This window comes from Nicotiana tabacum, chromosome 4 (assembly GCF_000715075.1).
Source record: "Nicotiana tabacum cultivar K326 chromosome 4, ASM71507v2, whole genome shotgun sequence".
NCBI lineage: Eukaryota > Viridiplantae > Streptophyta > Magnoliopsida > Solanales > Solanaceae > Nicotiana > Nicotiana tabacum.
In genome coordinates this window covers 147,956,967-148,029,055 of record NC_134083.1, presented here as the reverse complement: position 1 = coordinate 148,029,055, position 72,089 = coordinate 147,956,967, and the positions used below count along the sequence as shown (strand labels likewise).

The window sequence follows — 72,089 nt, the reverse complement described above, 5'->3', positions numbered from 1 at the left end:
ATACTACTAAAATAAGTAAATTGGAATCATAAATATAACATAATTTTAATATCAAAAAAATAATAATTTAACATATGTCAAATTCCAATACAACTTACGATAATCAAACATAATAAGTTTATAACCTCATTCAACAACAAAATTTTACTTTAATATCATCACTCATTATACACCAAGTTTCTTAATGACTTATTATTTCTAGTATTAGGTGTAGTTTCAAAAACTAGAATAATAACGTAGTTACGCTAAATGAAGAAAATAAAACAAATAAGAAATAAAATATACGAACAATTACATGAAATCACAAGAAGCAACGGTAGAGAAATAAAAGATAAATAATGTACAAAGAAAAATATATTTAAAATTAAAATGTAAAAATAAAATAAAAAATAAAAATAAAAAGAAATTAAAATAATGGAAATAATAAAAAGTTATAAAGAAAATAAATTAAAATAAAAACAAAAAGAAAAAAAATAAAAAGTAATCTTGTAATTACACATTGTAATTACCACCAATTCTCACCTCCCCATTGGAGAGTGTAATTACACCAGTTCAACATAAAATTGATTGTTTTTTTCCTTTTTTACCCTTAATAATAGTTGTTCTTGAAGATGAAAATAACACATAAATAGAATAAATATTCAATGAAGAGAGATTACTTAAGACATAAATAAGGGTTGAATAGTCCAATCCCCTTTCTAATTAATATTTCTTAAGGGGCGTGTAAAAGAAAAACTCGACGTATAATATACAACGGAGTAGCTAATTGCTTACTGTTTCATTTAATATGTTCACTGTTACATTGGTGCTCTACCATGGTAGACCTATCTCAAGCCCCCGTAACAGGTCGTTCCTTTGAATTGGATTATTCCAGCAGAAAAGTATTTCACATTCTACAACAGTTTATCATAGCATAAACTGTCCTGAGCTTCATTCTATTTGGACGACAAGGTTTTGGAATGGTATCTTGGTTATTTTGGAGCAAACAACTTGCGGGTTCAGACCATTTCGTAGATAAATTGTTTATTTGTTTTCTAGGTCGAAATCGGAAAGAACCTGACAAACGCTTAGCCTTTCTCTGACAGTTTACCATAGTGGACGATTATCCGGCATGGGCTGTAGCTATTCCATCATGGAGCACCATCGCTAACTCCCTTTCGCCTCAATCCTGGAATGCACAATCGAGTTACAAAAAACTGAACTTTTCCCATCAGGTGTTTGGTAAAAAGTCCGATAGAAAAACTGATATTGTTGTAGATGTTGAAATAATGTTAGCATCACCAGATGCCATGAAACCAGATGGTTCTTGTAACGACCCATTCGGTCGTTTTGAGAGTACTAGACCCGACCTCCTATTTATTGCTCTCTCTATCTCATTTTGTGGTTACTTGACTTGCCGGGGCGCTTGGTGGCGGGTTCGGGTAAGTTTCGGAGTAAAATGGAACACATAGTCCCTAAAATGAAAGTTTAAGTAGTAGGAGTTGATCGTAATTTGACTTGTGTGAAGACGACTCCGGAATTGAGTTTTGATGGTTCCAATAGCTCCATATGGTGATTTTGGTCTTAGGAGCATGTCCGGATATTGATTTGGAGGTTCGTAGGTCATTTCGGCGTTAATTGGAGAAAATTAAAAAGTTGGAAGATTTTGAAAGGTTTGACCGGGAGTGGACTTTATGATATCGGGGTCGGATTCCGATTCCGAAAGTTGGAGTAGGTCCGTAATATCAATTATGACTTGTGTGCAAAATTTAAGGTCAATCGGACTTGATTTGATAGGTTTCGGCATCGGATGTGGAAGTTAGAAGTTCAAAGGTTTCTTAGGCTTGAATCGATGCGCGGTTCGTGATTCTAGTGTTGTTTGATGTGATTTGACGCTTCGAGCATGTTCATATGATGTTTCAGGACTTGTTGGTATGTTTGGTTGAGGTCCCGGGGGCATCGCGTGTGATTCAGACCTTGTTCGGCGCATTTCGGATCATGTAAGGATTGCTGAAGTCTGGTTCTCTCTCAGTTCTGGTTTCCTTCTTCGCGTTCGCGAGGGTGGTCCCCCGCTCGCGAAGAGTTTCTAGAGAGGCAGGTGATGTTGTTCTTCGCGTTCGCATAAGAAGGGCCGCATTCGCGAAGGTCTAGCCTAGTGTGCATCGCATTCGCGTGGGCTATCTCGCGTTCGCAGAGATGATCCTGACAACTGTGCATTTTGTGCACCGCGAACGCGGGGCTCATTTCGTGTTTGCGGTGAAGGGAATTTGAGTTGTATCATTTTTTTGCTTCGCGAACACGAGGCAATTCCCGCGTTCGCGAAGAAGGATTAACTGGGTAGCAATATTAATTTTCAAAATCGAGGGTTTGCTCTTATTTTTATTTTGGGACTTTGAAAGCTCGGATTGAGGCGAGATTTTGGGAGATTTTCAGAGAAAATATTTGGGTAAGGATTCTTGACTCGTTTTTTATTAATCTCCACTAATCTATCATTAATTTCTTCATCTAGTAGGATTTGTGTTGAGAAATATGGGGGGAAATGGTAAAAGTTTTTAAACCGAATATTTGGGTTTTGAAAAGCCAAAAGAGGTCGGATTTGGATAATTCTTGTATGGTTGGACTCGATATCGAATGGGTGTTCGGTCTTTGTAATTTTGGCCGGGTTCCGAGACATGGGCCCGGGTTGACTTTCTGGGGCGATTTTCCAATTCTTTGCTAAAGTCGTAATTTCATTATTTAAATTAGTTTTCTATTGTTATATTTATAGTAAATCATTTTGGCTAGATTTGAGCCGATCGGAGTTAGAAAATCGAGGGAAAGGCCTTCTTATTGATTGATTGAGCGAGGTTTGAAGTAAGTGACTTGTCTAACCTTGTGTGGGGGAAATTCTGGGGGGAATCCCCTTAGAATTTGGTATTGTTGTGACAATTTGTGATATGTGAGGGTCGTGTACGCGAAGTGACGAGTGTGTACACAGGCTAAATGTTTAAATTCCGGTTTTATCTAAGTAGTTTCTTTTTTATGCCTTAACTGAGTTACTTTAGCATGTATAGTCATCATGTTTAGCTTAATTTCACCTGTCTACTTGTCTTATCTTTTATTTGCATGCTTAGTTGAATTATCTGCTTTCTTGACTCCATATTCCTTATTTAACTGTGGCATTATTTACCTGAAATTGCTATCCTTGAAATATCATTGTTTCAGTTGTTATGTTTTGGTTTCCGTGATTATTGTTGAGATGATTGTTTGGTTGTTGCACGAAGTTTCTGCCGTGCGGTTGTTATTGTTGCACGAGGTTTTTGCCGTGCGGTTGTTATTGTTTGCACGAGGTTTTTGCTGTGCCGTTGTGATTATTGATACGCATGCGGTGGTATAAGGTCTGGGTATTGAAACGCATGCGGTGAGATAAGGTGGGCTTGATACGCGTGGCTAGTAGGGGAACTACTAGAAGTCATACGGTGTGATAAGGTGGGCTAAAACGCGGGATGCTATTTTGAAAAAATAATTTTCAAAACAAAATATAAAGGCTCCCGCGGTGATATAAGAAAAGATTGTGAGATATTTACTTTTAGGACTACGAGGCGGTACCTCGGGAGTGCCCTTGTTGATTTCCTCTATTTGCTGGTTGTTGTTGTCTTTCCTTAACTTGTAAGATTTCTGCCTTCCTTTCATGTTGCATTTGTCTTTCTTTGATTCTGTGTTATTACCTTCTGTAAATTCTTATTGTTTCACCTCTCTATCATTTCATTATATTATTATATCTCCTGCCTTGTTTCTTATTATTTTCAGTAGGTCCCTAACCTGACCTTGTCACTACTCTACCGAGGTTAGGCTTAACACTTACTGGGTGCCGTTGTGATGTACTCATACTATGCTTCTGCACATCTTTTTGTGCAGATCTAGTTATGGCCTACCAGACTAGGTACCAGTGAGCTAGTCCGTACGTGGAGGCTTCAAGGTATATCTGCCAGCGTCCGCAGACCTCGGAGTCTCCCTCTGTCTTTATTATGTTGTTTTCTTATTCTCATTAGACTCTGATGTATAGGGATATTTAGTATTTCTCTTTAGAGCTTGTGACTTATATCTACCGGGTTTTGAAAAGTTGTTTATACTTGAGTTGTAGATTTCATTTATTACAGTTGTTGACGTTTTGGGTTTTAGCTTAATACTTCAGTTATTCTGCATACTTGTTAGGCTTACCTAGTCTTGGAGACTAGGTGCCGTCACAACATCCTACAGAGAAAAATTGGGATCGTGACAGTTGTATCGAGAATGCTGATACTAATTAAAAATGACGGTGCTGAAATTTTTGCAACTCAAGCGTAAGAGGAGATTTATCACTCAGTTTTGGATGAGACTAAAGAGGAGGCCGGCTTCCCCTTGCCGTAATACTTTGTTGAGCCATCCGTTTACAACAGCAACAATGAGGCGCATAAGGTATTCGATAAATTATCGGATTGGTCTAAAGATTCTATTCTAGAACCACATAAGGAGTGTACGTTGACAACTGATGCTATTGAGGCACAATTCCCTACTAAACATGCGTATCATGTCGCTTTTAGTGATGCCATGCTATTGCTATTGCAAATTAAGACAAGAATACAGAATAGAAGATTGTTATTACTGGAAAAGAAATACTGCAATATGTTCCTGCAATTATAAAGAAGCCTCCATTATGGATTGGTTCTACATTTTTTAATTCGAGTGACATTTTCATGTTTAATATTCAACATGAATTTGGGCTAGCCCAATGCTTGAAAGAGATTTCAGCTTGCAGTTATGACCAACTTACAAATAGAGGTATATTTAATCACTTTAGTGAACTTGGTCATGCTGCACTTATCTTAACTCTACATCTTTTTTGATATGATCAATTTGGGTTAGAACTTCCATTTGATCCACTCTAGTTTGCTTACTATGTTCCTTGAGAGTTACAAGTAATTGCGTATTCTGTTTTGCTTCAAGTGACTTGGGATCCTGATAAGTTTATAATGTCAACATTGTGGAATTCTTGCATTACACCCTCGAAACTTCAGTTGCAAAATACTAGTGAGGGGAAGTCAGCATCATGTGGTGCTTCTATTCATGCAATGTGTAAGGACGCAAGACTATTTGGGCGGGTTGTTGCTAGCCAATGCTTCGAACTTTACTCCTATGATCCAGGACCCCATGTTATGCTGCCTAACGCCTACGACCATGTGTGTAGGAAGGGAGTTGATGTCAATGTTTTGCTTTCTTTACAGAGTAGTGGTGTTCGTTGTACCTATGATTTTGAGTTACTATCTTGATCTGAACTGATAAGTGCACTTGTTGTGCATATTGTTGATATAAAGACTTAAGAAATGATGGAAAAACCTTGTTCTGTATTGGATAGCAAGCTAAGTATATATACAAGTTTACCTAAGACTACTCGTTGTATTAGGAGACTTATTCAACGTAAAGACTAGCAAAATAAACTAACTGAAAGATACTCTAAATGAGAGGATAACTTTAGATCTACTTGTGTAACTAACAGGATAAACATAAAAGATAAAGACTACTTCTAGGAGATGAGAACTGGTAATAATCTGGTAAGAGGAACTGTTGTTCCAATACGCCTCCCTCAAGTTAGGCTATGTGTCACTAAGCCTAAATTGAACAGATTCTGGTCAAAGGCTGGCTTGACAAGGGCTTTGGTGAGCGTATCAGCAAGTTGGTCAGCAGAATGAATATAAACAACTTGAACCAGCTTTTCTTCAACATGGTTGTGCACAAAATGAAAATCTACCTCAACATGTTTCATGCAACTATGAAGGACTGGATTCTTGCTTAGGTAAGTGATACCAATGTTGTCACAGTAAATTGTAGGGATATCTCTGACAGGGAGCTGCATCTCAAGCAATAGGTTTCTAACCCACAGTAGTTCAGCAAGGGCATTGGCAACATCTCTATATTCGGCTTCAGTTGATGAGCGAGCTACGGTCTTCTGCTTTTTCGAGGACCAGCTGATAGGGTCTTGGTCAAGAAATAAAATATAACCAGATGTTGAGGATCTGTCAGAGAGATCTCCAGCCCAGTTAGCATCAGAATACATGTGCAAATTAAAGTCAAACTTTGAGGACACGCGCAGGCCAAATTGAGGTGTACCACAAAGGTACCTGAGAAAATATTTCACAGCATTCCAATGATGATCAGATGGTGATTGCATAAACTGGGACAGTTTGTTGACTGCATAGGCAATGTCCGGCCTCGTAAAAGATAAATATTGAAGTTTGCCTAGGACTCAGCGATAGCGAGTTGCAATTGTTAGCTGAGCCTCATCATTGAGTTTGAGCAACTCGGAGGCACTCATTGGTGTTTTTTCACTCTTGCAGTCAGGCATCAATTCATCACTTAGTATCTCATTGACATAACTGGATTGAGACAGAATAATTTCTTCAGAACTTCGAATCACCTCAACACCAAAAAAATAATGAAGATTACCCAAGTCTTTAATTGAAAAGCAAGAGGCAAGAGAAGCTTTAACCTCATTCACAGTGATAGGATTGTTGCCGGTAACTATGATGTCGTCGACATACACTACAACAAACATGAGTCCAGCATGGATGTGCCTAATGAATAAGAAGTTATCAGATTAAGTCTTGACAAATACCATTGAGAAAAGATGACCTTTGAGGGCATTATACTAATCCCGAGGCGCTTGCTTCAAGCCATAGATTGCCTTGCGCAACTTACAGATATGAGTTGGATAATTATCACAAGTAAAGCTCGGAGGTTGCGTTATGTACACCTCCCCTTCAAGGTTGCCTTGAACAAATGCATTGTTAACGTCAACTTAACGGAGAGGCCAGTGAAACCGAAGGGCAATAGCAAGAATGATTCATATAGTAGTGGATATGACCACCAGACTGAAAGTCGAGTGAAAGTCAACACTAATCCTCTGAGTGAATCCTTTCGCAACCAATCTCGCTTTATAGCGATAAACTGAACCATCTGCCTTCCTTTTAATCCTGAAAAGTCACTTGCAAGAAACAACATTTTTATATGGATCATTCGGAACTAATTCCCAAGTATTGTTATTCAGTAAGGCATTAAATTTGTGCTTCATGGCTGCTCTCCACTCGGGATGTTTCTGGGCTTGTTTGAAGGTATGAGGTGTGATGATAGGATTGAGGTGAGCAAGGTAGTCAAAAATTTATTTTGGCTTATGAATATTATTTTGGGACCTGGTGATAATGCGATTTGGGGATGTGGGGCAGGGAGGTGGAGATGGATTAGCAAGTTGTTTAGAAGGTGGCATGATGGTAGATACTTGAGGAAGCATATTTGCTGGTGAAGTTTGGTTGGCAGAGCGGTGTCGATAGACTAGGAGAGGGTGCGACGAACTTAGTACTGTATTGGGTACTTTTAGAGGTGAATTTGAAGGAGAGGAAGAAGAATAAGGTACATGGGAAGATGGGGCTGGGCAGCGAGAATCTTTGGGGGATAAGAAATTGGAGAGCGATGGAGACTTACCTGAAGCAGAAATCTGTGACGAGCCTGATTCCACTGATGTCACTAGTGTGTCGCCGGAAATCATGGAGGGATGAGTTTGTGAAGTAGGAGATGGATGGGATGGGGACTCTTTTGAAGAAGAGGAATTAGACTCTCTATTACTGTTGTTTGTGGGTATTAAAATAGGATGGGCAATTCTGAAATTATGGGAAGTGTAAGGGTGGATTTAAAAGTCTCTTTATGTACAAGTTTATGCCATTCCAGACGATGTGATTTTAGTGCAATATTAGAGAATAAGATTTTAAAGGGAAAAACATTCTAAAAACCACACATCATGAGATAGATAAATTTTAGAGGAAGCTGGATCAAAACACTGATGACAATGATGATTTAGAGAAAAACCTAGATAGACACATGGTGCGGACTTTGATTCAATTTTATTTTTTGAATAAGGTTTTAGCCACGGATAACATAAACACCCAAATATTTTAAGTGAGTCATAGTTGGGTATTTCACTAAATAATTTTTGAAATGGAGACATATTATTTAAAAGTGATGTTGGAAGGCGATTAATCAGTTAAACAACATGATGGCATGCAAATGACCAAACAATTGGTGGAAGTGAAGCCTCGTGAAGTAGTGTTCTTGCCGTATCGGTGATATGTCGGTGTCGTCGCTCTGCAAGAGCAACTTTTTGAGGCGTATATAGTAGGGTAGATAGATGTTCGATACTATGAAGAGAGAAGTTCTCCTCCACCATCAGTGTAAAGTGATAAAATCTTGGTATCGAAGTATTTTTCTACCAAAGGGTAAAATTTTTGAAACAACTCTTTGACTTCACTTTTATTTTTTAGGGTGTACAACCAGGTATATCTCGTGAATTGATCAACAAACAAGCAGTAATATATTTTTTGTCAAGAGATAAAACTGGGGAGGGTCCACATAAATCACTAAAAATAACCTAAAGAGGTTTAGAGCTATTTAGAGTCAAATTGTGAAACGGATGCCGATGGACTTTATTAGACGAACATGAATTACAAAAAAAAAATAAAAAAAAAATTGTCTCGCTCAGAGAAGGGAAGCAAAAATTTATTCAAAATATACTTAAGAACTCTATAATATGAATGACCCAGTCTTTGATGCCAAGTTGTCATGGAATCTGCAGTAGAGGACATGTGAACTTGTGGAGTTGAATTGGGCCATTCATATAGTCCATTTTTATTCCGGTCGCACACCAGTGGTACCCGCATTTTCAGATCCTTCACAAGAAAACAAAAAGGAAAGAATTCAACAGAGGTTAGATTGTCTTGACAAAATTTAGAAATGGAGATGAGATTACGTTTAATAGCTGGGGCACATAAAGTGTGAGTAAGCTTAAAAATATTATTTGATGCCTTTACTGAGTGGAACCAGTATGAGTTATGGAAATTTTATTACCGTCACCCATAGAGACGTCCTCATTTCCAGGATATTCTTGGAAATTATGTGGCGCGGTGGTGATGTGGTCAGTGGCACCGGAATCTACGATCTACGGATTGGCTATAGTGGTGAAGCCAAATATGTAGTTGGCTTTGGCCTAAAAATTATTGTGAGACTTAGATCGACAGACGCTCGCGATGTTTTCAATCTTGTTACATAACTGACAGCGAATAACATTGGTGTTAGTATTATTCGGGGGCTACCATTGAAGTGGAGCATTGGAGCGCATATTCTGCCGCCATTGTTGATTGTTGTTTTTCTGGTGGCGATTGTTGTTATTGTTGTTGTATTTGTTGTGAGTGGCAATTTCAACAGTGATTGTACTGCGATTTTTCTTAGACTCTTCATGGCGAACGAAAAGTTCATGATCAAGCAACTTTTCATACAGTTCTTCATAGGTGACAATGGTGTCACGCGAGCGAATAGCAGTAGATATCTCACGAAACTCAGGACCAAGACTGTGAAAGATTTTGACAATGAGCTCGGATTTTGACACAGGGGCACCAGCAGTGGCTAGTTCATCTGAAAGAGACTGAATAGCTTGAAGATATTCGGTAATGGAGCGAGTCTTTGGTAATCCGGGCAAGTTGATCACGCAGTCTAAAGATTCGGGTTTGGGACCTGTTTGCATAAGTAGTGTGCAAGGCTTCCCAAGCCGTGTTAGATGAGTCTGCCGCAGCGACCGTGGAGGAAATGGTGGGGTCAAAAGAAGCCATAAGGGCATTTTGAATGAGTTGGTCTTGACGGAACCAAGGTGCATAGGCTGGGTTGGGGGATATGTTTGTGCCAAGGGTGATAGTACGATTAGGAGTCGGGCTAGATCCATCAAGGTGACCATAAAGGTTATGGGCGTGCATAATCATAGAAAACTGAGCTTTCCAAGTGACGAAATTATGGCTGCCACTAAATTTGATATGTAGTTGGGAGGCGGGATTGAATTGAAGTATGGTATTGGTGCCAGCGGTGTTGTCCGCATTGACAACTCTGATATTGTTTCCATTGTTGACCATTGAAATAGGAATTTGGTTTCGAGAAAAAATATTGGATCGTACTCGTTAGAGCTGTATAGGCTCAGATACCATATAAAGACTTGAGAAATGATGGAAAACCCTTGTTCTGTATTGAATAGCAAGCCGAGTATATATACTAGTTTACCTAAGACTACTCCTTGTATAAGGAGACTTATTCAACTTAAAGACTATCAAAATAAACTAATTGAAAGATACTCTAAATGAGAGGATAACTTTAGATCTAGTTGTGTAACTAAGAGGATAAACATAAAAGATAAAGACTACTTCTAGTAGATGAGAACTGTAACAATCTAGTAAAAGGAACTGTTGTTCCAATAGTTGACGTCTCTGAAGATGCTTGATTTATTCCAACCGAAATATTCACGTTCTCTTGTAGTAGGATTGGTCTACATTTGTATTTGATCGGTAAGGATGGGTTAATGCCATTGCGTATTATGCAAGTTCTATTTCTGGTTCAGTTAGTTTCTTCAAAAGGATTGGATTAATTCATATGGTGGTTGTAGAGATCCTGCTGATAGTTTTAGGATTTCTTATGAGGTTCATTACTGTATGAATTTCAAAAACATGTTAATTGTCTTCCCTCATTAATATTGATGTAGGACAAGGTTTCTATTAAGTACGAGGGTATTGTTAGGAATCAGCCTTAGTCCAATATGGTTAACAACCAACAATAGTCGCACAAATAGATATTGCGTCGAGAAGTAGCAATAGGAGCACGCCCTCATAAAGGCTAATTTGGGATCCAGGCTGAGGGCACGATAAATCTAAACACATTAGATTGCGCGTAAATCTTAAATAGAGAACTTACTTGTTCTTCGTAGCGGAAGCGAAAACAGATGAACCGCGGCTGGAATTACTGGTCGGTGGTGATTGTCACAGTGCATTGGATCAACCCCCTAAGCCACAGTCTAAACCCAAGGTTGGATTGAGAGAGAGCGTTGGAAAAGTACTACATCTTCTATCTTTTAGAAGTACACCATATGTGTACTTATATAGGGATAGCTAGGGTTACAATAAAATTACTTGCTTTGCCCTAGTAGGCCCTAAGATTACCCCTTATGGGTGGACTCTATTTCCTACATCTCCCACTCATACATAATGGGAGTGCTCATCTTATCTGAGAAACATTTTCTCACTTCATCTCCTCAATCATTCATACAGGGAAGTACACCGTGCGACCAGCATATTATGAGAGCTAAGTGCTATACATCTGTTAGGAGTATATAGCCTCTCGTCGAGTGCAAACCTGCAAGTAAATCATAAAGTATGCAGTATCCTAGATCATGTAAATCACATTTGATATAGTCTCAAAATCTCATATATCATTATTTCTTGTATTCACAATCATAACTCATAAGTCATAATTGGTGCACCAGTGAATACAAATAAATGAGATTCCATTGATGATCTTCCTCTTCTCACAATCCCTTAAAATTAGTTTGATTACTTTTCTAGATGTGTTCCACGAGACCGAATCTGTGTACATGGTCCTTTGGAAACACACTAAGATAGCTAACATCACACTAAGTCTCAATTATTTGATCGGAGTCTCTGAGGGTACAAAATCTTGAGCCATCATAAAAGCTCTGGGTCTCACACAATAATAAGTTGAGAATGGACTTATGTTAACCCAATTGGTTGACATTAGCATACATGGTATGAAACACGTGCTACATCATTTTCTCATTTTTCCCAAGGAGTGTATGTCTTTATCTCATAAAGAATGTTGTACATATGATATTTAGACACTATAAGTATCTAAATTTGAGTTCCTTGATCTACAAAATCATATTTAACTCACATCTAGCTCACAAAGTAGACTAGGTAAACTTTTTCACCCTAATGACCTTATGTCATTGTTTAAACGACATTCTAATTTTAAGTGAATAGCTCTCAAACTATCCTTATGATAATTTTGCTTAAAATCATGTCTCATCTTCTCACATCATTAAGATAAGGAGGCGGTTGCTTGTGTGAGAAGGCCAACCTCTTGTCTACCCAACATACTAATTAAAAAGAATAAAGAATGCACATAACATTCAACAATAAAAATATGTATGTATGTAAATCAACTTAATTAATAATCAAAGAACATCAGTTTTGTGAACATATGAAAATAAATAAGAAAATAAAGTATCTCAGAGTCTACACAAGCCTTGAGACCTAGTGTGTCTCACAAATGCATCTCTAGACAAAGGCTTGGTCAATGGATCAGCTAACATATTTTTTGTAGACACATACTTCACATTCACTACCTTGCGTCTAATATGTCTCTCGCATAGTTATACTTGATATCTATATGTTTGGTTTTACAATGAAACTTAGGGTCCCTGGTGGAGGATATTGCAGCCTCACTATCACAGTAGACTAACACTGGCTAAGTATTTTCAATAATATCCAACAAGTGCTCCAATAACTTTTTCAACCAAACAGCTTCATGTGCTGCTGATGCAAGAGCCACGTATTCGGCTTCCATCGTAGATAGTAATACACATGATTGTTTCTTACTACTCCATGATATGGCGCCATCACTGAGTAAGAAAACATATCCTGAGGTAGACTTTCTTTCATCTAGATCTCCTCCATGATCAGCATCATTTTATCCAACTAATCACCGATCCTTGCCGCCTTGATAACAAAAGGCATAATCAGCAGTTCCCTTCAGATATCTCATGATCCTCTTTACTGCTTGCCAATGCGCTAAACCTGGGTCGGTTTGATATCTACTTACCAAGCCAACTGCTTGACAGATATCATGTCTAGTGCACACCATAGCATATATTAGACTTCCGACTGCGCTCTTATAAAGAACTCGACTCATTATTTCTGTCTCTTTAGGAGTCTTAGGACACATCTGACTTCCCAAGGTATGGCCTTTACTGATAGGAGTTTTAACTGGGCTACTATTTTGCATATTGAATCATTCAAGAACTTTTCTAATGAAATCCTCTTGTGAGAGATGCAATAGTTTCTTTGGACGATCTCTTGAAATCTTAACTCCAAGAATATATGCAGTTTCACCCATATCTTTCATCTCAAATTGGGATGATAACCATGACTTTATCTCAGTTATAAACTCCTTATCATTTCCAGCTATAAGTATGTCATCTACATACAATGTTAAAATTACAAGCTTGTTCCTTGATCTTTTGGTATAAACGCAATGGTGTAAAACCATTGGATACAAGAACATTTTGAAAGCGTATATACCACTGCCTTGAAGATTGTTTGAGGCCATAAATAGACTTCAAAAGTCTACAAACCTTTTGTTCGTGGCCCTTTTCAATGAAACACTCAGGTTGTTCCATATAGATTTCTTCATCTAGTTCTCCATTGAGAAAGGCAGTCTTTACATCCATCTGATGTAATTCAAGATCCAAGTTTGCAACAATAACTAGAACCAGGCGAACTGAGGTAAATCGTACAGCAGGCGAGAAAGTCTCTTCGTAGTCTATTCCTTTCTGTTGTGTATACCCTTTTGCCACCAGTCGAGCCTTATATCTCTCAACTGTGCCATCAGCCTTGAGCTTAATTTTGAGAACCCATTTGCTCCCAATTGCTTTGCGTCCTTCAAGAGGTCAACTAGTTCCCAAACTTTGTTGACTCTTATAGACTCCAATTAATCTTCCATTGATTTTGTCCATTTATCCTTAGAAGGGAATGAGAGAGCCTCTTTTACATTTTTAGGCTCATTTTCTTCTTGTAGGAGCATCATAAATAGTTTGTCACCTTCAACATCAAATCATCGGCGCGGAATCTTTTTACGAGAACCACGTCTTATTTGTGATTCAGCATTGTTCCCATTTGGATCAATGTTGCTCCCACTCGGATCAAGATCATTCATCCTGCTCCCACTTGGAACAAGATCCATTTGGTCACTTTCACTAAATGTAGAAGGATTACTTTCATTCGCATTTGATGATGAAGGAGGTCTTTGATGAGAAACTAAATTTGCCCTATGTGTTTGCAAAGCGAAACAGTAGTCATGTTCAGTCTTGGAAATGATATAAGTATTTCTTTATTGAGCCAGATATATATAGTTTACCCGCCTAATTGCTATGTAACGTAGTTAACCCCTTTGATCTTGTAATCCTGTTTCTTTGGCAACCACATTACAAGCCTTACCCCTTTGTTTGAATTAACTATCTATTTGAACCTTTTCGCCTCTCATGAGCACTTGAATTGTTATGAAGTTTGTAAAAGTTAAAGTGTGCGGTGGTTGGTTTAGATTTTGAGTGGAACTAATGAAATAAGGAGAAAGGTGCACTGTTTTAAAAAAAAAGCCACTTGAATTGAAAAAGAAAGAAAAGAAAAAAAATAGTTGTATTGTTGTGAAGAATATTCCTTGTGGTGTAATTGTGCTTAAAGAAGTATGATGTAATATACATTGATGTGAAGGTGGAGTTATGGTTTGACATAAGTATGGGCTTGAATGTTAAAGCATATGTATTAAAGTACTTAGGGAGGTGTAGTCACTCTTATATCCATATGTATCCTACCCGACCCGCAGCCTACATTACCACCAATTAAAGTCCTACTTGATCCTAGACTGAATGAGCTTAGCAGAGTAGTACACTACGGGCAAGCCTACGGTACATCTTTTGTGGCATATGAATGTTATTTCTGAGAGGGAGTGAATTCTTTCTATCTTGAGTTCCTAATTATTCGTAAATTTTATTGTGTGTGGAGCTACTCTCTTTTGTATTGTGAGGGCACTTGATTCATGAAGGAAAGGTAATGTCATCGTCCTCCATGTTAGAGTAAGTGAGTGAGTTGTGAATAATGCATGGTACTTACGAGTCTTGAGGTGAAGATGTTACACCCTTGTGCTTAGTCTATTTTAAAGATTCTTGGTGTGATGAGTTAGGAGAATTATTTAAAAAGGTCGTGACTACATAAAGTGTAGTTTGATTGCTCGAGGACGAGCAACGTTTAAGTTTGGGGTGGTGATGTTTGGCTATAATGATATATTTTTAGTGTATTACTTACCTTACATTTAGGAGCTTTAATGCTAAACTATACTATATTTATGCTTAATTGAGTTATTTTATGTGTAGGTACATTGGAGATGAAATTGTGAGGAAAGCGAATATTTTGGAAGTATATTATATGTATTTACATGAATGAATGCATTTGTCGAACACAAGGATCAAAGAATGAAGGCAGCACTCAAAATCAACAAGCTTCGAGAGACAGTTAGGCAAAGCAAGTCAAAAATGTAAACGAAGCAATAGCGAGGTCAAGCGAGCTTTGTGGCTTGCTATAGAGCAATCAAGGCGAGCTTTGTAGCTCACGTTAGAGCAGGCGGTGCTAGGCTTACCGCGAGAGGATGCGCGCGACAGAGCTTGCAAAGCACAGTGTATAGCGAGGTGGAGCGTGCTGTAGAGCTCACAGTGCGAGGCTTGTAGCGAGGGTGGTCCGGATTTTTAAGGCACATTTTGTATCTTATTTGGTTTTGGACTTGGTTATTTCATCTAGGTCTTTTTCCTACATATATAAATAGTCATTAAACACCATTTTTAAGGAGTTTTTGATGACCGTAGGCAACAACATCATGTGGAACAATTTTTGGAGGAGAGAATCATCGAGTTCTTCATTCCTTCATCTTTTCTTTGTAATTTGTTTATGCAAAATACTTGAAAAATTATTACTACGAATATGAGTAGATAAACTTCTAATCTAGGGTTTGATGGAACCTATTGGAAGATGATTTTCTACTAAGTTTATTATAGATTTGCCTTTTCTTTTTCTATACTTATTCAACTACGTTTACATTGTGGTTGATTGAATAGCTCTCAATCGGCTGTTCCTATTTAGTGTGTATTGCTTGGAAAAGAATACATATTTAGGTAGTTGTTGAACAACATCACTCCTAACGTATGTGAGGCATTAATACGGAGGGTTTAAAGGTGGTATTAGGAATAATAAAATCTTGGTGCGATCCTAGTGAGCGGTGAATTAGAGCCAGCTAGCGTACTTCGGAAGAATATGTCTAGTAAATTGTGGTAGTTACTCGGAAGAGAATTACGACACTCGAAGTACTCACGATCGGTAGAGAATACTTAGGCAAATTTATAGAAAATGTAGCGGGGAGGATTCTGACAATAGGGGAAACCATAACCTTAGACTGTTCCAAATCTTGTCCACAACCTTTCCTCTGTTAGTTATAAATTACTACATTTTAATTACTTTGCTCTTAGTTAGTAAACATTCAAATCGTTATTTGATATTTTTGGATGTTGATTACTTGAATTCATGCGAGTATAGTGGTTGTAATTAGTAGGTTAATTCCCTGTGGGATTCAACTCTGGACTTGTAAATCGAATTATATTTGCAACTACCGCTAGACCTCTTATAAGGCATAGTTGGGCGTGATCACTTGTTGGTGACGATTTTAATGATGTTGTTATGTCTAATAAAAAATTAGAAGGCCGGCCTATTAATTTAAACAGAACCTCAAAAAAATCTGTAAGTATATTAATAATTGCAATCTTATCGATCTTGGTTTTAAGGGTTATAAATTTACTTGGTCTAACAATAGGAAGAGGAAAAATAATTTAATTATGGAAAGACTTGATAGAGTCTTTACTAATGAGGAGTGGATTTCTAGCTTTTCACATGCCTCGGTTACACACCTTCCTAAGATCTATTCTAGTAGTGCTAAACCATTTAGGCTGAAAACTATTTGGTGCACCCATCCTGACTTTATCAATATAGTCACTTCAAACTGGAAGGATAATGACTTTAAAACTGTTGCTTATTCTTTTGCGAATAGAGTTAAAGCATGGAAAGATTCTACTTTTGGAGACCTCTTTCGTAGGAAGAAAAGGCTTTTAGCCAGACTAAGTGGTATTCAGAACTCTAGAAATTATGCTACCAGTAAGTTTCTTTAAGATTTAGAAGATTCCTTGAAACTAAAGTATAACAACATCCTCAAAGAAGATTACTGGAAACTTAGGACTAGAGTCTCTTGGTTAAATGATGGTGATACAAATACTAAGTTCTTTTAGATCACTGCTACAAATAGAAAAAGGAGGAACAATATTACTCACTTTAAGAATGACCAAGGTGAATGGATTGATGACCATGCTGCTATCATGTCCAACACCTTACAATATTTTGAGAATATGTTTACCACCTCCCATATTTACTCTAATTGAAAACATATTCCCACTAGTCCAAAAAGCTTTGATAATATATACTTATCTGCCTTAGACAAACCTTTAACAAATAGTGAAGTAACATCCGCTATTTTCTCTTTTAAGCCTTGTAAAGCACCTTTGCTTGATGGATTACACCCATTTTTCTTTCAAAAATACTAGAAAATAGTTGGACCTTCTGTTATGGATCTTTGCCACGAAGCTTTCAATACCCAAAATATCCCTTCATTCGTAAATAACACATACCTTTGTTTAATTCCTAATGCAAACAATTTGAAAAAATTTTGTCCTATCAGCTTGTGTAACACTGTTTATAAAATTATTATCAAAATCATTGCTAATAGAATTAAGTCATACATTGATAAGCTCATTAGTCCATACCAAGCCAGTTTATTAAAAATTGGAGGGCTAGTGACAATGCGATAATCATCCAAGAGATTATTTCTAGATTTAAGAATTGTAAGGGCAAGGCCGCAAATATGATTCTTAAAATAGACTTAGAGAAGGTATTTGATAGACTCGAATGGTCTTTTATCTATCGCACTCTTCAATTTTTTCACTTTCTCCCAAAGATTAGTAAGTTGATCATGACTTGTATCACTACCAGTAATATATCCATCTTAGTGAATGGCTCTAGAACTAGTTATTTTCATCCTACGCGTGGTATAAGACAAAGTGATCCAATATCTCCCTACATTTTTATCCTTTATATGGAGATGTTGTCTAGATATATAAGCCACTAAGTAGATATTAGGAACTAGAATCCTATTAAGGTCAATTATAGAGGCCCCTCATTTTCGCATCTTTTCTTCGCAGATGACCTTACTCTCATGGCCATGGTTAACAGAAAATCTAGTGAATCAATCCTCAAAAGCCTTAACCTTTTTTGTGACCTTTCAGGCCATAAGATAAATTATGACAAATCAAAAATTATCTTTTCCAAAAATTGTCAAAAGGACAACAAGAAGAATATTTCTAGTTACTTAGGTATCAAGATTAGTGACAACTTCGGGAAATACTTAGGTTTTCCAATCCTGAAAACCTCTCCAAAGCCTTCTGATTTTTATTTTATCCTTGATAACATGCGTTCAAGGCTTTTCAACTGGAAAACACATTGCATGAATATAGCTGGTAGGACTACATTAACATCCTCTACCCTAGCCTCTATCCCTAATCATGTGATGCAATTTACTTTATTACCCCAAAATATATTAAAAGAAATTGATAAAATTCAAAGAAATTGTATTTGGGGTACAACATACCAAAAGAAAAAGCTCCATCTTCTAAACTGGAGTTCTATTACTACTAATAAAGCCAACAGTGGATTAGGTATAAAGAAGGCTAAATCAAAAAACTTAGCACTTTTGAATGGACTTTCTTGGACACTACTTAATTCTCCCAATGCCTTGTGGTCTCAATTCCTTATTAATAGCTATGCATTTGGTAAACCTAAGTCCAGTCCTTCATTTATATGGCGAGGCATAATCAAAGGGTGATACTACTGTAATTTGGTAACGCTTTGGGTCACTCATAAAAATTCTACACTCAATGTGTGGAATGCCAGATGGATCCCAAATATTCATAGCCTTAGAAGCACTACAGAGGGGCCTCTAAACATCTCGGGCCTCAATTTGACTATTAAAGACTTGTGCACGAACAATGGCTGGGACCTCTCAAAGATTTCATTTGTTTTACCCCCAATATTATTGACAACATCAACCTACTTATTCATCTACTCTATCCCAAAGCCTATGATCCCAAAGCCTATGACATTCCAGTTTGGGATATTACCAGTAGTGGTGTGTTTACTACCAACTCCTGCTACAAACTTATCGATGACTTTAGTAATACAGAAAAATATTTTACATGGATTTGGAAACATCATTCCCCGAACAAAGTTAAGCTCCTTTTATGGCTATATTACCACGATAGGCTCCCTTGTCGTTCTTATCTAAACTACCTCAGAATGAACATAGATGTAGTATGTCTAGTATGTAGAGAAGCCGAAGAAATCATTACTCATATATTTCTATATTATTATGCGGCACGTAATGTTTGGAACAAGTTAGAAATTGCAGTAGATCACCAAATTTCTAATAATAAGCATTGGCTTATTACAATTAGAGACATGAGCCCCACGACTAATGTTAATAAATTTTTTACTTGGAGGGATCTCTTTCCATTTGTTATCTGAAATCTTTGGATGAGCAGAAATTGTAACAATCAAAATAACACAAACAGTGTCATGAGCTCTATGACTGCTATTAATCATGCTGTGGAATATAAGCTCATGACTGACAGAGAAAGTAATCCCACTAAAAAAATTCCTATATATATTCGATGGCATAAACCACATGTTGGATGGTACAAGTTAAATACTGATGATGTCTTCAATGTCAACAAATTGTGTTGTGGAATGGGAGGTGTAGTAAGGACTTGTAAAGGCGACCGGGTAGTTGGCTACCAAGATTATTCCAAAGCTATTTCTCCTTTGCATGCAGAATTCATGGCACTCAGACAAGGTCTTCAAGTGGCTATGCAAATGAATCTCACACCACTGAAAGTGGAAATTGACTCAACTGAGGTAATAAAATACTTGAAGCATGGATGTCCTAGTTACGATGCTTTAATTTATGACTGCAGGTTATTACTGCCCGGAATGGGGAAGCCAAGGATTATGCATAACTTCAAGGAAGGAAATGAAGTAACCCACCTACTGGCTAAGAAGGCAATCAATCAGTCTAACATGAATCATCTAGTCTATCTGACAGTTCCTCTTCCTCCTGTTGAGACCAAGGTGCTGGCAGACAAAGATGGAGACTCTTCTTAAAAATATTTTGTAGACGATGCTTGTAGAATGTTAGCCGAACTTGACAATCGTAATGCCTTAGAAGTCATCACTGTGGCATGTAATAGTATGGAACAATAGTATGGAACAACTGTAGTATATTTTCAATAAAATCTCCAGTTTCTAAAAAAATGATTATTTTTAAATATTTATCTGCATAAAAGATATAAACAAAAAAAAGTGCTACTTTCAATCTTATGAAAAAGGCGCATGAATGAATTAGAGATTCAAAATTAAAAAATACTAGTTTAATTGTCTTTAAAAAATATTTAAAAGTCACAATGCAAAATAATGTACTTCAAATTGATCTTTTTCATCTTTTAGGGGTCGTTTGGTATGATGGATAAGCAAAAATAATCTTAGGATAAAAATTTAGTACAGCCTTATCCCTTGTTTGGTTACTAATCCTGAGATACGAGATAACTTATATCTGCCAGAGTATGGAATAGTAATCTCAGGATAAGTTATCCCGATAAAGCAGTAAAATTGACAATCCCAGAATTAATACAACATACCAAACAATCAATGAGAAATAATACCAAGATAACTAATCTCAGCATAACTTATTTTCAAACCAAACGACCCCTTAAAGATCAACTATTATTAAATTAGTATGTTTGAATATCATTATCAATCTAAGAAAAAGAAAATACAGTGGATCAACCATGATATTGATCATAGCACTTTGAAGAGGAAGAAACAAGACGAAAATAAAATTTAGTTATGGGTCAACTGTAACAACAAGAAAATTCAATGAAACAGTAACTCAATTTATCAACTGGTGTTAATAAAATTGAAGCGCGATTACAATCAAAATAACATAATTACAATAGAAATTGCACAAAAGTAAAGTAACTATGGATAGATAGCACAAGGGAATGAGATGCCGAAAGAAATGAGAATGAGAAACACAGAATTGGCTTAGCACATAATTCACGATAGCCTATAGAGAGTGATACCCTTTACTTTTTATCGTGCTCTCAGCCTGGATCCCAAATTAGCCTTTATGAGGGCGTGCTCCTATTTTTACTTCTCGGCGCAATATCCATTTGTGCGACTATTGTTGGTCGTTAACCGTATTGGACTGGGGCTGATTCCTAACAATACCCTCGTCCTTAATAGAAACCTTGCCCTATATCAATATTGTAGGAAATAAAGTCCACCCATAAGGGGTGCTCTTATGTCCTACTAGGGAAAAGTACAGTAATTTTAGTAATTATTATAACACTAGTTATCCCTATATAAGTACACATATGTTGTACTTCTAAAGGACAGAAGACGCAGTATTTTTCCAACGCTCTCTCTCAATCCAACTTGGGTTTAGACTGTGGCTTAGGAGGTTGATCCAATACACCATGACAACCACCACCGATCAATAATCTTGGACGCGGTTCATCTATTTTTACTTTTGCTACGAAGAACAAAATGACTACTACTTCAAAAAACATTGTTGCTGAGCTCAACAAGGGGTTGAAACTCAATGGTGACAACTATGAAACCTGGAGCTTGAAAGTCCAGTATGTTCTAGAGGAGCAAGAGGCTCTGGAGGCCATTAACAATATCATGAATGAGCATGAGGAAGGCAACGCTGCCCAGCATAGGCGTGAGCGTGAAGCCTATGACAGTTGAAAGAAAAAGAACTCCATTGCTCTGATTACGTTGTTGATCACCTTGGATGATGCCATCCTAAGGGAGTTTAAGGATCACCAAAGAGTTATGGATCTTTGGAATGTTTTGAGGAAAAGGTTTGGTACATGTTCCACTGCAAGGCTGTGATCCTTAACGATCAAATTTGATTCATATAAGAAACGCCCAGAATATTCAATGAAAACACATCTGAGGCAAATGACAAATATGATCGGGGAGTTGAAAGATGGTGGTCGTGTGTTTACTGATGAACAACAAATCCAAGTTGTCATACGTTCATTACCTAGTTATTGGGATCATATAAAAATTCATTTGACCCATAATGAGTGAATCACAACTCTGGAAGATGTCCGAAGGCATCTTGAGTTAGAGGAGGAACGACTTGAGGCTGCAAAGCCAATAGCTGAGTTGCACATGGCAACAACCTCCAAAACCAAGAGTGATTCAAAGAAAAGGAACTGGGGAAAGAAGAGAAGCCCACCTCAAGCTCAGTCAGCTCAGCATGCAGAAAGGGCAAAGACTGAAAAAGGCAAGAACAGACTTCCCAAACGTGTCAAAGTTGCTAAAGTGAAATGTTATAATTGTGACAAAAAGGGTCACTATGCTAGAGATTGCTCTGAGCCTCCTAGAAAGACTCAGGAGCAACGGACCACATAGCCTAGGAACGCAGTGCCTTTGATGAATTTCGACGAGTTCCACGTGGAGCAAAGTGGATATATGTAGGCAACAACAATAAAGTTATTGTTGAAGGGATTGGTACATGCAAGTTAGTCATGCGTGGTGGTCGAGACCTAATACTACATGATGTTCTCTTTGCACCAACAATTCGCCGGAATGTTATTTTAGTTTCATTTTTGCTTAAGCTAGGATTTGACTTATTTTGTCATGGCAATTCTTCCAAGTTGACTTTTGGTTCAACTTTATTTGGTTTTGGTCATGTGACCAGAGGTTTAATTATTATGAATTTGGATTATGATTCATTTAATAATAATGCTAGTTTTTCTATGTTTGTTTCTTCACATAAATATGATAGTGATGTAAACATATGGCATGCTAGACTTGATCATATTGGTCAACAATGAAAGCAAAGGTTAGCAAAACAAGGTTTGCTTTCCAACATTGAACATGTGAAATTGTCCACTTGTGAAAATTGTCTAGCTGGAAAATCTGCAAGAAAACCTTTTGGTCAGACGACTAGAGCTGAATATATTTGTAATTAGTCCATTCAAACATTTGTGGGCCTATGAATGTTAGGGCTAGGCATGGAGCAAGTTATTTCATCACATTTATTGATGACTTTACCCGTTTCATTTATGTCTATTTAATTTCCCACAAATCATAAGCAATAAGTTGCTTCAAACGCTATATGAGCTTTGTGGAAAATTAATTAGACAAGAAGATAAACGGTCTTCGAACTGACCATGGTCGTGAATATAATAATTTATGTGGTGAAAAGAGAATAGTTCATCAGTTGACTATCCCAAATACTCCAAAACAAAATGATGTTGCGGACAGAAGAAACAGAATGCTCCTAGAAATGGTTAGGTCAATGATGGCACAAGCTAACCTCCCAATTAGTTACTGGGGTGATGTGTTGCTTACTATAACCTTTGTACTTAACCGAGTGCCTAAAAAATCAGTTACTACTACTCCATATGAGTTATGGACTGGAAGACAACCCGACCTAAGTGTATTAAGACCTTGGGGTTGTGCTGCCTATACACATGATTCCTCTCACAAATATGGCAAATTGGGCCCGAGGGGAAAGAAAAGTATCTTTATAAGATACTCTGAAATCTCAAAGGGTTATATGTTTATAGGTCAGCAAGACAGTGGGAGTGTAACTGAGTTTCAATCACGAGATGTCATATTCTTATAGGATGAGTTCCCTAAGAAGGGAGAATTTTAGCAGATGATGAATTGCAATGCACAGAATAACACACAAACCTCCCACACACATGGCACATAACTCACTTAGGATTGGTTTCATCAAGACACTCTAGTCAAAGTAGTTAAACAAAGTTAAGATTATACGATTTAAGGTACTTATACAAGAGTCAAAAACTGAGCCTAAGCATCACAACCAAAGTACTCACTATTCTCAAGGCATAACAAAGTCAAGAGATATTGTGTCAATTCAATTCATAGCACAATGGCTCCTACTCCTAAAAAAATAAAACTAACTACACCCGATTCAGACAAAACCCTTGGAAAAGAACCGCGGCACAAAAAAAAACCAAGGAGGAATTACTACACTACCTACAAAGAAAATTTGTTTTTTCGTAAGACTTAAATCTCTCAAAAAAAACTGTCTAGGAGATCCATCGTCGGAAAAAGTCCAATTTTTTTACTTCTTTTTATGATAACATAGAAAGGATTAAATTTAAAAAAACATTAAAACAAGAAGTAATTAGTGTATCTAATATCTACGAGTCACACCCCACCCTTAATCCATGGAATCTCCTCAGTCCATATATAAATTCACAAAAAAAACAAGTAGGGTGGTATGAAAACTCCTTGATCAGTCCTCGGCATCGCCTTCATCTTCGAAGGCTCCATCTGCAGTTGTCCACTCCTCATCCTCTGCTCCCTCCTCAGCATCATCATCATCCTCCTCCCCGGACTGCTCTGGCTCGGCCTCGGACTTCTCTGGTGTGTTGACATCCTCATCCTTTGGGAGTCGGTAGCCATCGCCAAGCCCAACCAGCTGCTGGGCATGAGCATTGAGCGAGAAACGCTCTTCCAAGATGGCCCTCTCTTCTGTAGTGGCCGGCCGGCCCCCAATCCTAAGTTGTAAGTCCATCATCCCATATAAATGGGCCAAAAAGCTATCATCTCGAGCATTGCACTTAGAACCTGTCAGTGAAGCCATAGCATTCTCTTCCTTAACCCGAATGCTTGTGATGTCCATTAGTCGTAGGGACGAAGGAATGACTATATCAAAAGCTTTCTCCTCCTCCACCTCTTCTTGTCTCAAGTACTGAGTCAACATGTTCGCTAAGGACATTCGATCAATTCTCTTGATTGTTCTCACTTGGGTCATCTGGTAGCGTATCAAGTGGCCCACATTCACTTTCTGGCCAGTCATTAGGAAGTATAACACGCATGTCCTTTCACGTCTAATAAGATTGTTATGGTTGCATGGTAGTAGCCGCGTGTTAATCAATTTCAACCACACTTGAGCTTCTGACTTCATTTTCTTCTTAGGAAATTTCCTATGGCGATTGGTTTTCTTGTCACGAACCCAAGCCGCCACAGAATTGACACCACAGAGAGTGTGTCTCAATGCTCGATATGTTGGACGGGTGATGAGGTTGTCCAAGGGTTCCTAGGGAACATACGGCGCACCTAAGAAATTGCATATAGCTGATGCTGAAAAATCGATCAACCTTCCCCGAATAGGCACTAGCTGCTCAGGATCATTTGGATCAAAACCGGCATAAAATTCCCGAACAAGGTTGACATTGATATCCCCGGTGTTTATAAACACATATCTCAACCCAAGATCATGAATACCTTTCCAGATTGCTTGATACTTGGCTGGTAGGCGACGCTCATGAACATCTGACTCAGAATGTATATGTCTCGGCCGACAACGCTTGTACCAGTCCTTGACATTTGGGGTATGCTCTTAAGTCCAAATTCCTGTTGTCCCTGAGGTTGTGGGTGAGTGGCTGCTATAGCTGCAACTGTTTGCAATCCTTCAGCCTGACTTGAAGTGGCCTCCCCTCCTTTTCTCTTTTTCGGTGGAGGGGCGGAGAAAGCCTTGGCTTTGGACAAAGCAGTGGCTTTGCCCTTTCCTTTCCCGTTATCCTTCTTATGAGGCATGTTCGTACCTACACAAGTGAACATTAGTCAATTTTAGATGGATCTAATCACTTCAAAACATGGTATTACGACCCCACACTTAAGAGTTCATCACATGATGTTCAACAATATTCGAGGCTACTCAAACTTCACCTCGTTATTTTAGCATGAGAATCGAGCAATGACACAATGATGTCTTCTACAATTTCGAAGCATAGGGCTACTGATGAGCCACCCCACACTTAAAATTCCAGGTGGTACATGGCGACATAGCACTAGTATTACAATCCCAGAGACTCGGGCTCCAATGGAGACAAAGAATGCCTTTGAGGCATTTTGACAAACACTTAGCATGCACTAGTGCCATGGAAGTGCTTGTAGGAATGAGGGATTGCCTCACCCTCCCAAATCGGCTTGGGAATTCCGTGCTACCACTTTTGCACACAACAACAATACCATTCCTATAGGGTTTATAGGTTTAGGACAAACAAACACACTGTTACTATGAAAAACAAACCCAAAAGTTATCCGATTTCATGAATTTACACAATTCAAAATTTTGCAAAGAAAAGAGTTAGAAACCATACCTTAGATGCTTAGGAGGAGGGATTGCTCTTGAATTGATGTTGCAAGTGGGTGAAGGAATGGATGAATAATTGTCTTCAATGGGGCTTGTGTGGGATAGGGAAGAGGGAAATGGGGGCGGGCAATAGCTTGGTTTGTGTAAGTTAAGAATGGAGTGTGTTGTGAGATGGGAGAAATAGGATGGGCAGTTTATGTTAGGCGTGTGTTTTACGGATGGGCAAAATGGAGGCGTGTGTGTTTATGTTAGGTTTTAATGGGAATAAGTTAGAAGACAACAAAAAAAAAAGAAAAAAAAAACATACCTGGCGATGCGAGCTCCTTAGCGAGCCAAATACCTGGCGAGGCGAGCTCAAACATGAGCTGAGAGGCAGGCGACGCGAGGGCTGCCGCAAGACACACCTCGCTATAACCCTCGTTGGGCGGGCTCCACAGTGAGAAAAAATCCTGGCAACGTGAGGGCTGCCGCGAGACACACCTCGCTATAACCCTCGCTGGGCGAGCTCTTTAGCACGCTGAAGACTTGGCGACAACGCTAGGTTGAAGGCTGGTTCGTTGTGCATTAAGCATCGTGCTCCATTACCTGTTTGAGCACCAAGATGTAGCTAAAAACGTGTTAGTGCATAAAAACAAACAAAACAAAACAAAAATTCTAGCTAACTACGAATTGGGTTGCCTCCCAACAAGTGCATGATTTAACGTCGCGGCACGACGCAGACAATCGAATTTAAGGTTCACTTAACATTTTTGGCTCTTGTAAATGAGTCACCGATACCACTTTTTCCTCATTCATACCCAAGTAATATTTCAACCTTTGTCCATTGACTCTAAACTTGCGAGAACCATCTTCTGATGCAATTTCTACGGATCTGGTGGGATGCATCTCTAGCACACGAAATGGTCCTGACCATCTTGACTTCACCTTGCTCGTAAACAACTTCAATCTTGAATTAAATAATAATACCATATCTCCAGGTTTAAAATTTCGCTCAAGAATGTTTTTGTCATGCACCAGCTTCATTCTTTACTTATATAACCTTGTAATCTCAAAAGCATGGTAACGGAACTCGTCAAGTTCATGCAGCTCTGTGACTCTACTCGTTCCAGTGGCCTCCAAGTCCAGATTTAATTATTGTAACGCCCAGAAGGCTCTATGCTCTAACTCCACCGGTAAGTGACATGCCTTTCCAAACACCAATTTGTACGGTGACATACCAATCGGAGTTTTGAATGCAGTGCGGTAGGCCCATAGCGCATCATCCAATTTTCTCGCCCAATCAGTCCGAGTAGCATTTATAGTTTTGGTCAAAATACTCTTGATTTCTCTGTTCGACACCTTCACTTGCCCACTTATTTGTGGGTGGTACGGAGTGGAAACCTTATGGCGAACGCCATATTTCACCAACAACTTTGCAAAGGATCGGTTGCAGAAGCGGGTGTCTCCATCACTGATGATCGCTCTTGCAGTACCAAATCGGGTAAAGATATTTTTTCTCAGGAAACTAATAACTCCCTTCGCATCATTTGTTGGAAGTGCCACGGCTTCTACCCATTTCGAGACATAGTCCACCGCCACCAGTATGTATTTGTTACTATATGAGCTGACAAATGGTCCCATAAAATCGATTCCCCCTATATCAAATACTTTCACCTCTTGAATTGGGTTCATGGGCATCTCATATCGACGGGAAATATTCCTCGTCCGTTGGCACTCATCACAGCTTTTCACCCAAAAGTGTGCATCTTTAAACAACGCTGGCCAATAAAAACCCGACTCCAACACTTTAGCAGTTGTCCTTACTCCTCCAAAATGACCTCCATACGGGGAAGCATGACATGCCTGCAAAACAAAAGATTGGTCTATCTCGGGAATGTATCTCAGGATCATGTTATCAATACAAATCCTAAACAAATATGGTTCATCCCAGAAATACATGCGACAATCACGAAAGAACTTTTTCTTTTGCACAGAGGACAAGTCATAGGGAATAATACCGCTTGCCAGGTAATTTGCAATATCTGCATACCATGGCGTTGCCTCAAGGCTCGTGGCTAAAATTTGTTCATCTGCGAAAGTCTCCATGATCTCTTCCACCTCAACCTTCTTTTCAACTCCCTCAAGCCTGGACAAATGATCAACAACTTGGTTTTTCGTTCCCTTTCGGTCACGGATTTCCAAGTCAAACTCTTGCAACAGTAGCACCCATCGAATTAGGTGCGACTTTGAATCCTTCTTCTCAATTAGGTACCTGAGAGCAGCATGGTCAGTATAAACAATTACCTTCGAGCCTATCAGGTTTGACCTGAATTTGTCAAACGCGAACACCACGGCTAACATCTCTTTCTCTATCACTGTGTAATTCAGTTGGGCACCACTCAAGGTTCTACTTGCATAGTAGATTGGATGCATAACTTTATCTTTTCTCTACCCAAGAACTACTCCCACAGCATAGTCGTTTGCATCACACATCAGCTCAAAAGGTTGTCCCCAGTCGGGTGCCACTATGATTGGTGCAGTCACCAGTCTCTTCTTCATCTCCTCAAACACTACCTGCAGTCATCATAAAACACAAAGGGGTGATCTTTTTCAAGCAATTTACACAAAGTGTTAGCAATTTTTAAGAAATCTTTTATAAATTGCATGTAGAAGCCGACGTGACCAAGGAAACTTCTTATGGCCTTGACAGAAGTGGATGGAGGTAACTTCTCAATTATATCAACCTTAGCACGGTACACTTCAATTACCTTACTTGACACTAGATGTCCCAAGACTATACCTTCTTGTACCATGAAATGACAATTTTCCCAATTTAGTACCATATTAGTCTCTACACACCTCTTTAATACTCTTTTCAAGTTCATAAGGCAATCATCGAATGAGTTCCCCACCACTGAGAAGTCATCCATGAAAACCTCCATTATTTCCTCTACCATATCTGTGAAAATGGCCATCATGCACCTTTGGAATGTGGCGGGTGCGTTGCAGAGGCCAAACGCATTCTCCGAAAGGCAAAGATGCCATACGGGCAGGTGAATGACATTTTCTCTCTATCCTCCGGAGCAATAGAGATCTGGTTATACCCCGAGTATCCATCCAGGAAGCAAAAATGGGACCTCTCTGCCAATCTGTCTAGCATCTGATCAATGAATGGCAACGGAAAATGGTCTTTTCGGGTGGCCTTGTTCAATCTTCTGTAGTTCATACAAATTTGCCATCCCGTGACTGTTCTTGTTGAGATCAGCTCATTGTTCTCATTTTGTACCACGGTCATTACACCTTTCTTTAGCACACACTGAACTGGGCTAACCCAGTTGCTGTCGGAGACGGGGAAAATGATTCCAGTATCTAACCACTTATTCACCTTCTTTTTCATGACTTCTTTCATGTTGGGGTTCAGCCTTCTTTGATGTTCTCTGGAAGGTTTGTGCCCATCTTCCAGTAAAATCTTGTGCATACAGAAGGCTAGGCTGATCCCCTTAATATCTGTAATGCTCCAACCAATTGCAATTTTGCACTCTATTAACACCTGCAAAAGATGTTCTGCCTGCACATCTAACAAACCAAATGAGATAATAATAGGTAAAGTCGAGTTAGGTCCCAAGAAAGCATACCTGAGGTGAGATGGTATCGGTTTCAATTCCAACTGTGGTGGCTCTTCGATCGATGGCTTAACTGGAGGAGCCTTTCTCTCTTCAAAGTGTAAAGACTCGAATTCGAGCTCTCTTTTCCAGTACCCTTGGCCTTCAAGAGCCAACACTCATTCTGCTCAGTCCTCACCATTTACCTCTTCTAAGTTCAAGAGGCAGGCTGCAAGAGGATCTTTTGCATTAAGTGTCTCATCATCTTCCTCCATGATCAAATCCACAGCTTCTATCAAAGAGCAATTCGCAAACTCACTGGGTCGCCACATAGAATTTTGTACATTAAATGTTATCTCTTCATCATTCAGTATCATCTTTAGCTCCCCAGTTTCACAATCAATTAGAGCTCTCCCAGTGGCCAAGAATGGCCTTCCCAAAATTATGGAAATCTCCTCGTTAACCCGGCAGTCCAGAATAAAAAAATCTGCCGGAAACACAAACTTTCCAACCTGCACCAGTACATCATCAAGTATACCTGATGGCCTCTTCACCGTTCGGTCGGCAAGCTGTAATAACATGGACGTGGGTCCTGCTCTTCTAATGCCTAACCTTTTATAGAAAGCCAAGGGCATCAAGTTTATGCTCACCCCTAAATCACATAATGCTTTAGCAAAAGCATAGCTGCCTATTGTGCATGGGATTGTGAAACTCCCTGGGTCGGACAACTTCTCAGCTATGGGTCTCGTCACGACAGCACTACATGTCTGAGTTAGTATAACAATGGCCAAGTCTTGAAAGTCGAACTTGAGAGACATCAAGTCCTTCATCATTTTTGCATACCCAGGCATCTCCCTCAAGGCGTCAATCAATGGAATGTTCACCTGGATTTGCTTCAACATCTCCATGAATTTCTTATATTGTTCATCCTTCTGATATTTGACCAATCTCTGTGGGAAGGGTGCTGGAGGTTGCTTCTTTCCTGTGATTTGAGTTTGATCCTGCTCGGACACTACTTCTAATGCCTTTTCTTGTACTACCTCAGTCTCCTTCGCAACCTCTTTTTCTTTGCTTGTTTCCTCTTGTGCATGTTGTACCGTTACCTCTGTCAACCATGTTGAATCATCTACCTCAATGGGTACTAGCACAAGTATCTCAGTTGGTCGGCTTTCGCGAGCAATTTCTTGCTCTAGATCAAGATCTCTACCATTTCTTAGACTCACCGCCATAAGGTGCTTCTGGCCCTGCTCTTTTGGATTGACATGTGTGTCTGCAGGTAACGTCCCTTGGGGATGATTATTCAGAGCCATAGATATCTGTCCTAATTGAATCTCAATGCCTTTTATCATTGAGTCGTGTACTTCCACTTTCTCTTGCATTTTTCCATTGGACCCAATCAGTTGTTGCAGCATTCCTTTAATTTCAGACAACCCATCATCTTGTCTCAGTATCTATTGTTCTTGAGGCTGTTGATAAGCTAGCTGCTGATTTTGCTGATTGTATCCTTGTTTCCTTTGGTAAGGCACAACTTAACCCTGTGGTCGCATAGCTCCAGGATTGTTTCTATTATTGTACTGCTGCCCCCAATTCTGACCACCTTGCTTCTGTCCTCCATAGTTGCCCACATAGTTCATATTTTCCTGATAGTTCTGGTTGTCACTTTCACCACTCCACGAGCACACATATGGTTGGCTAATACATGGTGTACATAAGACTCCATTAGCCGTGTCAACAATATGTACCTGCTTCTGACCTGATTCGTCAATCTTCTTGGTGAGGATACTCATTTGCGTCATCAGAGTGGCCATATTCTCGGCTATGGAGTTGTTTGGGTCCAAAGCCACTGAGTGAACTACAGGGGTTATTGTAGTGTCTCTTGTCATCCATCCTGAGTTTTGGGACATTTTATCTAGCAGGACTTTACACTCTCTAAATGATTTGCTCAAAAATGCCCTTCCTGCTGAAGCATTAACATTGGCCTTCAAGTTATCTGCCAATCCCATGTAAAACCTTTGTCCCAATATCTGATTTGGAATGCCATGATGTGGACACTTAACCAGCATCCCCTTGAACCTCTCCCACGTTTCTTATAGTGTTTCAATTGGTTTGTGCCTGAAGCTCAATATCTCATCAACTTGCTTGGCAGTCTTATTTGGCGGGTAGAACTTGTTCAAGAACTGTTTGACCAATTCCTCCCATGTGGTGATGGAATTTATGGGGAGCGAATTGAGCCAATTCTGAACTTCTCCAGTCACTGAGAATGGAAACAATAACAGTCTGATTGCTTCCGGTGTCATATTCGGTTGCCTTTGAGTGACACAAATTGACAAAAAAAATTTCAGATGCTGTTGTGGATCTTCAATATATGACCCTAAGAACATTCCCTTGTTCTACTTGGTTTGTGATTTGAAATGACTCCGCTTGTATCTGCGGGACTGCAATTGCAGTTGCCAGATTTTTAGCGGTGGGTTATGCCCAATCATACAAGGCCGCTTCTAGCATAAGAGGTGTCACACCCTGATTGTTCGGGTCAATCACATTGTTTTGATTGTTTTGGTCGTCTATGACGTCACCCATGTCTAGTTTGATTCATTCTGTTGAGTTCTATTGCCGTTTGTCCTTCTTGTTTGCATGATTTAATGCCTTGAAAACTTTCTCAGGATCCGATAATGCTTCAAACAATTCACCAGTTCTTGAGGAGTTTCTAGGCATGCACCTGTAACACCCAAGACTACAAATGTTAGAATTTTAATATAATTAATTTAAAATGAAGAAAATTGATTAAACTAAGAATCCTAGCAATTCTTCTAGCTGTAATTAATAACACAGTTAATTCTCCGGTAACGGCGCCAAAATTTGATCACGCCCAACTATGCTTCCTAAGATATCTAGCGGTCATTGCAAATATAATCCGATTTACAAGTCCGGAGTCGAATCTCACAGGGAATTAACCTACTAATTACAACTACTAGACTCGTATGAATTCAAGTAATCAACATTCAGAAATATTAAATAACGATTTGAATGTTTACTAACTAAGAGAAAAATAATTAAAATACAGTAATTTATAACTAACAGAGGAAAGGTTGTGGACAAGATTTGGAACAGTCTAAGGTTATGATTTTCCCTATTATCGGAATCCTCCCCGCTATGTTTCCTATAAATTTGCCTAAGTATTCTCTACCGATCGTGAGTACTTTGAGTGTCGTAATTCTCTTTCGAGTAACTACCATAATTTACTAGACGTATTCTTCTAAACTACGCTAGCTAGCTCTAATTCACCGCTCACTAGGATCGCACCAAGGTTTTGTTATTCCTAATTCTACCTTTAAACCCTCCGTATTAATTCCTCACATACGTTAGGAGTGATGTTGTTCAATGACTACCTAAATATGTATTCTTTTCCAAGCACTACACACTAAATAGGTACAGTCGATTGAGAGCTCTTCAATCAACCACAATGTAAACGTAGTTGAATAAGTAGAGAAAAATCAAAGGCAAATCTATATTAAACTTAGTAGAAAATCATCCTTCAATAGGTTCCATCAAACCCTAGATTAGAAGTTTAGCTACTCATATTCGTAGTAATAATTTTTCAAGTATTTTGCATAAACAAATTACAAAGAAAAGATGAAGGAATGAAGAACTTGATGATTCTCTCCTCCAAAAATTGTTCCATGTGATGTTCTTACCTCCGGTCGTCAAAAACTCCTTAAAATGGTGTTTAATGACTATTTATATGTGTAGGGAAAAGACCTAAATGAAATAACCAAGTCCAAAACCAAATAGGAGACAAAATGGGCCTTATAAATCCGGACCACCCTTGCTACAAGCCTCGCACGCGAGCTCTACAGCGCGCTCCACCTCACTATACACTGTGCCTCGCAAGCTCTGTCGCGCGCATCCTCTCGCGGTAAGCCTCACGCCGCCTGCTCTAACGCGAGCTACAAAGCTCGCCTCGCTTGCTCTATAGCGAGCCACAAAGCTCGCTTCACCTCGCTATTGCTTCGTTTACATTTTTGACTTGCTTTGCCTAACTGTCTCTCGAAGCTTGTTGATTTTGAGTGCTGCCTTCATTCTTTGATCCTTGTGTCCGACAAATGCATGCATTCATGTAAATACATATAATATACTTCCAAAATATTCGCGTTGCTCACAATTTCATCTCCAATGTACCTACACATAAAATAACTCAATTAAGCACAAATATAATGTAGTTTAGCATTAAAGCTCCTAAATGTAAGGTAAGTAATGCACTAAAAATATATCATTATAACTAAACATCAACAAGCCATGGACCATTATAACCGTTATGGATAGATCCTAAATTATCCCAAAGAGTATCTCGGTCTAGTTTGTTGGTACTAGCATAAATTGCACTAAATAACCAGGATTTGCGATAAGGAAATATCTCTACCATAACATGGATCTCCTGCTTTCTTTTGATAAAGTTATTGTTCCATAGAGTAACCATACCACCAGATTGTCCCTCCGCTGGAACCTCTATTAATTCGGTAAAAGTGAATTCATTTAGTAATGGGGTATGAATTTCCATCCTAGTTTCTAGTAAAGCAACCAAGCAAAACTTATGGGTGTCAATCAACTCCCTAAAGTTTCTCTTAAAGTTATCATTGTTCGATACGCGAACATTCCAGACTACAAAGCTAGTTGGTCGATTCATCATCACATAATGGTGTTGGTTTTCGCTTCTCTCCTCCCCCAAAGGTGAAGAAAGGCTTGTCCTCAGGGAAGGAACTATGACTTCGTTTGGGCTTGAAAATTCTATCCCCAATTCCCTGATTGGTGGTGATATCCCTTCTCCTCTCTATACTACTTTTTCTCTTTGTTCGGGAGCATTGTGAGAGGGATTGGCATCCGTTGGTGCATGATTCTTTTAGTCTTGCTTTCTTTGTTGCCTCAGAACTTGTATGAGCTAGTGTCTCATCCGTAGGAAAATTAGTATTATCGGCATTACACAGAGTATTGGAATTTATAATGTAGGGATCACTTGAGGAAGTGGGCATTGTAGAAGGGGAAAGAGGCAAATCAATTATTGTTATAGAGCCTAATTGCACGCCCTTCTCCACTTGTACAGCTTCATTAGCCAGTTGGCTATTTAGAAACTCCGCTGAGGACAAGCTAAGTGATCTTGGTTATTAGTGTCAGTAGCGGTCTTGGCAGAATTATTGGAAGGATTGAAGCTTTGGTTATTAAAACGGTGTAAGAAGCGTAGTGAAAGGACAAATATTCCTAGTTTCCTATAATTTCTCCAATTGGAAAAGGGAGAAGAAAAATAATTAAGTATAGTTTCTAAAAAAACGACGCGTCAAACTCTTATATATAATTATGGCAATCCTACTCTCAAAAAACATATTGCTAATTTGGCCGTTTTGAGTTGAAGAATTCACTCATAACCAGGTAACTTTCTTTCTTTCTTTTCTTTTTTCACGTTGTTAATTTTGAAGCTCTATTTCGTCGCAAATCTGGTAGAACGGATTATATTGGAAAATAATATATTAATTTGTTTTTTCCTCTTTTGGTAAAGCAATACATGTTCTTGAAATTATGTAATAGTAGACGTTCTTGAAGTTTAAATTTAGCTCTCAATTTGAAGTTTGTATTAATTCTCAACTTTTCTTTTCCTGGACTTTGGAGTTTCTATTTTATTAAGGCACAATAAAATTGTTCTTCCTTCAATGAGTTTTAAGTGTTTTGGATTAATTGGAGATTATTTCTTTGAATTTTACCATTAAGGAATATAGTTCTAATTTCTTGTGCTGATTGTTTCTCTATGGCTGATTTTCGTGAATTCTAATTACCAGAAAGCAGCATCCACTCTTCACAAAAATGCAGACAATATATGAATGTCTTTAATAAAAGCCTTTGTTACTTTACTTTTTGGTGCTTAATTTACTATTAACCAAAATTTTGTTTCTAGTTTTAAAGAAAGAAATTCAAAATTTTGATGCCCTTTTTAAAATTAGAATTCTCATTACCGATTTTCTTTTCTTGTTTTTCTAGCCGTTAGGGAACATTACCGACTCTGTTTTTTCTTTTTACTATACTAAGCAGAAAATCAAGGTTATTTTCAGAAACTTCATTATAGTGTATGCTTTTTTTTCTTCTATTTAATTGTATATGTATGTTTTCTTGAACAGGCAAATTAAAATGGGAAGATCAAAAATCAACATGGAACTTATTCAGGATCACAAGACAAGGAAATCCACTTTCCAGAAAAGGAAAGCTTGCTTAATAAAGAAAATCTCAGAGCTCTCAATACTTTGTGATATCAAAGCATGCATGATAATATATGAAGGTTATAATTGTGAAGAAATTTGGCCAAATGATCCAAACGAAGTTCAAGAGCTAATAAATCTGTACAAAAACCAACCAATCGAAGACCGGAGTAAAAGAGAAAACAGCTTGTGTAGCTTCTTGGAAAATCAAAAGAAAAAGGCTGAGATTAAAATGGCAAAGTTGAAGAAAAAAATCAAGACAGAAAAATACCCAACTTGGGATTCAAGATTCAACTATTTATCTGAAAAAGAATTACGAAATCTTGCTGGGGTTCTTGAGAAAAAGATGGAGAATGCAAAGGGAAAATCTGAATTCTTGAAAAGTAGTAGGAATATTAATCAAGAAATATGGGACTATCCTGAATTAATGGACAACTTCAACCAAAGTAATCCACAGCCTATTTCTTATATGGATAATCAGTTTTTTCAAGAATTGACAGCTGATTTTGATCAAGTAATTTCAAGTACTGATCATGTGAATTCAATGGGAATTTTGGATAATGGGCAGCTTAGTGTTGGTGACTATCAATTTGGAAATTCAGATTATATGAAGATTGAGGCAGAAGATTTGTTGGTGAATAATGGTATTATTGGTTCAAGTTCAAGAATGCAGCCTGTGGAGTTAAATCAGTACTCTTTTATAAGCAGTGGCTCTACCCAAATGCCTTATGGATACTTGCAGTAGATTTTGATTAGATTATTATATGACAAACACAATTGAAATGATATTTTTGTATATTTAGTAGTTTCTCCTTTGTTTGCTTTAAAAGCAGTTGGAGCAAACAAATTAGGAACTTCTTTTGTTAGATTAAATACAGCTTGTAATATTATAGTTTTGGTGCTCCTAGTTGCAATCTCTTTTGTAATGATAATAGTATTTCCTTTTTAATCAAAAAAAAAAAAAATACTCCCTCCGTCCCAAATTATCTGTCGTGTTTTCTAAAAATAGTTGTCTCAATTTATATGTCATTTTAGAAGTTCAAGACAAAATTGATTATTATTTTTTCATTTTATCTTTAATAGTAATTGTTTTTGAAGATGGAGATATCACATAAATAGAATAAATATTCAATGAAGAGGAATTATATCATAAGACATAAACAAGACTAAAATAGTCTAAAATCTCTTCTAATTAATATTTTTTTAAAGGACGTGTAAAAGAGAAACACGACGGATAATTTGAGACGGAATGAGCGAGTAATCTTCAATGCCGAAACTTGAGGTCTCATTTTCTTTTAGTGTAATATTAGGAATTACGACAAGATTTTTGAAAGTTTCGTATTGGGAAACCTACCCACTTCCCAAAAGTTTGAGATTGAATATTTTTAATTAGAATAACAGAGATTAATTTTGAGAATTACCAATATGATTTATATAAACTAAGGACTAAATTCTAGAGGCTTCCTTCTCTTATTTTCTTCCTCTATTCTACATTCTAAGTTCAGCAGCGAGCCTCTTTTTTGTATATTTTCTAACTAATAGCACCAAATCACATAAGAAATTAAAGGGGTCGGGGGAGGGGCAAATACTATCTTTTATAAAACTAACTTATATACTACATCAACTCAACTGAATACAACATCCTACTTGATAAAACTGGACCAAAATAGCATCTTTTTTTAAGGAGGAAATACAAGAGAATAATCCACATCATATTTCTCCACAAAAAAAAAAAGAGATGTGTAACAAGAAAATAAAATGACCAAAGAATCTACATAATCAGTTTTGAAAACTTTTTATTTCCATAAACAAGTTACCAAAAGTGAAAAAAGAATCTACATAATAAATTGAGTAAATTAACTGAAACCATTATACAAATTTACAACAATATACCATATATTGGCATAGTGTATTAGTGATACTTAGTTACTTATCTTCTATGTATACAATCTAGGCAACATTTTAATTTACATTTAAAAATTTAAAACTCCTATAGATTAGATTCCTCTCTTTTTTTAGGTAGCTTCTTACATAATGTATATATTACTATTCTTTTCAGAGACTATAAATACATGCAGAACATAAAGTTCTATGATATTTCAATACAACAAAAAAAATATACTCATACTTACGTACTGTCAATTCTTGAGATGGCAAAGGCAACATTGACTTTGGTTGTTCTGTTTTGCTTAGTTTTTTGCAATTTTAGCCATATTGGGGAATCCTTTGAATTGGAAAAACAAAATCATTTCAATGATGTTGAGATAAATAAGCCTCAATGCCAAAATGATGATGATTGTGTGAAATTTTGTAAAGTTCATTTTGATTACCCAGGTTGTGGATGTGAGATCAGTGGAATGTGTCGTTGTTGCGTTCCATCACCACCTAATGTTTAGGTATAATGTACTTTGGATGATTTTATTTTGAGTAAAATGAAGATTTATTATAAGCTCTGACCATTTTGAGAACTTCTACTTGTTTTCTTACCCCAAGTGATCTTCTATTCTCTGTTCTGTGTTTCAATTTCTTGTTTTTTTTTTCCTTATTTTTCTTTTCTATTTTTAGAAAAAGGGATCAAATCTAAGCCAAGTTCATCTCACTAATTAATTAGCCCCTCGAATGCATATACGTATGGGGTAAAAAAAAAAATACGAGCATTGAAGAAAATTTTTAGGTTCATTGACAGTGTCAAAGGTCTAAAACATGTGAAGAACTAGGAGGTAATCATTAATGGTTGTGATGGGATGAATAGGATCCATCCATCCTTAATTAGAAATTTTCGGTAAATTATTGGAGGGGAGCATCTTCCTCTTTAATGGACCTTACATGGCGTTAATCCGGTTTAGTCTAGGACCAATATGGAATAAAAAAATTACAGAGAACTATAGAAATAAGCCACAAATATACACTATTTATCAATAATTAGCTATTAAATTATGCTACCAAAAATAACCAGAAAAAGTTATCAATGATATACAATATTCAAAATATTTAGGCAAATTTTTTTCCGTTGGTTATGGTCAGAATTCATTTAAAACACATAAATATATACAAAATTTGAGGAAGATTGGAGGTGATTTAGACTAATTTGAAGACAAAATTTGTTACCAATGATATATATAACATTCAAAAAAACCAACACATTTTTCCAGTAAGTATGGGTGGAATTCGTTGAAAACACATGGTGAGATAATATACAAAATTTAAGGAAGATTAGAATTGAATTGGAATCAAAATTCATAGTTAAAATCGAGTTTAAAATTTTGTCTACAAACACATGTATCTCACTGTTGCATCACCAAAATTGGATGTTCATGAAAGACGATACCACAAGTTAATCTGTAATCAAAGTCATATACGAGGGGAAGAACACATCATTCTAGGTGTACGAGGAAAAGAGGCGGACCCAAGATTTTAACGCGACGAGTACACCAATATTCTGCTCAACGGTGTCTCTTAAAAGCTTTTAATGTTCAGGGTGCCAAGTTATTTATATAATCATTTTCAAGGTATACATACATATATAAGATTTCTGCCAAAAGTTTAAAGGGTTGAGCGACCCCCCAATGTTATACATTGGCCCCCTTCTGATGAGGAAGTTTCTTAAGCTTCTCACAATATGTTATTATGTTGAGACATTGCAGTTGAGGAAGTCGACTGATGCTACTAGGTAAATAGACAAACTTGTTTCCGCTCAGGTTTTGTTAAGGACGTGAAAACGTTGGCTATCTTGAATGAAGAGATGAGTTTTACTAATATTTCGATGTTAAAACAGAGTTTTACTACTCATCTTATCTAAGCCACCAAATCCAAACATTCAAGAAATTAGATGAACACCTTTTGTTTACAAGGTGTGCACAAGGAAAAAGTTAAAATAGGTGTGCACAAGGAAAAAGTTAAAATAGGTGTGCACAAAAAAAAATCGCTTAGTAATAATCAGTTCGGTTCAATTTATACAAACTTATTTCCTTTTTAGTCCGTGTGCAAAAAAAATATGACTCATTTCCCTATTCGAAAACAATTTACTTTTATGAAATTATTTATAGTCACACAAAATATATGCGTTTCATTTTACACCACAAGTTCAAAAGTTATTTCTTTTCTTAAACTCCGTACCCAATCAAATGGGTTCATATAAATTAAAACGGAGGGAGTAGTTCTTTAGAACAAACACAGGCAAGCATATGATAGTTCTTATATTTGATAATAAATCTCTCGACAATATGTTTCTGACTACTACATTTCACATCCAACGAAATTATAAGCTACTCATTTTTCCAAAAATATCTTGACGAAACAAAGTTACGTAGGAGAGTAAATAGAAATAGAAAACTGAAACAAAGCTAAACACAAAGATCTTTTAAGTCTAGCAATTCACTTCGAGTACATGCAAACATAATCAAAATAATCGCATCACACCATCTGGAGAAAGATCCTCCATGGAAACTGAATTCCATTAACGGTACTGCAATACAAATCAAAGAGATTAACCACTTGCAATAGAAAATGACCAAATTGACAAACAATTGAAAGATGGTCCAAAAACCAAACTGAATTACATAGCCAATCATCTTATAACAAGTACTCAGAAATTGCCTACCAATTAAATGATATTGGGTAAATAAGAAATGCTTAAGAAATGAAATTTTGAGAGTGCTCTTTGTACTGAGTTCAGGTGATGATCCGAATTTCCAAAGGGTTGTTATTAATGACATTAACTGGAAAATGACTTCCAAGTCAATTATAACTTAGTGTAGATGACCATAACATTGACTACCGGAGCAGGTATCCAATTTTCTACCATGTTCCTATTGCTATAGTTGCAAAAATAAGGGTCTTGGACTAAAAATTTAGCTGCGATTTGCCAGATAAAGAAAAGATAACAGAGCTTAGCTCAAACCGTAGACAAGTAGCTCACTATCCAGGCAATCTAGAGGGACAGAGTGTAATAAAAGGATTCAGTTTCTCGTTCCTTCTTTTTTGATTAGTACGCAGATTCAGCATTTTACCTTAATGAAGCCAATTTCCTTTGCATTGCTGCGGAAGCACTGCCTGCAGCACATAAGCCCATACTTCCTAATAATGGCATGTGGATTGCCACATACGCGGCTGTATAAATACAAAGAGTAATTAGATATACATCAAATATTTTTCACAAAAAACTCTTAACATGAGAGTAAATCCAACTACGGAAGCTAAAAGGAGTGAATATCCAAAGGTACATTGTCTAGCACCGCTGAATGATAGTCATAGTATTACTCAAAAGTCAAAACAAAAGACGTCATGAAAACCAAAACTTGCAAATCACAAAATGCAAATCAGAATCCCACGTATAGTAGCTAACATGAATTCCAAAATACAGTGTCTTGAGCAATACCCCTACTTTGAATCAAATGAAACAAAACCCGGTAAAGCAAAAAACACTTGCAAAAAGACACACGTCTGGTTCATTACTACAAGCACTACGAAGCTGTAGCAAAGCACTGGAAACATAGCACTTAATATGTCCAGATCATAGAAAAATATTTTTATAGGACAAAAATATACAGGAACGAATTAAATATCTAAAATTTGTGAAAGGAAATAAACTGCAATCCACTAGGAACGATTTGATCAGCATTGTATGTGGCACTTAAAGTTCTTTCATATCATAAATTACCTTGTTGTGCCATTCAAAACTCTTTTAAACCATAATTTACGCAATTATTGATCATATTTGAACAATCTAAAGTACTCATATTTACATCACGACACATAACAAATCTGAAAAAAAGAAAGCCAGGCTTTTGACTGAAAATTCCCAAATTGCCGCTAGAAAACATACAGTTCACACATACAAAGGTAACTATCTAAGTCTCTACTATAATTCAACTAAAAGTTTCAGTATATCTCTGACTCTATCTTCTTTATAATTCCAAAAAGGATATTACTCTAGTTTTTATTTTCAGCATTAGGTTTTGTCACCATCTAAATCGAACATCCATGAAAAAAAAAGAACAAAAATAAGTGAAACTAAAGATATAATTCCCAAAAAAATCTATTAATTAGGATTTAATCAAATAGAAAGAGAGAAGAAAAGTTACCAGGTCCGAGAGCCAGGGCCGTAGTTTTTGGGGTGAGCGTTCCAGATGTTGGAGTGACCCATCTTCTGAAGTCGGCTGCAGACTGCGCTTCTGAAATATATGGAAAAACCCTAATCACTGCACTTGTTTAGATCTGGGAGGAGATATATAAATAGGCATTACTTTAGGGGCATTCGTGGAATTACACCTCCTCCAATACTATAGTTGTTGTTTTTTTCTCTTTTTGATAAAAACATTTCAGCTTATAATTTAAATTTTTTGTAACATATTATAGCATAGTATTAATAATCAGTTGATGTTTATCTCAGAATATATCTAAAATTATTCTTATAATTGTGTGAGCTAATTGAGTGCGAAGAGCTTAAACTCTTCAATGTTTATGGTATTGTTGTTTATCTCGAAATTTATAAACTAAGAAAAGTCAAAGAAAAAGAACGTTAAAAAAAATCTATTTAGTTTTTTTATTCAAATATTTTATATACTCTGTATTTTCCATTAAGGCTGATAATCTTAAATCTTTTATTTAAGGGTTTTGTAGGCATGTAAAATTTATTGGATTTAAATTCGATAAATAATTTGGATGATATTTTAAATATACTAATCCAAATAATTATTATGGGCTAATATAATTTGATCAATTATATAAGTCACATATATATAGATTAAATAAATAGGCCTTAATCCATTGGGCTAGCCCATTTAGTTGGCTGCAAATCATGGCCTACTTCATTAAGTCCAAAATGTCTTCTTCCTAGAGGCTCAATTTGGTGCCACGTGTCAAATGACGTGGCACGCCAAGTCAAACGGAAAAGCCAATAGGGTCATGACATGTGTCAGAATGACAGGGCAAAGCCAAATCAAAAGGCCAATGAAATCGCGCCATGTGTGCAAGTGATATGTTTTGGCCAATCAAATGCGGTCATGTCACACTTCAATTTGATTGGTCGGAAAGAGTTTGTTCTTATCATTACTCTTTCCTCCCACAACTATAAATAGGGGTCTCCATAACGCAGAAAAGGGACCAGAAGTTATAATAAGAAGACACAAGGGAGCTCGTGGATCAAAGGCCATAATTCTCTACAAATTGCAAGTGTTCACGCATTCAAGCACTTCAACACAAATTTTAAGTATTCAAGATCAAGAACAAAGTCAAATAAAATACAAGGCGTTCAAGATCAAGACTACTTGTTCATGATAAAATTCGTGGCAACAATCAAAGCATTCGCGGCGGATATTTGATATCAAATACTACGATTGTTGCAATATTTTTCGGTCTTGACTTTATTTTCTCGACGCCAATTTATTGTCTACAAATTCTGGCACGCCCAGTGGGACAATCTCTACCTCTCATTTCAACTTTTCAATCACCAAAGTTCAAGAACATCAAAATGGATTCACATAAAATTAAATCCAGATCAACTTCCTGTAAGGCTGCTAATTCCAAGTTATATGCTGATGTGGAAAGCATCCTCGATGTTACTTTTGGAAGCTTTGGGTCAGTTACAAGGAGCAAAGCAAGCTCTTTAGGACAACAAACACTCCAAGTGTCGTCCGCGTCAACCCCTATTTTCGGATCTTCATCTTCAAAAGGAGCACGATCCTCTACAAGGACGACCCAAAAAGGGATCGACGTCGCCAAAAGGATCGAAAAGGTTCTTGCCCAACTTAGTTTATCTAAACTTTCATGCAAGCTTATGATGATGACTTGAGCGCTGGATCTACTATCTCCATTAATGCGACCTCCAAGGTCTATCCCAATAATGATCTATTTCATTCTTCATCCTCTACGGACATCATGCAAGCAATGGTTATTGAAGTTTATACCGTAGAAGAACAGCTCGCAAATTTGACAAAAGCAGTTGAAGGCTTGTCAAAGCGCGTGCAAGATCAAGATGCTAAACTTTTCAAGTTAACAAATAAGTTAGATGGCATAGTAGAAGGAGAATCCATACAAACACCTTTAAATCTTCAAAGATTACAAGAGAAATGGGACTCCTCCAAAAATCAAGCAACGACAACCAAGGAGATCCAAGTCTCCGCTGAAGGTCTAATTCCCATTGAAATATTAAAGGATTTCATCATGGAGGCTATCAAAGATAAGCCTGAGTCGTCGTCCAAATTATCTCTCACATATGCAAAGCCGTATACGCAAATAATTGATAACTTAAAGATGCATGTTAGTTATCAACCTCCTAAGTTGCAACAATTCGATGGCAAGGGAAATCCGAAAAAACATATAGCGCACTTTGTTGAAACTTGCAACAATGCTGGAATGTACGGTGATTATCTTGTCAAACGGTTTGTTCGATCTCTCAAAGGTAATGCATTCGATTGGTACACAAATCTTGAATCTGGATCCATCGATAGATGGGAGCAGTTAGAGCAGGAGTTTTTCAATCATTTTTATAGCACAAGACGCATCATAAGCATGATCGAACTTACAAACGCTCATCAACGAAAGGATGAGCTAGTTATTGACTTCATCAACCGCTGGAGGAGCTTAAGCCTCCACTGCAAAGATCGCCTTAGTGAAACTTTGGGCATCAAAATGTGCATTCAAGGCATGCATTGTGGTCTTCGCTATATCTTACAAGGCATAAAGCCCAAAACGTTTGAAGAACTAGAAACTCATGCTCATGATATGGTACTAAATATGGCCATAAGTGCCGACCAAGGGCTACTTGTCTTTGAGCCTTACGACGACGAAGAAGAAGAACAAGAAGGCGAGGATGGGGGGCAAGTTTTCATTCGAAAATGAAACTGAAAAGTCTATGCATGTCACTATGCTCCTTAATGCATGAGCATAAACTACAAGTTATAATGCTCCTAAACGCACGAGCCTAAACTGCAAGTTATAATGCTCCTCAACGCACGAGCTTAAACTGCAAGTTATAATGCTCCTTAACGCATGAGCCTAAACTGCAAGTTATAATGCTCATCAATGTACGAGCCTAAACTGCAAGTTATAATGCTCCTCAACGCACGAGCTTAAACTGCAAGTTATAATGCTCCTCAATGGACGAGCCTAAACTGCAGGTTATAACGCTTCTGGCATGCCCAGTGGGACAATCTCTATCTCTCATCTCAACTTTTCAATCAACAAAGTTCAAGAACATCGAAATGGCTTCAAAGAAGGTTAACTCCATATCAACTTCCACCAAGACTGTTAATTCCAGGTTTTATGCTGATGTGGAAAGCATCCTTGACGTTACCTTTGGAAGCTTTGGACCAACTACAAGGATCAAGGAAAGATCTTTAGGACAACAAGCACTCCAAATGCCATCTCGGATATTCATTCTCAAAAGGAGCAAGATCTTCTACAAAAGCACCTGAAGGAGGAAGCGATGTTGCTGAAAAGATTAAGAAAACTCTTGATCTACTTGACCTCTCCGGATCCAAGAACTCAACTGTAAAGGAAGATGATGATGTTTCAAGTGATGGATCCTCCCCACTTACACCGCATAGCATGAGCCAATAGAGGATCAATCTGTGTGACAATCCATGCTACTCTCCATCATCCATAACAACCATGCAAACCATAGTGACAAACGCTTCATTTGTGGAGGAGCAGTTGGCAAACTTGACAGAAGCAATCGCTGGCTTGACCAAGTGCAAGCAAAATCAAGACGCTAGAATTGACAAGCTAACATACATGGTAGGAATCTTGATGGAAGAAGAATCCACTCATGCACCGGGAAAGCTCCCAGAAGTTTCAGAGATTGGTTCTCCCCTAAGACGAGTAGCATCCGCTAGGGCTATCCATGTCTCGTCTGAAGGGATGATTCCAATCGATCAACTGAAGGAGTTCATTGAAGGAACTATTAAGAATAAGTATGAAGTTGCTGCCAAGTCTTCCCTTACATATGCAAAGTCGTACATTGCAAGGATCGATATGTTGAAGATGCATACTGGCTATCAACCTCTAAAATTCCAACAGATTGATGGTAAAGGCAATCCAAAGCAATATGTGGCGCAATTCATTGAGACATGCAATAAAGCTGGGACTTATAGAGATTACCTCGTCAAGCAGTTTGTCCGCTCGCTAAAAGGAAATGCTTTGATTGGTATACAGATCTCGAGGAGGGATCTATTGATAGCTGGGACCAACTAGAGCAAGAGTTCCTCAATCGCTTTTATAGCACAAGGCGCACTATGAGCATGGTGGAACTCACAAATACTCGTCAACGAAAGGGTGAACCAGTTATTGACTTTATCAATCGTTGGAGGAATGCAAGCCTCAACTGTAAAGACAGGCTTAGTGAAGCTTCTGGCATAGATATGCGCATCCAAGGCATGCATTGGGGATGGCGCTACATATTGCAAGGTATCAAGCCTAGCACATTTGAAGAACTTGCGACTCATGCCCATGACATAGAGTTGAGCATCCTTGACGCTTGAGCCTAAACTGCATGTTTCAATGCTCCTTAACGCACGAGCCTAAACTGCAAGTTATAATGCCCCTTAACGCATGAGCCTAAACTGCAAGTTATAATGCTCTTCAATGCACGAGCCTAAATTGTAAGTTATAAATGCTCCTTAACGCATGAGCCTAAACTACAAGTTATAATTCTCCTCAACGCACGAGCCTAAACTACAAGTTATAATGCTCATCAATGCATGAGCCTAAACTGCAAGTTATAATGCTCCTCAACACATGAGCCTAAACTGCAGGTTATAGTGCTTCTTGGCACACTAGCCGATATTGTATGTCACGAAAACTCTCCAAATTTGAACTAAATCTTTAAGACGTAAAGCTCTTCAAATTCGAACAAAGTCTTCAAGTTGTAAAGCTATTCAAATTTGAGCAAAGTGTTCAAGTCGCAAAGATCTTCAAATTCGAGGAAAGACTCAAGTCGAAAGCTCTTCAAAGTCGAGCTAAATCTTCAAGTCACAAAACTCTTCAAATTCGAGCCAAACTTCAAGTTACAAAACTCTTCAACTTTGAGCTAAATCTTCAAGTCACGAAGCTCTTCAAATTCGAGATGCATTTTTAGTTGCAAAGTACTTTAAAGTTGATCAAGTCTTCAAGTTTCGAAGTATTTCAAATTATAAGCTAAATCTTCAAATTACAACACTCCTGGATACACGAGCCTAAAACTGCATGTCATGAAGCACTTCGAATTTGAGAAAAATCTTCAAGTCGCAAACTCATCAAAATACGAGCTTAAATTGCAAGTCACTGCGCTCATTAACTTGAGAGCATAAACTGCATGTTTCTCCTAGCCCACAAGAGTATAAACTGTGTACGGCCCAAAAAAACCTCACCCATTTTGAACTACGGTATGACTTTATCCTCTTCACCGAGGTACGTAGGCAGCTTAGAGTTTCATTCTAAGTTTAGTCACATAAGTTCAAAAGATACATATTGCCCCAATTGTTGTCTGAATAAAGTATGAAGAAATGTAAAATCAAGCTGAAACACCATTCTTCTGTTGAACTTTGGATCTCATTTGATTTAAAGGAGGCAACCCTCCATGGTAAATTAGTATCTTCAATGGGACGATTTTAGGAGGATGCCAAGTATTTGCATTGAAGTTCGGGGATTCGCTATGTCTTCATGTTTGCTAAACCTTTAAGTTTTTGGTCTTCAAGTTCAAGTGTTTAATTCCTCAGAGTCTTCAAGTTGAAGTCTTCAAATACGTCAAGTCTCCAAGTTGAAGTCTTTGAATCCTCCAAGTCTTCAAGTCAGTCGGTCTTGTAGTTAAAATCTTCAGATCCGCCAGTTCTTCAAGTTGAAGTTTTCAAGCCCTCCAAATCTTCAAGTCCATCGGTATTCAAGTTGAAGTCCTTAAGTTCGCCGGTCTTCAAGTTGAGTTGTTTAAAACTTCCAAGTCTTTAAGTTGAAGTTTGCAAGTCTGCTAATTCTTCAAGTTGAAGTTTAAAGTCCACCGCTCTTCAAGTTGACGTGTCAAAGTCCGCAAAATCTTCAAGTCCATCAAATGATCAAGTTTGTCGGTCTTCAAGTTGAAGTCTATAAATCCACCAAGTCTTTAAGTTGAGGCTTTATAATTTTTCAATCTTAAGGTGGACATGTTAGTCCCGTTGCACCTTAAGTTGGCCTCTTCGCAGGTTTGTCCTTAAAAGGAACTATAATTTTTCGATCTTAAGGTGGACGTTTAAATCCCTTTGCACCTTAAGTTAGCCTCTTCGCGGGTTTGTCCTTAAAAGGAACTAAAATTTGCCAATTTTAAGGTGGACATTTATATGCCTTTGCACCTTAAGTTAGTCTCTTCATTGGTTTGTCCTTAAAAGGAACTATAATTTCTCTATCTTAAGGTGGATGTTTAAGTTCCTTTGCACCTTAAGCTGGACTCATCACGGTTTTGATCCTTCTATATGCTGTTAAGGGATTTGTCCTTCTATATGTTGTTGTGGATTTGATAATCTATATGACATCATGGATTTATCCTTTTATAGGACGTCATGGAGTTGCCCGTCAACTCGGCACTCGACGGATTTTCTTTTCTTGACCTACAAAAAGGGGAAAAAAGAATAACAAAGGAGGAAAAGCACAAGAAAATAAGAAGAAATTACCTTCGCGTCAATGCTTCTGAGTCCACAAAACTAGACTCAATATGGCTTACAAATACTACGAACGATGCTTAACAAATACGAGTACAAGTGTAACGACCCGACCGGTCATTTTGAGAGTATTAGCCCTGAACCCCTATTTATTTCTCCCTTCATTTCATTTTGTGGTTACGTGACTTTCCGGGAGGATTTATTTTTGGTTTCGGAGCGAAATGGGACACATAGTCCCTAAAATGGAAGTTTAAGTCGTAGAAATTGACCGTAGTTTGAATTGTGTGAAGACGGCTTCGGAATGGAGTTTCGTCAGTTACTATAGCTCCATAGGGTGATTTTGGTCTAAGGAGCATATTCGAATGTTGAATTGGAGGTTCGTAGGTCATTTTAACATCAATTGGCGAAAGTTGAAAATTTGATGATTTTTGAAAAGTTTGACAGGGAGTGGACTTTTTGATATCGGGGTCAGATTTTGATCTCGAAAGTTGGAATAGGTTCGTAATTCAATTATGACTTGTGTGCAAAATTCGAGGTTAGTCGAACTTGATTTGGTAGGTTTCGGCATCGGATGTAGAAGTTTGAAGTTTTAAAGTTTGTTAGGCTTGAATCGATGTGCAATTCATATTTTTAGCGTTGTTTGATGTGATCTAAAGGCTCGACTAAGTCTGTATGATATTTTAGAATTTGTTGGTACGTTTGGTTGAGGTCCCGGGGGCCTCGGGTGGATTGCGGATGGTTAACTGATCAAATTTGGACTTGTGGGAATGGTTGAAGGCACCACCTCTGGTGTAATCGCACCTGCGCAAGTGGGCGCAGATGCGGAGCTTGGGGAAGTGTCCACTGGTCACAGATGCGACGTGAAGGCCGCAGAAGCGGAGTCGCTTCTACGGAAAAGGGATCGCAGAAGCGGATGAGTTTGCTCAGATGCGCACCCGCAAAAGCGGATTTAGGACCGCAGAAGCGGAAGTTCCGCAGGTGCGAAAGAGCGACCACAAGAGTGAGGTAACCGCAGAAGCGGATAAGTTGTCGCTTCTGCGATGCCGCAGATGCGGTTAAGTGTCCGCAGAAGCGGAAATGCTGGACAGAACACTTAAATGCAAGGGTTTCCCATTGATTTTTCCACCTAGATTGTGTGTGTTTAAGGTGGAATTTGGGAGTTTGAGGCTAGGGATTTGGAGAGTTAAATTTGGGGATTTGAGTGGCGACTTGGTGTCGGATTTTGGTAATTTTGGTATGGTGAACTCGATATCGAATGAGTGTTCGTATTTTGTGATTTTCCCCCGATTCTGAGACGTGGGCCCAGGTCGACTTTTTGGGACGATTTTTCGATTCTTTGCTAAAGTCGTAGATTTATTATTTAAATTAGTTTTTTGTAGTTGTATTCATGTTATGTAATTAATTTTGGCTAGATTTGGGCCATTCGGAGTCGGAAAATCAAGGGAAAGACATCCTTATCGATTGATTGAGCGAGATTTGAGGTAAGTGACTTGTCTAACCTTGTATGAGAGAAATCCCCTTAGGATTTGGTACTGTTGTAACAATATGTGATATAAGAGCACCGTGTACGCGAGGTGACAAGTGCGTACATGGGCTAATTATGAAAAATTCCGGTTCTTGCTGAGTTGTCTTCTTTTTAAGTTTCTTAACTGAGTTGTCTTAGCATATATAATTATCATGTTTAGCCTAGTATCGCATGTCTACATGCCTTAACTCCTACTTGTAATTTGTGCAACATGCTTATATTAATTACCCGCTCCCCTTGATTTGAATTAAAACTTTAACTGTAAGATTTCTTGCTGTAAATTCGTGTTTCGTTCGATTATCTGATGCATATTTACTTTGGGACTATGAGGCGGTTTCTCAGGAGATCTCCTTGTACTGCATATTTACTTTGGGACTACGAGACGGTTCCTCGGGATATCTTCTTGTACTGCATATTTACTTTGGGACTACGAGGCAATTCCTCGGGAGATCCCCATGTACTCCATATTTACTTTGGGACTACGAGGCGGTTCATCGGGAAATCCCCATGTACTGCATATTTACTTTGGGACTACGAGGCGTTTACTCGAGAGATCCCCCTGTCTTGCATATTTACTTTGGGACTACGAGGCGGTACCTCGGGAGATCCCCCATGTCGTGCATATTTACATTTGGGACTACGAGGCGGTACCTCGGGAGTGCCCTTGTTGTTTACCTCTATTTACTGTGCTGATATTTTCTGAAACTTCTTATTGTTTAAATCCTTAGTCATTTCAAAATATTATTATATTTTTTACTTTACTTTTCTTTTAAACCAGTAGGGCCCTGACTTGACCTCGTCACTACTCTACCGAGGTTAGGCTTGACACTTACTGGGTACCGTTGTGGTGTACTCATACTAAACTATGTACATATTTTTGTGCAGATCCAGGTTCTTCCCACCAAACCAGATATCAGTGAGCTGGACTGAGCGTGGAGACTTCTAGATATATCTGCCAGCGTCCGCAGACCTCGAAGTCCCCCTCTATCCTTATTATGTTGTTTTCCTTTATTCTCTTTAGACTTTTATGTATAAAAATACTTAGTATTTTCTCTTATAATTATTGATTTGCAAATTTTATATTTATTTCATGTGTTGAGAATTGAGCTTCAGTTTTATATTATGTTATTCCGCAAATTTATTAGGCTTACCTAGTTTTAGAGATTAGGTGCCATCACGACATCCTACGGAGGGTGAATTGGGGTTGTGACAACAGGGGTTTATATAGATTTTGGGGAGGAGACATTAATAATTCGTGATTCGATGTGGGATCAACTGCAATGGCTATGACTTAACTCTTCTGTTCCCAAGTTGAAGTTAGAGAAGTAAGTCGATTCCTGAATGGATTCTAAGTACTAGTTGAAGACGACGTGAATTTGTTTGTGTTGAAGTGGTACAGACGTGTGGCTATTCATAAGGAATTTTCTAACTAGATGTGATCAAGTGCTATCAAAGTAATATATATGTTAGCCGCATGGAATTGGCACGATTCACGACAAAGTTTCAATTACAAAGTAAAGATTCCAGAAAGAATATGACGTGAACTTCAAAGTTATAAATGAGGTCATTTGTTCTTTTAGAAATAAGTTTGTTTCATGAAGTAAAAGGACATTTCAGAAGCAATGTTCAACGAATTACGTGACTATGAGTCCGTAAGCTCCAAAACAATTCAGTTTTGTAAGGATTAATGTCTCTTAGCTATCATTCGGAGAAAGTATGTCAGAATAAATTCATACTTCAAGCCTGGTCTTCAAAAAATTTAGAAATTTGACTAGTCTTGAAGTGGGGGCATTTGTAGACATATAAAATTTATTGAATTAAATTCGTAAATTAATTTGGATTATATTTTAAATTCAAGATATATTAGTCCAAATAAATTTATTGGACTAATATAATTGGATTAATTATTTAAGTCCAATAAGTATTGGCTGGGTTAGCCCATTTAGTTGGGCTACAGATGATGAGCCTACTTCATTAGGCCCAATATGCGGTCTTTCTAGAGGCCTATTTTGGTGCCACGTGTCAAATGACGTGGCACGCCAAGTCAAATGAAAGAGCCAATACGATCGTGCCACGTGGTAAAATGACAAGGCATGCCTAATCAAATTAAAAGACCAATAAAAGCACGTCACATGTGCAAGTGACATATTCTGGCCAATCAAATGCGACATTTTCACGCTTCAATCTGATTGGTCGGAAAGAGTTTGTTCTTGTCACAACTCTTTCCTCCCACAACTATAAATAGGGGTCTTCATAACTTAGAAAAAGGACCAGAAGTTATAACAAGAAGACACAGGGGAGCTCGTGGATCAAAGGCCACAATTTTCTGCAAACTGCAAGTGTTCAAGCATTCAAGCACTTCAACACAAATTTTAAGTATTCAAGATCAAGTAAGAAGTCAAATCAAATATAAGGCGTTCAAGATGAAGGCTACTTGTTCGTGATAAAATTTATGGCAACAATCAAAGCGTTCGCGACAAATAAATTAAATTCAAATCAAATACTACGATTGTTGCAATATTTTTTGGTCTCGATTTTATTTTCTTGATGCAATTTATTATCTACAGATACAGTGATAAATTACTGTAGCCAATTAAAATTTTATTAAATTTAAATTCACAAGTAATTTGAAATTTTATCATATAGTAAGTACATATTAGTCCAAATAATACTATGGGCTGGTATAATCGGGTCGATTATTTAAATATAAAATAAAGTGATTTAAATAATAATTCAATATATATTGGGCTAGCCCGTTTATTGGTCTTCTATCAAATTGGGCGGCCCATGAGCCTCAAACCCGATGGCCCAGTAGGATTTTCTTGGAGGCTACTCCACCCCACACCTATATAAAGGGGTCAAAAATGTTATGGAGAAGACAATCAAGTAAGCAGAATGAAAGGCTAAAAAAACTCTGAAGAATAGCATCAAGATCTCCATCAATATCTGCAATCGTCGTCTGTGGTCAAATTCCAAAGGCGAACTCAAATCATAGACGGACGGCTTCAAATCTTATGTTCGTGATAACCCAACACCAAATCTTGGTTCATGACGACCTTCATATTGTTCGTGACGTACTACAAACCTGAAATCCGTCAAGTTCAAGATCAAGCTCTCTAGCTCTTGAACCATCGTTCGTGAGGAGAAGAATCAGATGACTACATCTCTTTAGATTTGAGACATTTTAGAGATTATAACCCCATCACTTGAAATCGAATACTATAATATTTGTCGCTATATTTCTAGTCTTGATTATTATTTTTCAGGAGCAAAATTTAATTGTTACAAATTTTGGCACGCTCGGTGGGAACATTTTTTTAAATGTGTACTTCGAATAAAGTTGAAAAATCTTTTATTTCTTTGGTGCACCTAAATCAAGGTTCTAATAATCTTAAGCCATGTAACAGCTGCGAAGACTTCATGAAAACCAATACCAACCTTTAAAACCTCTAACAGCCGATCTCTCTTGTATTTTTGAATATTTTCCGTCTTGATAGAATTTAGTTGTATAAATTCATTTGAGAATTACAATCTCTCGGATAGATTGTAATTTATTTGACAATTGCAATATCTCAGGTTTAGGATTTAGGAATTAGAATATGGTCGTATAAATTCATGAAACGGTAGAATTTGGTTGTAATTTTATGGTCGTAACTTCGAAAGGCTAATGAAACGGTAGCAGTTCAAAGTCAGGAAGAATGATCCTCAAGCTCAAGAGGGTCGCGCAAATTATCCTAGGCAGACGAAGTTGAAGCAGAGCAACATCTGGGAGGAAGGCCTCAATTAGGGACAATTTCAATATTATAGAGATCTCTAACTCAAGTTTCAAATTGAACTACGAAGTTTGTTATCTGTTTGTAAAATTGACATTGATGATATTAGTTCCGAAATTGAAAATTGGAAAAATATTGTGGTGTGTTATGTACTTGGTGTCAGAGGCGGATCCGAGATTTAAATCCTATGGATTCAATTTTAAGGTTTTTAACATTGAATCCATTATATTTTTAAAGTTATGGGTTCATATCTACTATTTTTGTAATTTTAATGAATTTTTACATATAAATTTGTATTTTGCGTCGAAAGTTATGAGTTCAGTTGAACCCATAGTCATTACACGCAGCTGCTTGGGGCTCATCCCCCATTTTGTTGTGTTAAATGGATTTATGCAATAGTGGATCATAACATAGAAAAGAAAATGGGATTGAATTTTGCAAAGCTATTAGTTGAGGCTGATATTGACACTAATCTTCTAGAAAAGGTATTCTTCTTTGAGGCCTAGCTATTAATTAACAACTTTCCTAGAAGGTATTAGTTTGGTTGTTTGTATGATATATTTCATATTTATTATCAAAAAAAAAATTGTGCATTTGCACTGTTGCACACATCATTAGTTATATATGTATTATAAGTTGCATCTGCTTTCCAATGTCTAATAATAAGTAAAAGAGTCCATGTCTAAATAATTTCAGACAAATAATCCCAAAATAACTTCGGGAATATTGGCTTACGAAAGGAAGTTTAATTAGACGCAAATAAAAAAATAGGATCTAAACAGTTACAACTAATTTAAGGCGTGGCAAGATATATAAGAGTCAAAATCGGAAAATTAATCAAGATAATTAGTAAAATGAATTATATATGTACATCAAGAAGGCCAATCGCTTAATTCTGACCAATAAGGTCCAATCAAGTTGTTGTATTAAAGGTGTCGTAACAAAATATCACAGTTTCAAAATAAGTCCCTTTAAAAGGTGGTATTGTGTGAATGAATTGTTGGGGCATAAGCCACAAGACATACACACAGGACATTTATCTCATATCATTATAAAATTGCAGCCTTTAAGAATTTTTATTTGATTTATAAAGGTATTTGAAATTTTGAACACACATTAATTGCAAATCTATATATATCTAAATTTTATCTATTATTTTAGCTTCACTTTTAAATAGAAAATTTTGAAGCTAAAGATTTTGTTTCATTATCTTAAAAGAAGTAACGTTTCACTCACAAATGTTTAACTTCAGTGAAATTTATATCAAACAAAACTATAAACTTCTTTTCAACTTCAACTTTAAATTCAAATACTGATTTTTTTAAACTTTAATCAAATATTGTCCCAAAAGATAGAACTTATAAAATTATGCTAAATATTGTCAAGAAATTAATTATTCAAAATTTCTGTGGCAAAAAAAAAAAAATTTTTTTTTTAAAGACTATTGAATTGCCGCACTCCCCTTCAACTTGGAACAAATAATTTTTTTTTTTTTTTTTTGGTAAGAGGGGAAACCCGCAGCCGCTTGCCACAACCTCTGCCCTTCGGGTGAGCACTTTGTGCGCACTGAGTAAACCTCCTTCTGTGTAATAGCCTGCAAACTATACAGAGGATGTAAACCGCACTAGGCAAGCCGTGTGTGACAGACTCAACTCCAGAAGGCATTGAGGGAGAAATCGATTATAGGTCATCCGTATGGATAACCACCCTCCAAACTAACTGGGTAACCCGAAGGATTGGAACAAATAAATTTATGACTCACCTTTAAAGTTATTTATCAAGTCAATAAAGGTATATTACTTTTAAAGTTATAAATATAGATAAAATATTTCTTCCGTAAGTTGCAATGTCTCTTCCGAATTAAAATAGTAGTGGTTGGTGGATAACATTATCAATATGTGACTATTAAAACGATATCCATAGTTTCACCACAACTTGCATATTGTAAAAATATTAAAAATTATCTAAAAGTAAAAGTGTGCAAATTTTTTTAATTAAAATGTTAAAGGAATGTAGGCAGCACCTTTTCCAATGAAACTATTTTGAGGATAGCAATTTCTCTACACTGTACAAATAGTTTAATAGAAATTCGATACTCATGATATAATGCCTACCAAAAAAATTAAATTTCTATTCTTTACTAATTTCTTCTACCACAAGAACTCAAGGAAAAAAAATGGAATTGAAGTAAAGATTTAAGAAAAATGAATGAAGATATTCTTCAACATTGGGAGAATGAAGAATTACAAAATATGTTTTAAGAAGAAGTATTTTTCTCATATCTTTTATTTACTCCAAGTGAAAGCCTTTAAATAGAAATTAATCATTCAGTAATGGTTGAACAAATGTGAATTAAATTATTAAAGTAAATACAATTATAACATCAGAGTGTTGATTCCTAGTTCTGAATGCTAAAAATCAGTAGTATCCTTCAGTTTATATATTAATGTCTGCCATGATATCAGTTGTGCCAATACTGTGGTCTGTGGATACTCATTTTTCCATAGAAGAGAGTTAAAAGTTGCGGACAGTTAAGTAGTAAAGAAAATTCATACCTATCCGTGTGCAAATGAAAGAAAAAAGAACTGCACAAGGAAATCAATCTAATAGTTGATTCAACAATTTGTATTTAATTTTAGATTGCTACTATCACGTGTGATAAAATAAATGTGAAGTAAAACATTTGAAAATATATTCTAATATGAAGGAACACAACCCTTTGAATCAAGACATCAGTTATTGTCACGACCCAATTCTCCTTCCGTAAGATATCGTGACGGCACCTAGTCTCTACAACTAAGTAAGCCTAACGAAATGCGAAAATAACAAAAATGAAAGTAAAACTTAACAACTATCTGCAGAATGTAACTAAATGACTGGTAACAATGCCGCTTGGCATGTACAATAGCCATCACTCTAGTAATACACAATATTCCCAAAATTCGGAACATCATAAGTCACAAGTTACAGAAGGAAACTAGTATCTCTATACACCAGAGTCTAATAACAGAAGTAAGGAAGGTAAATGACATGTGAAGGAATAGAGAGGGACTCCGAGGTCTGCGGACGCGGCAGATATACCTTGAAGTCTCCATACAACAACAAACACTCTCAGCTAGTAGCGGGGCTAATAAGAAGTACCTGGATCTGCACACAAAACATGTGCAGAAGAGTAGCATGAGTACACCACAACGATACCCAGTAAGTGCCAAGCCTAACCTTGGTCGAGTAGTGACGAGATCAGGTCAGGGCCCTACTGGTATATATATATATATATATATATATATATATATATATATATATATATATATATATATATATATATATATATATATATATAAAATAACTAAGACATAATGAAATATTGCAGTAAAAATAAGTACTGAAATTTAATAAGAATGAAATCATAGCAAGTCAACAGCTCAGTACATAGAAAATAACAACAGGGGATCTCCCAGGATACCGTCCTGTAGTCCCAAACATAAATATGCAAAACAGGGGGGATCTACCGGAATACTGTTCCCTAGTCCCAAAGTAATTATGCAAAACATGGGGGATCTACCGGAATACCGTTCTGTAGTCCCAAAGTAAATATGCAGAGTAGGGAGATCTAACGGAATACCGTTCTGTAGTCCCAAAGTAAATATGCAGAGCAGGGGGATCTACCGGAATACCGTTCCGTAGTCCCAAAGTAAATATGCAGCGCAAACTATAGAAATACAACTACATCACGAAATCTTACGATTTAGACTAAGTACCAGTTAAGGAAGAAGCAGGAAATTTACTAAGCATGTTGCACAGAGTTCACATAAGCAATTAAGACACATAGACATGATGTTCTAGACTAAACATGATAAATTCATATGCTAGTGTAGCTCAGTTAAAGGAAGACATGTATTTTACTTAATGAAAACGGAGTTTTGCAACAATAGCACGTGTACGCACTCGTCACATCACGTACACGATGCTCATATATCAAAAACAGTACCAAATCCTAATGAGAATTCCCTCACACAAGGTTAGGTAAGCCATTTACCTCGAACCAAGCTCAATCAATCGGTAATAATGCCTTTTTCACGAATATCCGACTCCGAATGGCCCAAATCTAGCCAAAAATAATTGCATATCATAAATACAACTATAATAGGCTCATCTAATTAATGAAATCAATACTTTAACAAAAAATTCAAAATTCGCCCTAAAAGGTCGATCCAGGCCCACGTCTCGGAATCGGAAAAAAATTACAAAATCCGAAAGCTCATTTACTCACGAGTCCAACCATACCAAATTTATCAAAATCCAACCTCAAATGACTACTCAAAACCCCAAATCAAACTCTTCAAATCCCTAGCCTCCAACTCCTAATTTTCACTTAAATACACACTAACTAGGTGAGAAAATAAATGAAGAAGCAAGATTATTGATCAAAAATAAGCACAAGGGACTTACCTCAAGAAACCCCTCAAAATGCTCCCAAGATATCGCCAAACCCGAGTTCAAAATGTTGAAAATGAGCAAAAATCGCGACCCTTTGCATTTAAGTGTTCTGTCTAGAAATCTCGCACCTGCGGACTCTCTGTCGCATCTGCGACGCTGCACCTGCGAAAATGCCATCGCAGGTGCGGATTCCACTTAGAATCCCAGGTTCCGCTCCTGCGGCTATGCGACCGCATCTGCGACTATCGCAGGTGCGGAAATGCATCGTACCTGCAACTTCCCCTCGCACCTGCGCCCACCTGCCCGCATCTGCGACTCTCGCAGGTGCGGGAAAATCTTCGCACCAACTACATAACTTTTTCTTTTTCATTACTTCCATGGTCGTGCCTCGTGGCACGGCAGCACCCGTACTATTGAAATGGTTCGTCAGTAGAGATGTTCCCACAGGTGCCCTTTTTTCCAATGGTACTATAATTCCTATTCCTATCCCTTCATTCCCTCTTTTGGTCTATCTACATTCCAGGAAATTCATACGCTCCGCGGACGGAGCAAAAAGTGGAGTCTTGGTCAGAGCAAGCCGCCCTATTCTATTACCAGACATAATTGGGAGAAGCTCATCGAACCGAAATAAGATCTCAGATTGACATCTTGATACACTGATTTACCATAATAATAAATAGAGTCAATGGTGACTCCGCCGTGGGAAGAGCCGCTTCCTTCTTGCTTGATAGGGGGAGCTTCCATTCACCAGCGCAGACTAAAAGTGCTCTCCGAACCGTGCTGGATAGTCACCCATCACACGGCTCTCAAACCCAACCTGTGGTGGCCGCATTTGCGGCTTCTCCTTCGCACATGCGATCCCGCACCTGGGGTCTCCCCTCCGCAGGTACGAAAACACCACAAACCAGAAAATCTTCAGCAACTAGCCTAAGTCCAAATTCAATCCGTTACGCATCCGAAACACGCCCGAAGCCCCCGGGACCTCAACCAAACATACAAACAAGTCCTAAAACACCATACAAACTTAGTCGAGCCCTCAAATCACATCAAACAACGCTAAAAATACGAATCACCCTCGGATTCAAACTTAATGAACTTGAAACTTTAAACTTCTACAACCGATGCCGAAACCTATCAAATCACGTTCGATTGACCCTAAATTTTGCATACAAGTCATATTTAATATTGCGGACCTATTCCAACTTCCGGAATCGGATTCCGACCTCGATATCAAAACTTTCACTACCGGTCCAAAACTCCAAAAATTCGACTTTCGCCATTTCAAGCCTAAATGAGCTACAGACCTCCAAAACACAATCCGGACACGCTCCTAAGTCCAAAATCACCCAACGGAGCTAACAGAACCGATGAAACTCCATTCCGGAGTCATCTTCATACAATTTCAACTACGGTCAAAATCCTAAGACTTAAACTTCCGTTTTAGGGACTAAGTGTCCCAAAACACTCCGAAATCAAAACAAAACCTCCCGGCAAATTACTTAAGCGGAAAAAGATACAGAACAAATAGTAAATAGGGGATCGGGGCTATTATTCTCAAAATGGCCGGCCGGGTCGTTACAATTATATCTCAAAACATCAGATAATTATATTTTTTCAAAAAACCGACCAACTTTGGTCGGTTTTTCAATTATAATAAATAAAAATTAATATTAAAAAAAGGACCAAAATTGGTCGGTTAATTCGGCCGGTCATTTTAAAAAACTGACCAACTTTGGTCGGTTATTTTTGTGCGAAAATACAATTAAAGAGTATAAATCAAATAAAAGACGGTCTTAAAACAAAATGCACCAATGGTCTAGTGGTAGAATAGTATCCTGCCACAGTACAAACCCCGGTTCGATTCCCAGATGGTGAATCTTTTGATTACATAATTAAAAATACGACCAACTTTGGTCGGTTTTTTTTACAATATTTTTTTTTGAATTTAATTGACCGACCAACGTTGGTCGGTAATTTTCGACCAACTTTGGTCGGTATGCCTTTCCGACCGTCAAAATACCATCCACACATAAATTATCGCGTTTTGATCGGTAATTGGCCATAACCGACCAATTTTGGTCGGTGTTTAGCGAATTTTTAGTAGTGTATATATCGAAATAATTGTGATCACAAGTATATTATAAATAGTAGCTTTTGTTGGAAACATAATTATAAATTAAACTTTACGAGAAGTTACCACTAGAACACTAATTATTTTATGTATAATTACATTAGTTTTATTTGATGATATACAAACATTTAATGTTGGTATATGTTTTATCATATCATCTCGGTTTATTTTATCGTTATCATAACTCTCGTAGAAAACATAAAATATCCCTTTTATACTATAATATTTAGTTTATCATGTGGGAAAATATATTTTAGAAATTATTTAACCATGAATTTTATCAAATGCCAAAAAAATGCATTGAAAATTATTTTAGAAAGAAATTGGATACGGAAAAGGATGCATTTTGTTTAAAACTCCTTTTTGTTCTTTCTTTGTTGGTTTTTGTTAGAGAAGCTCCTACTACATTCAAATGTTTAGCCCCTTAAAAAGCAAAAAAAATTTCTAGAATCTAACTTCTATTAAAAATCCAATTCTGACTAATAATCGAGAGCAAAATCTTGCTCACATAGCGATACGTGAAACATCATCAGCTAAGTTTTTATTTCGAAATGTCAGTACGAATACATACATAGAAAATGAGAACCAAATTAAAAAAACTAAAATTATAACTTATCAAGGTAACACTCAATGAATAATTATACTACCATAATTGCTACAATATTTTTGAGTGACCCGAATTAACATAGACTCAAAAATTTTTACACGTACAATCCAGAAATTATACACCAAATAAAGAAAAAAAGGAAAAAGAAGATGAAAACTTTATGTGAACCAGTTACTTACTTTAGTATAGAAACCCTGCCTTGCCGTAGACCCCGAACTTTGCTTCTTCCTTTAAATATCAAACAATATGGTATAAATAAATTAAATGCTTGAAAGTTTGCTTGTAGAATGCTTTGACATTGTCTAGCCACATAAGGATGAATAGTGTTATAACGTCATTAGTAAAGAAGAAACAACATCACAACAATGAGATGACAAATATGATTTTTCGATTTCTACAACGGAAGTATCATTTAGCAATTTATTTAAGAGAATAAAAATATTACCATTGACATCTTATTCATTGGACTGTATTCTAAATATATTGAATTAGAAACAATTCAAAGGTTGGTGATGCTTGGAATTCCCAAACATTCTAGATCCTAGAATTTTCAATTAACAACATTTATGTAAAATATTTAATAGGAGGTTACTTATTAATGTTGAAAGTCAAAGGGCTGTCAATTTTATGTTTGTCTTTATTTCAATTAAATATTTTTTTTATTAATTTTATTAGAATGTATATTTATATTTTTGTATAAAATTATATTTGAAATAATATCATGTTGAAGGGTATTATAGTTATTCAGCTCTATAAGGTTATTTCAGTCTTTTAAGTTTTTAGTTTGATGTTCATGCTTATAATATAGTATATGATATGATATAGATATAGATAAAAAAAATTCTGTATAAAGTATTAAATAGTTACTACCGTAGTTATTACCCAAAGTACAAAGTGGTGCTCAAACTAACCCTTAAAATAATCTATAGATAACTCCATATACGAATAAATACATTAGGGAATTGTCAATTTTATAAGGTTGTGGAACCTTTAGATTTCAAAATCAAATATCATTAAAAGATGATAATTGCAGCAAGTTCAATGAGGGAAAAAGTTGATTAACTGTTTAATATTCTTGTCATTACATTTTATATGGGGTGATTAATTTGGTTCGATACGATATTTTTTTTAAAAAAAAAGTACACATACTAAAAGTATCCTAGAATATGTCTTTTTAAATATACCATGACATTTTTATAACTGCACAAGCATGTAATTAAGGATCAAATGAAAAATTAGCAATTAAAGAGTTTTTCAAATAAAATTGTGCACTTTTAATCCCTCTACTTGAGTTTTTCATATGTGTGTAACAAGGATTTGGTTCTACGTTTGAGAGTAAAGTATATATTCTGTCTTCTATAAATAGTCCAACAATAACATATTTCGTACATAAAATGAAAAAAGTTATTTAATCAATTAAAGGTTATTAATTGTGCTTTGTCATAAAAGACCAAAAAAGAATTATCAATAACTGTGGGACCAGTAGCAGTATATTTTCCTTTATATATTAAAAAGTGTCATTTTTAAAACTGATTAAAACAGAAAAAATGACATATAAAATAAAACAAAAAATTGGGTAGTTTTCTGTTGTTAGTTATCACAAATGAAAGGCTTCTGAAATTTAATAAGCATTTTTCTACAACCAAACTATATAATATATATATATAGTATTATATTTTTTTCATTTTTAGCTACTAGTACCATTTTGCTACACGTGGATACACATACAAACTAGTAGTGTTTAGAATTTACAACTACCCTACAAAAGACCAGCCGCGATCTAGATCATACTTATAAGTAGCATCCCGAACTAACACAATTCACGAGTGTGTCAACTTTAAAATATTTAAATTTATTTAATTAAAATTTCGGATCCGTCTCTGAGCAGAGGGCGGCTGCATCCTTTTTCTCACCCCACTCATGAAGCCTTAAATGGAGCTCAGCAGCAGCAATCAGGAAATGAATCGCTTGAGTTGGTGTCAAAATGGCTAAAATCTCCTTGAGAGTGTTTAGTCTGAGATTATCTGCCTTTTGTAGAATTATTACTAGACCTTCCTCCTTAGTTGCCACATTTGCTTCCACTTCTTCCTCTAGTATTTCTCCTCCTCCTCCTCCTCCACTTCCACCAATCATCATCAGCTGAGTCACAATATGGGATAACTCCACCATTGATGCATCTGCAACAGTTTCTTGAACCCTGGCTAGTTTTTCGCTCGAATCTTTTTCCTCCCTTATAGTTTTCTTTTGCAGTTCATCAACCTTACCTACAATGGCGTAACAAAAAATTTCGCTACCAGTGTTCAAACTAAAAAAAAGTAAATAATCTCTTTCTGAACATCCATAATATTTCTATCTAAAAAAGGGTGATACTTTTTTAAAGAAAGTTTTCGCGTAATTGGTAAAGTTGTTATCATGTGACCAAGTGATCGCGAATTCGAGCCGTGCAAACAATATGTTGCAGAAATGCAGGGTAATGTTATATACAATAGACCCTTGTGGTCTGTCCTTTCCCCGCACCCTGCGCATAACGGGAGTTTAGTACACCAATCTACCCTAAATTTCTTAATTTTGACCATAAATATTTCACGTAGATTATTTATATTTTTTTAAAATAAAAAATATATATTTAAAAATTATATAAAAAGTACTGTAGCTATAATAATTAACAAATTAAAGTATTTAAAAAGTATATGAAAAGGTTGTGGTTGAATAACATGACTCTCAAAATCCTAAAAGGATCATCTTTTTTTGGGAAATATTTTAACCTAGATACACGGTATAATCCAAACTAAGAGTGTTTGATTGACCACTTGCTTACCCATTTGGTCAGGGGAGAGGTTGCGATTCCTCTAATCAACTGGGGAAGACGAGGTTCGAATTGCAACCCTGATTTTGAATAGAGCAAGTGATAAGAAAGCTACCTCAAGATTACTCCTCCATGTAGGATTTAACATCCCAAAAACATCTTCCTCTGAATATTTTGACTTCTCCCCATAATACCCCTCATAGTGTTGTATAACCCTTTCAATGAGTGGCACCAACACTCTCTCTTCCACCACCACAATGTTATTGCTGCCTTTACTTACATCTATCGAGACAGAAACAAACTCTTTCAGTTCTTGGTTCTGCTCAGCTAGCCATGTTTCAAAAAACTTGTGAAATGTCTTGTCGCTTTCTTCCACTCCTTTTCTGCTCATTAACAAGTGAGCCATTTATTTAAGGACTATGCAAATTAAAATATGCATGCATTGTCAGCAATAACTGTGTAATTTGCTTTGCTAGTGGTTTAGGTCAGAATCTTGATGGGAGAGACAACATACAAGTTGTCCGCTTACGCAGGAGGAGCGTATATATACCTAGTGTATCACCGTTTCAATTGAATTTATAATTTTTATATTGGGATAAAAATTTATTAAAATTATAAAAATAGTAGATATAAACTCATAACTTTAAAAAAATATGACGAGTTCAATATTAAAATTTTAAAAGCATAAAATTTAAATTATAATAAGTATCTCGTAGTGCATGCGTGTTTGCTTTTTCTTTTTCTGATGTAAGGAATGACAATTAAGTCTAAGTCGCAATTTCCCAAAAAGTTCCCTACGTTTCTGGTACGTAGCTCGTGTCCGAGTTCTATTAATTTGCTAAAGTTGTATCATGGTTACTTGAAGGTAGTATCTATTTTTTCTATATATATATTTCTATGATATTGTTGAAAACAAAGATGCAACATGCTAAAAACCCTTAGGAAAGCTTTATGCCAAAAAATAGTGACATGCACGGGCTAACTATTCACGATATTACTCCCATGTTTTTTTTTTCGTTTCAATTTATATGACACTTTTGCTTTTTGATATTCAAATTTCTTAATTTTGACCGATTTGAATATAAAATTCTTAAGTTTTTCAAAATAAAATTTACACGTTTGAAAATTTTACTTATAGTACGCAAAAGTACTATAATTCACAATTATTAATAGTTCAAAATATTTAAATGGTATATGAAAAAGTTGTTGTCAAAGAATATTTCGTTTGACTGACGAAATCTGAATACTGTTAAATAAATTGGGACGAAGAAAGTAACAATTTATATCATGCAATTTCATTTGAATCAATTATCATTTTTGCTATTAATTCTTATATTTTTAATGAATTATTTTATTGTGAAATTAACTTCTTCTGATGGGATAGTACGTGCAAGAAAAAATAAAAAAGTCAACTCGGTTCAGCTCAAGCTCAGTATTAGAAAAAAAAAGCCTTTTTCCAGACTCGATTCGAGTTACTTGATTTTCAATTGTGTTCGGCTAGAACTAGACACGAGTTCATTTACAACGTACTAACAGAGTTCGTTTGAGGTTAATTCAGGCTAGACTCACTCGATACTGTAGGTTAGAGTCGTTAAAAGACACTTGGCCTACAACCCAAGTCAAAATGCACTTGAGTTATGATTCTTCGAGCCCATTTTAAACAGAGGCTTATAAGCCCGACCCAAGTCAGGCCTCTTGCCTCCGAGGCTTGATCGAGGCTGATTTTGTGTCGGCCCGTGGGTCAAAAAATTAATTTAATTCGAATATAAATATCTAATATTTAAAAAAATTAAGTAAAAAACTCAAAAGAGCTATAGTAAAATAGGTGTAGGGGTCTTGGTTGATCCGAAGTTAAATGCATATGTAGTTCCAAATAATATATGTTACTCTATATCTTAGTGTAGTCGTCAACATTTCATTAAGGATTTGTTTTGAAAGCTATCATGAAATTGAAATTGGTGTAATTATTAGGGTAGTAATTACACAGCTTAGTAATTACACAGTATTGTAATTACGACGACATGTTTGTTTGTCATAATATTATTACAGGATAATTATAAGTGTATTATTTGGTTGTACAAGTGTAATTACATAATTAGATTAAATTTTAAGTATAAAATTAATTATTAAAAATTAAAAGTTAAGATTTAATAAATATATGCCTTTATAAATGATATTAACTTTGACATTTAAGATACATATTATTTATAATGGCATGCAATCTAAATTAATAGGCCAAGTTTATAATGACTCTTTATTTCTAATATTAGGAGGTGTAGTTTCAAACCTAGAATAATAGCATAATTATGCTAAATGAAGAAAAAGATGAGCAATTATATAGAATCACAAAAATAAAGATTGAAAATGAGAATATTATTTAAAATATTAAAAAGTAATCCAGTATTTTAACATAGTAAGTTTGCCTATAACCTCACTCAATAACAAAGTTCAACTTTAATGTCATTACTCATTATAAGACAAATTTGTGGACGACTTACTTTTTCTAAGATTACGAGGTATAATTTTTTAGAAAAAATAGAATAATAACATATCTAAGTGTATTAATAAAACTAAAAAAAGAATTAAGAAAGAAATAAAATATGAGAAATTATGTAGAAACACGTGAAGTAAAGGTTGAGAAATGAGAAATAAGGAAATAAAAGATAAATAATATAAAAAGAATAATATTTAAAAAAGGAATTTAAAAAGTTAAAATAAAAGTAAATTAAAAAGAGAAAAAGAATAAAAATAAAAAGTAAATTAAAAAGAAAAGAAAAGAGATTAAGAAAATAACCGTGTAATTACACAATGTAATTACCAACAGTTCTTAGTCCCCCTCCCCTATTTTTTGAAAATTGGAGAGTGTAATTTCACTCAATTACATGTTGACTAAGTAATTACGTGGCCAGACAAACATGTCAAAATTATGTGATTTCATCCCAATCCAATTACAATGTGACTTTCCAAACATACTCGAAGTGTATTACTCTAGCATCATTATAAGTTGACCATGTATGACTATATTTATAAAATCAAGAAAAAATTATGTTTGACCAATGACAGTTCGCATAAGTTCCCTAATAGTACAGTTTTTATTTATATACTGGTAAAGACAAAAGTCCAAACTGTGTGAATGATAATTAAATTAAGTGTTCACCTCTCTGCCTCAGTTCAAAAAGTTCCCTACGTGATGTCCGAATTATATTAATTTGCAAAAGTTAAACTTAAATCATTGTTGCTTGAAGGTAGTCGAGTATCTACTGTATTTAATTTCTCTATATGTTTCTATATATAATATTATTCGCAACAACAGAGATGCAACATGTTTCTCTCTAGAGTTTTTCTATCGGCTCACCTAAGTGAGCTAACTGTATTGGAAAAAATACGACATGATATGTGTCCGCTTAAAGGAAAGACACGTAGAACACAAGATGAAGATAGCCATCGAACATAGCTATTCCGCTTGTCACCGGAAGGAATAACGATCATAAAAGAAATATTAAATGCTTTGCGCCCGGTAATATTCAATGCGAAATATTTTACAGCATTAAGGATAATGGCCCGTTACAAAGAATTCGGCATTTATGCCTAACGTTACATCTTCATTAATGACCCTCATAATTGACATTAAAGAAGGGCATGATCCTAGGACTTCCTTCCCTAATCGTAGCTATAAATAGGGAGCTCAGTAATCATTGTAAGGGGACGAATTTTCTGGCTAACTTATACTACATTCTATACAGCGTTTTAATACAATTTTATTCTCTCGCTTTTGATCTTATCATTGTTATGCCCGAGAACCCTATTCTCAGACTCATTAGCTCTACCGTTCCATTTACATTATAAGGCTAAGTATTTTATATTTCATCAGTTATTTCGTTACTTTTTGGATCAAATTAATTCACTTGTCTAGAAACCACGAATAAATTCAACTGTACCATTTTACGGGTAAACAGTTTGGCGCCCACCGCGGGGCCTAGACAGTCGTGCAGTTAAATTGATCCTTGCCTTTTTTTACTAACGTGTTTGATTATTTTGTCTTAGCGAAAGTCACAAAAGAAATGACAGATAACACTATTAACGACACACGCAACCCTGAAATTCAAAGGGAGCAACCTCATTTCGAGGATTTAATAAGTGATACTCTCAATGAGGGGAATGACGCTACACCAGTGCATGACGGGCGGTATCCTCGACAGGTTCGGGAGAGGACTCCTGATGATGCCAATGAGGAGCATGTAGCGGATGCAGTGAGGGTCCTGCAAGAGCAATAGGCAATTATTCTAGGCCATCTCACGCGGCAGGATCAGGTCATGACGGAACTAAAACATACACTATCAGGTGCTTCAAATAGTGCGAAGAGGCGAGATCCAATTCCTCCCGACGTTCCCGCAAACCAAACGACACAGAGAGTCGACAATAACACTCCCAGGGGTGAAGTTGTCTCCGATAGGGCCGGGGGGAGTAGATCCGGCCTCAACAATGATAACGATCCGTTCAAGGAGGTACTTTTGCGGTTCATGAAGAAAGTAAACGCCCACATGGATCAAATTCCGGGCGCGCCACCATTATTGAAGGGCCCGAACTCGAAAAAGTATATTCAGTTACCGTACAAGTTGAGTGCGGCCTCGAAATTGATTCCGAAGCTGTTCAAAATGCCCGAGGTGCCGAAGTATGACGGAACTTCAGATCCACAGGAGCACATTACCACTTACGTAATAACAGTGAAAGGAAATGATTTGGCTCCTCACGAAATTGAGTCTGTGTTGCTGAAGAAATTTGGTGAGACTCTCACAAGGGGAGCTTTAACGTGGTATTCACTATTGCCCGAGCATTCTATAGTGTCACGACCAGAAATTTCTACCTTCAGGACCGTGACGACGCCTAATATTTCACTTGCTAGGCAAGCCAATGTTAGGATAATCTTAACCATTTTTAAATAAATCAAATTAATCGGAAGTCAATTACTGAAATAAAGTACGAAAGACCATATCAACCGAATCATCCAAATACATCCCCGAATCTGGTGTTACAAGTGCACGAGCTACAATAATAATACAAATAAAGGTCTGAATAAAATTCAAGCTGTTTGAAAGATGATACACAAATAAGATAGAGTAGAAGGGGATTTCAGAACTGCGGATGTTGTGCAGTTATACCTAAGTCTCCTCTGTGTAGCTAAATCCGAGCAAGTCTATGGTACACCACTGGGACCAACTCCAAAATCTGCACAAAAAGTGCAGAGTGTAGTCTGAGTACAACCGATCCCATGTACTCCGTAAGTGCCGAGTCTAACCTCGATAAAGTAGTAACGAGGCTATGACAAGACACATACGTAATCGACCTGTGCAAGTATATACATATACAAAGCAATATTGAACACATTAATTAATAAATTTTATAAATTTGGGAGGGAACATGTGAAAGGAAATGGTGTGAAAATTCCAGCCAGGAAAGTGTCACGTAGTAGCCAAATAATGTACCAACAACAAAATAGGTAGCTGAAATGTAAAATTGGCACAGCATCACCCTTCGTGCTTTTACTCTCATTCTCCCCATGAAATGATAAATCAATAATATGAACGGAACGACATCACCCTCCGTGCTTTAACTTTCTTTCTTGCCACGGTATGATGAATAAATAATTTAAATGGCATGACATCACCCTTCGTGCTTTAACTCTCTTTCTCACTTTATAAATCAATAAATAATGATGTGAAAATGGCACGACATCACCCTTCATGCTTTTACACTCTTCCTCACCATGACAATAATAATATAAATCCGAAAGAGTATTTTAAATGCGGGGATCTATACTTATCAATCAATTCAAATACCAGAATACCGACCTTACCTTCCAAAATATTCAACAATAATTAAATTAACAAAAATTTCATGAAAGATGATAACCTAAACAATAATAAACTTAAGCAGGAATATCTTAATTAAATAGGCAATTATTCACAATGAACAAATTTCACCCGCATACTTTGACTCAACAACAACGCATAAGTACTCGCCACCTCACATATACATTGTACCCACACATTAAATCATATAGCAAATAGACAAATAAGTCCTACTCCCTCAAGACAAGGTTAACCACGACACTTACCTCACGTTGCAACTAACTCAAGGTTCCAATAAACCTTTGCCTCGCGAATTGGTGTCTGAATGCCTCGAATCTAGTCACAAAAAATTCAATATACTCAACACGAATTATATAAACCAATTCTATATGAAAATACTAAATTTCCCAATTAAAATTCGAAATTCAATTCAAAAATAATAGTGGGGACCACATCTCAAAACTCGACAAAAGTTATAAAATATTAACGCCCATTCAACCACGAGTCCAACCATACAAATTTTAACAAATTCCGACATCAACTCGACCTTCAAATCCCCAAATCTTATTGTAAAATCCATAGGCCTAAATCCTCGAATTTCATCTCAAAACACGTAATCTTGTCAAAATACTCGATGATAATTCAATATTATTGATTAACAATGATCACAAGTAACTTAACTCAAGTTTTCCTGTGAATTCTCACTCAAAAATCGCCTCAACCCGTGTTGGAAATGTCCAAAATGACAAAAATGTCGGAACCCCACTGGTTTTAACACTGCTAGTGTTTCCGCATCTGCGATGCACCTGGCCGCATCTGTGGTCTCGCAGATACGAGGATAGTTGTCGCTTCTGCGGGCTTGCTTGCTTCTGCAGACAAGAGTCCGCTTCTGCGAACTTGCTTCTGCGGAGGAGTTGTCCGCTTCTGCGAAAAAGCCTCCCCTCTCGCCTTTCGCTTCTGCGATCAACAAGCCGCTTCTGCGGCTTCGCAGATGCGGCAAAAGCTCCGCACCTGCGCATACTGCCCAGCCTCTCGCCAGGCCGCTTCTGCGATGCTCATCTCGCTTCTGCGAGCTCGCACCTGCGGTCAAAATCCGCAGGTGCGATTGCAACATAAGGCCAAAATTCCAGATTTTCCTTAAGTCCTAATTTTTGGTCCGTTAACCATCCGAAACTCACCCGAGGCCCTCGGGACCTCAACCAAATACACCAACAAGTTTTAAAACATCATACAAACTTAGTCGAGGCCTCAAATCAAATCAAACAACGTCAAAACTACAATTCGCACCTCGATTCAAACTTAATGAATTTAAGAAAATTTCAATTCTAAAACTCGCGCCGAAACACGTCAAAACCGTCCGGAATGACCTAATTTTTTGCATGTAAGTCCCAAACGACATAACGGATCTATTCCAACTTTTGGAATTGAAATCCGATCCCGATATCAATAAAATTTAATTTGTGGTCAAACTTTGAAATCTTTAAGCCTTTAATTTTTTAGTTTTCGTCAAATGGTGATAATTCAAGCTAGGGACTTCCAAATTTGATTTCGGGTATACGCCCAAGTCCCAAATCATGATGCGGACCCACCGGAACTATCAAAATACCGATCCTGGTCTGTTTGTTAAAAATATTGACCGAAATTAACTCAGTTAAGTTTTAAAGCGTTATTTCCCATTTTGTTTATCAGTTTTTCACATAAAAGCTTTCCGAAAAAATATACGGACTGTGCACGTAAGTCGAGAAATGCTAAATGGTACTATTCTAGGTCTCAGAACACAAAAAATGAATGTTTAAAATTATAGATGATATATTGGGTCACATTCTCCACCTCTAAAACAAACGTTCATCCTCGAACGGTATAAAAAAAGTACTTGGGCTGGTGAAAAGGTGTGGATATCTACTCCGCATGTCCGACTCGCACTCCCAGGTAGATACTTTAACCGGCTGACCTCTCCATTGCACTTGAACTAATAGATAACACTTAGACCTCAACTGTCGGGCCTTCCGGGCTAGAATAGCTACCAACTCCTACTCATAAGTCAAATCCTTGTCCAATTGTACTGAGCTGAAATCTAACACATGGGACAGATCACCATGATATTTTCGGAGCATAGACACAAGGAACACCGGATAAACTGCTGATAAGCTAGGTGGTAGTGCAAGCCTGTAGGCTACTTTACCCACCCTTTCAAGAATTTTAAAGGGTCCGATATACCTAGGGCTCAACTTGCGCTTCTTTCCGAACCTCATTACACCCTTCATAGGTAAAACCTGGAGCAATACTCTTTCTCCAACCATGAATGCAACATCATAAGCTTTACGGTCGGTATAACTCTTTTGGATCGACTTCGCTGTCACGACCCAAAATTCCCACTTTTGGGACCGTGATGGTGCCTAACATTTCACTTGCTAGGCAAGCCAACGTTAGAATAATCTTAACCATTTTTAAATAAATCAAATTAAATGGAAGTCAATTACTAAAATAAAGTGCGGAAGACTATAACAACCGAATCATCCAAATACATTCCCAAAT

At 37.0% G+C, this 72,089-nt stretch overlaps 1 protein-coding gene, 1 non-coding gene and 1 pseudogene across 2 annotated transcripts; 2 read left to right on the top strand and 1 right to left on the bottom strand.

Moving 5' to 3' along the window:
• The first annotated feature begins 31,619 nt into the window (after positions 1–31,619).
• Positions 31,620–31,726, top strand: LOC142180406 (small nucleolar RNA R71). Its single transcript, XR_012709031.1, has one exon. It is a non-coding gene; the product is annotated as a small nucleolar RNA R71 (small nucleolar RNA).
• Positions 31,727–34,856: 3,130 nt separating this feature from the next.
• Positions 34,857–36,770, top strand: LOC107797864 (agamous-like MADS-box protein AGL82). Its single transcript, XM_016620786.2, has 2 exons — positions 34,857–35,003; positions 35,744–36,770. Exon 2 carries the CDS (start codon positions 35,754–35,756, stop codon positions 36,564–36,566), a length of 813 nt encoding a protein of 270 aa, XP_016476272.1. The 5' UTR covers positions 34,857–35,003; positions 35,744–35,753; the 3' UTR covers positions 36,567–36,770.
• A 25,781-nt stretch (positions 36,771–62,551) lies between these two features.
• On the bottom strand, positions 62,552–64,184 carry LOC107797863 (protein DOG1-like 3; annotated as a pseudogene).
• Positions 64,185–72,089: the final 7,905 nt, after the last annotated feature.

Coding starts and splice junctions, on each gene's coding strand:
- LOC107797864 (XM_016620786.2), top strand. CDS start 35,754: ATGGGAAGATCAAAAATCAACATGGAACTTATTCAGGATCACAAGACA.